The sequence below is a fragment of the Staurois parvus genome, unplaced genomic scaffold, assembly GCF_062004578.1.
Source record: "Staurois parvus isolate SC_StPar_1 unplaced genomic scaffold, SC_StPar_1.0 ptg000239l, whole genome shotgun sequence".
Taxonomy (NCBI): domain Eukaryota; kingdom Metazoa; phylum Chordata; class Amphibia; order Anura; family Ranidae; genus Staurois; species Staurois parvus.
Genome location: NW_028318035.1, coordinates 1,684,909 through 1,756,997, shown reverse-complemented (window position 1 = coordinate 1,756,997; position 72,089 = coordinate 1,684,909). Strand labels below are relative to the sequence as shown.

Sequence of the window (72,089 nt, the reverse complement as noted above, 5' to 3'; positions counted from 1 at the left end):
CTGCTGGGTATTTGAAATGTGCTTGTGGCTGTATAATTACAATTTTGTCGTAAAATTTTGTAATTTAGTCCCTGGCCACTGTGAGCTGTTAAATTCAGAAAAGGGATGAGGAAGATCTATAGTTCATGAAAGGAGGCTATTTATATTGCCAGTATGTACTGGTAGGATGTTAGTTGGTTTTTCATTTTTACAACCTTTTGTATCATATTTTGCAAATAAAAAAGAGCGTAATCCACCCCACTACCAGACAGTACAACTCAGTGTTGACCATTGATGGAACTTAGTTTTCAAATGCTCATGTGCTACATTTCATGCTTTGAAACCACTCGCTTTAACCCTGCAAAACAGCAGTTTCTACTTTTAACCGATTAGTCTAAGCCACTGCACAACAACCATCATCCCACCCTTTTACAATGGGGGTATCAATCTTATGCTCCTTCCTGCTTGGTGTTCTTGCCACTCACACCCAGAGCATGTCTGGTCAGCTATCCTAGACTCAACATAACGACAGCTACTCAATTCACTACTTCTCTCTGCCGCTGTAGACAAGAATGGCACTGGGTATTTTGAGTGCATATACTGTGAAACATCTGCTGCACCCTGTTCGCAGCCACTTTCTCTCTATATGCACTCCATTATGGGTTTACTGCTGTTAAGTCTGAGAAATGTATCATTGCTTGCTGTCCCATTAACTGTGTTGCCCCAGAAAATGAAATGGGGGGGGGGGGGGGGGGAATCAGTGGAGACCCAGATGGCAATAAAACCCAATGTTCTAACTCACAGGTGTCAAACTGGTGGCCCTCTAGCTGTTGCCAAACTACAAGTCCCATGAGGCATTGCAAGACTGACAGTTACAAGCATGACTCCCAAAGGCAGAGGCATGATGGGACTTGTAGTTTCACAACAGCTGAAGGGCTTCATTCTTTCCAAAAATGATTTAGCTGGAGATGAAGTGTGTTTGAAGCCAAAACCTTTTTGTTGTTTTGGACAGGGTGGTGATGGGCTAAATCCTGTCAAGTTTTTATTACGATCTGTGTCCCCACTGGAAGGATGTATGCTCTCTCCATTTGTGCCGGTGATCATTGTCACTGGGACTAAAAGTGAGAAAAATGCTAAATTTTTAGTAATCTGCAATATAGAAAGAGAAGTTGAATCTGCCAGTAGAGACATTTGTTTCAGTGACAACTGTAGGCAGGACTTCCATTAACAGAGATTTTCTTTCACTTCCTGTTGTGTCAAAAGCGTAATGGTTATGCGTACTGGGCGCACAAATAGCTGTATGTGGAGCAGTCATTTTGTTCATGTCACAAGTCTTCCATGCCATTTTGTACTAAGAAGGCATAGCCACATTGACCTTCCCCTCCCTCTTCCTTTAGTTTATACAATACAAAAAACTTGTAGCCAATGGCTGAACCTCCTTATCAGATCCTTGAGGGGACAGAGGCAATATCCACTCATGCCTATTAGCCTTAATCCACACTTCAGTCTACAAACCCCAATAAAAACGTCAGACTCTACAAACGCGAGTAACCAGAGTTTTAACAGATACTCATAAATAGTTCAGCTAGGGGAATGGCCAATACACATTCCTGATAGACTGGTTAGCAGCCAAGATTCTAAAACTTCAGTATATTTCATAACACATGAAGTAATAATAACACAGCCATAACAAATACATATTTACCTCCCTCAGTTAATTTTTAGCATTTTAATACCAAATATCCCTATATTAGAGGATATGGGGAACCACTGGCACCCAGTATCCCCGCTAGGTAAAGTAGACATCTGAAACCTGTCATATTTATATTCCAATATATATATATATATATATATATAAGCAAATTCCATGCTGGATAATAATATACAGTACATGTTAGCAGTCTGTAAACAGTAGGTATTCAGAGATAATAATGCCTTTAGGAAACTGTATGTAGAACTTAATTGTGATGACATCCCAGCACCTGCCTTAGACTGGATGATTGGTCAGATGGCCTCTTTCAACACCCCCCCCCCTCGATGTGAAGAAAAGTGGAATGTAACCACATTTTCGGAGCTTTGGTTTTAACATCAAATCCAGGAACACCTAACCGGGCTTGAGAGAGTCCCTGTACCATCTTTGCTAATTCATTGGACTCTGCTGAAACCAGGACATTGTTAAAGCGGAGTTCCACCCATTTTTTAAAGTTCCTCTGATTACATGGTCCGTGTGTTGTCCAGCACGATTTGGATACATTTTTTTCTCTTAATGTAAATACCTTAAAATCGTATTTCAGGATTGCACTTCCGGTCCCGGCCGCGTAGGTGATGACGTGTTAAGGTGATTCGCAACGTCTCCTGGGATGTCTTTTCCTGTATCCCAGGAGTCCTTTGGGTTCCTAGTGACTGAATATCGCATTACTTCAAAACCAGAAGTGACGCGAATGGGAGCAGTTTGGCGCCATTTTACCGGAGTCCAGTGTGGGAAGGAAGTGTAAGATCTGTGCTGTTCTAATTATTGTTTATTATTTATTTATTTCAGGTACTTATATAGCACTGTCAATTTACACAGTGCTTACAGTGCTTTACATACAGTACATATATATTGTACATTCACATCAGTCCCTAACCCTCAAGGGGCACACAATCTAAGGTCCCTAACTCACAATGATACATACACATACTATGGACAATTTATACAGGATCCAATTAACCTACCTGCATGTCTTTTGGAGTGTGGGAGGAAACCGGAGTACCCGGAGGAAACCCACGCAGGCACTGGGAGAACATGTAAACTCCAGGCAGGTGGTGCCGTGGTTGGGATTCGAACCAACGACCCTAGTACTGCCAGGTGGAAGTGCTAACCACTAAGCCACTGTGCCACCCATTGTTGCGGGGCTTGCTCCATTTCCAGACCTCACCTTCCTTCCCCCTGGTGTGATTTGATGGACAATTTGCCATAAAGGGGCGGGAACTTCCACCGTCCCCACCATTGTTATGGCAACCTGTTCTATACAAGTAGAGCCGAGCAGTGTTAGTACTGCGCAGTGCCAGATTGAGTGGTGCATGCTGGGATACAAAGCAGCACCAACTCCAGGGAAAAAAAGCCTTGCGGGCTTCAGATGCCCACAGACGTCATGGCACCTGCCTGCTTCTAAGATCAAGGTGAAGAGTTAAATATTTAAAATGAATTAGAAGCCTATAGCTTATAACTTTATCCAGTTGTTAATGTTCTTGGAAAGGCAATCCTTGGTCAACTTTTAAAAAAAATTTCTTCTGGGCACTGGAACTCCGCTTTAAGTATTCTCACTCTCAGCTCCGGTTTATTTCTTTGTTGCTTGTTGTCTCTGTTATTTTGTAATATCTCTATTTTTTTTGTAAATATTTTATTTTCACCATTTTTACCTTTTCATTATTAAACCCTACTTTCAGAAGTGTTGAAACGGTCTCTAATGCACTACCGCAAACTAAAAGAATCCTTGTCTCTTGAAGATCACTACTGTAAAGGATAAATCTCCAAATCTACCTGTCTGTGGTTACAGTGTGTAATTGTAATTGCAAGTTTTCTGAACGTTTCTGACTCTTTGGTAAAAGTTGGTGGTGGCAGATGAAAGTGGTAATTGCTTAGTTAACTAAACTCAGTAACAATCACTCTGTCTGTTGGCACCTACATTGTGGTCCCACAAGCTGGAAATTCTTTGTGTAGGGTGGGGCTGAGAGTGCCATTGTTGTGTGACAGAGTGGTGTGAGGTTGACCAGTCCTTTGTCACAAGTTGGTGAAGAGGGCGATGGAAAGACACCCACGATTTATCCCAAACAGCACAGCAAATTAATGGACATTTCCCCAGCATACAGAGGACACAAACAGGGTTTTAAATATCCTCTAGTTTGAGAATGAAAAAGGCTTTTGGATTCGATATAACTGAAAACTTTAAATGGACTATAACAGCCCTCTAACCTTTTTTTTTACCCTGGGGGGAATCCCTAAATATCCTGAAGAAGTCACGTGCTATTAACCGTGACGTAACGCGTAGATACGCCAGTGGGAGGAGGCTAACGGACTGCGCGGTGACGTCATATCCGGCGTCGGCGCCATCTTGGTCCACCTTTTCTCGTGAGGATCCACACAAGCCAGTACACCCATGGTGTGGTGCAAATGTGCATGTTCAACCACACAAATGTGAGTAGTACTATCAGTGTGGCTTTATTAAAAGGTTTTGCAGTTTTACACTATGTGGATCTTTTTTGTCCTATGTGGGGTGTTCATGCAGTAAGTGCGTATTAATATCTGGAGGCACCTAGTGGAAATCAGTTACCCATCAGAGGAGGAAGTACCACCACCACTACTGAGGAGACCCCCACAAGGTGTTGTGGGAGGATTATCTAAGAGGCAATTGTCTGGCTCATTGGTCTTGCGGGGCCTGGGCAGGAAGGTGAGGGGGCACCCCTGTCATTGTGGATTCACGTTTTAAGCTCGGAGCACCTGCATGAATTTTGTGTGTGTTTTTCACATAACAAGACGGATTTATATTACTGGGAGAACTCACAGCACCTGTGTTGTTTATTTATTGGTCTTTTTATTTAGTATGTGGATAGGGTATTTATAGCGCTGCACTGCTTTATAATTATAAATCCCTAAACTAGCTCACAGGTCTTGGGGAACCTTAATTAAAACCTATCCAATGGGAAATTGACACTTTTATATTGGTGCTCAGTAGGAAGAATGGTCCCCTTAGAGTGGGGGTAAGAATGCTACCCTAACCACGGAGAAGGAAGGTAGCCATCCTCTAACTGGAATTTGAAGATTTGGAGGAGGCTGAGAGCAACAGAATTGTAATTTTTGGGTTAAGAATACATACTTAACATTTTTAGTATTTAATGTCAATTTAGGGCTGACCTATTCTAGCTTCCCTTCAGGCTGGCTTGGAAAGCATAGAGTGCTGCTATTTAACCTTGCTAGGCTGAAGAAACTGCTGCAGATATATAACAGACCCTACACTCATTACTGTTTGTGAAAGCAAATTATATTTTTTGACTCCTGTGAATTTGATATAATTAAATATTTGTTGACTTTAGATACAATTCAGAAAGTATCACAGTGCCCATTCTGTGTAAAGCCCTCACACCCATTCATATACATGTTTGCATTGATTTCCTGCCGCTTCTTCTTGGCACAAAATGCTGGGTGCATCCAACCATGTGGGAACATGAGACCTACTCCCTAGCGGCCAATTGCTAAATCAGAATACTGTCATATTATGGGGGAGTGGAAGGAGGTTGGTCATGCCACCACTCCTCTCGCACCAGCCAACAATGCATATTTTGGTGGCACTGCCAGGTGGGATTGGTGGGAAATCGCTGGAGATGTATTAGTGTGTCGGAGTGGGCTTTATACAAGCTTTAACATGAATGAGCAACATGGCAGGGTCTCTTTAATAAACTTTAAATATGCAGCGCAGTAGTCTTTATCCACCATTCGAACAATGTTTATTTCAGGTACTTATATAGCGCTGTCAATTTACACAGTGCTTTACACATATATATATTGTACATTCACATCAGTCCCTAACCCTCAAGGGGCGTACAATCTAAAGTCCCTAACTTACATTCATACATACACATTTTAGGGCCAATTTAGACAGGAGCCAATAACCTACCAGCATGTCTTTGGAGTGTGGGAGGAAACCCACACAGGCACAGGGAGAACATACAAACTCCAGGCAGGTGGTGCCGTGGCTGGGATTCAAATCAACGACCCTAGTACTGTCAGGCGGAAGTGCTAATCATTTAGCCACTGTGGTGCCTAAATAATTCATTGTAATGTTTGATCAGTTCTTCTCTTTCGTCCACGTCCTGGGATATTAGCTACAGTGGCATGGGCTGTAAACTTCTTGACAATGTTGCGCACAGTGGACACAGGAACATTAAGATAAATTTATTGATACAGGTGAGTTTAATTATAAATTACAGAAGCATCACAAACTTGCAATTATTTCTTACAATTTTGAGAAGGTGCCAATAATTTTGTCCAGTCCATTTTTGGGGTTTTGCGTTGAATGTGTCAGATTTGGCTTTTTATTTCTCCACTTTTTTTGTGTCACACCAATACAAACAAAATAAATAAACATGAATGCCTAAACATTTGTAACTGCAACAATTTTCTGGGTGAAGTGGTGCATTATCTGACAGAAATGCAGGGGTGCCAATATTTTGGGCCATGACTGTATATATTCATGTGATATAGGGACCTAAGATTGTAAGCTCCTTGGGGGAAGGGACTGATGGGAATGTACAATATGTAAAATGCATAAATTGTTGGTGCTATTTAAAAACCTGTAATAAATAAATAAGATGAGCATGTTTGGATAGTTTATTAATATTACTGTTATTATTATTATTACTTGTAGTTTGGTGGAGTTAACTTTAAAATGTTTTTACTACAAGAGATGGGAATCTTGTAACATTTTACTGTTCGATGAGGAAGAAATTTGTTCTGCTATATTTGCCATGTTACCATCTAAGCTTTCAAAGATAGTATCTTGAAGAAAGTATTAAAAAAAAGTTATCTTTGCCACATTGACAGATGTGTTGGATCAAGAACGTCTTATCAGATCGGAATGTTAGTTTACAGAGCTGCAGTCAGATGGAGATTTCAGTGCAGCAAAACGTGTAAATTAAATGTCCCTTGCCTTTACCTTATCCTAGCTTTTTATTAAAGATGTGATTAAAAATGCTCAAACAACCGGATTAGTATAAAGAACACAAAACAATAAAATGAAAAACAAATATAGAAAGAACATTTAAACAAGACAAGAAAAATATCAAATATTGCCTTAGCTGAAATCTCCTTCCTGGTTATATAAGAGACAATCATGAGATTCTATTAATACTGTATGTTCAAAGAAAGATTGCTGTAGATTAACAATTCTGGTAGAATCTGGGGAAAATCCATCTCTTGGTATGATATCTGGGCTTAAAGTGTATCCAAACACAAAGGTGTAATATATTGCAATTTACCAGTCCTTGAATGTGATGGCTGCATTAGTTTTCTTTTTTTCCTTTATAATCACCCAGTGATCCTGCCAGTATCACACTTCCTGTCCTGGAGTGCCAACGCTGTAATATACAGTGTCTATGGAGGAGCAGCATTGTCACCCAAAGCTGTTCTTCTAGTTTGGGTTACATACATGTCCCTCTCTCCTTATCTGCAATATATAAGGGGGTGTTTTGTAGCCATAAAATGGCTGGTAAAGGCTGAAAACATTGTTTTAAGATCTCAGGTACAGCAAAAATCCAGGATAGGCAAAAAATCACCCATTAGTACATCCTCCTACACAAAACAGTTAATACAATTTTGAAAATCCTTTTAGGAGAAAAGTTTAATTAAATTTTCATGACTTCATCTCTGTAATTCAAAAGATAACCGCATCTGCTCTGCCAATGAGGAGGTGTAACAGCTGGGATTACATCATATCCTTTCCTCCCACTCTGCAGTAAAAGGAAACTACAGTTCCCATCAACCACAGGGAATTGTATTGAATGTGGGCGGGTACACTAGGCCTGTACATGTTGAATCTGTCTGAGAGTCTCGGTCCGCCCACCACTGCAAGCGGGTTGAATTACATCACTGCTTCCTGGAGAGACAACTACAGAATGGATGTGCCAAGAGTCTGGGGGAATAGGAGACATAGAAGCCACCGGTCCTACAAACAGGAAACCAAAGAAATGTAACGGTTTGATTTGAAAATGAATAGACTATTTCAGAGCAACTACTGGAAGAACCAGAAGATGGATGACTTATTCAGTCAGGGTAGGGAATCAGCAACAAGGCAGGTGAAGAAGTTTTTACCCAGAGTTCTGCTTTAAGTGTACAGGACATTACAAGGACACACAACTTCTGGCAGGATAAATATGAATATTTGTACTTGCCACACCAGCCTTTTTATTATTTTTAGTATGTTCCTCTGTTACCCTTCTCGTCTTGTTTCCAGTTGATACAGTCTTTCGCTAGCCATTTAGTGCTTCTCCATGCTCTGCTGTTGCTTTCATTTTACCACTGCAGAGACAGGGCTTACACTTCAAAAGACCAGAAAACATTTTCTGTATTGCCTGTAATAAACTACATCGTACGTGTATGTCAACTTATGTGTCTTGCTGAAGAATTAAGCTGCCTGCTGGTTCTGTCAAGTCAGCAAGTGACTATACTCTGTGCACAGACTGGGTCTCTGGAGGTATGTCTTGGCATATATTGGCATCTGAAACAGGACACTTGCAGAAAATGTACAACAATAAAATGGGTAAAAAACACACACAGTTTTTGACAATTCCTTTAATAATAATAGAAAAAAAACCACACACACAAATATTCCCATAATGCAAATTAATTGTCAACCACATCATCAAGTGACGATCCATGCCAATCACAATGCCCAATGACCGCCAATGTGCAAAAAGAAGAAAAAACTCTGCAGACCACTGGCATGATCTGACCCCGATGACTGCTTTTCTGCTTCTGATATCTCCAGCAGATGACAAATAAAATAAATAAAGGGGTGGGGTCTCCCAGGTGACGCCAATGCCCATGTTTAATCAACTACATCACTGGGATATGATATCCTGAAGAAGTCATGTGATTTAGCGCGATGTAACGCGTAGGTACGGGGGGTAGGAACTTCCAGTACGCGGTGACATCGCTTCCAGCGCGGGCGCCATCTTGGTGCACCCTATACCCATGTAGTACACCCATAGTGTGGTGTAAAGGCGAATATTGATCTACATACATGTGAGTGGGTATTTTTTACCAGTGTTTGGCTTCATTAAAAATGGTATTATACTAATGGAGGATGTTTTGTGTTTCATCGCTGGGTTCCTGCATGGAGGATATTAAGTGTTGCTGATGTCAGTGGCTGGAGGAAAGTTATAAGGAGAGGAAAGAGTGCCACCATTGATGACCACAAGTGGGGTATTGACCCACGAAGAGTACCACCTGTGAGGATCGTGGGGTGATCCAAAAAGCGTGCTGGTCCTGTGGGGTCTTTGTAAGAAGGTGAGGGGGCATCTTGGCCATCTGAGGATTTGCACCTATGATTAAGATCATACGAGTATCACCTGCATGTGTTTGTTGACCATTTGGAGCACGATTTGATTTGCTTGTGGACTTTATTTATTCTTGTATTTATATGTGGGGGATTTTGATGTGCATCTGGGTTTTATTGTGGATTTTTTTCAGTATGGTTCACATTTCTAGTCATTTCATCCCTGGCTAGGGATGCACACACTTATTTTCACTATTTATATTTAATGATCCCTCAGATGAGGATTAGAGGGGGATCTTAATATATATTTATATATATCTTTTGGCATTTATATTTGGGCAATTGTTTTACACGTGTTCATCACTGTAGCATGTGTATAAATATATATATATATATATTGTTTTTCACTGTTTGAGGGAATGTATGTATAGCGCTGCACTAGTTTATATTTTACTTTGAATCATAGGATGACGTTGTACTGCACTGGTGACAATATTTAAAAAAAATTGTGAAAAAACATTTTCTTCATTTTCCAAAAAATTGTGACAAAAAATTGCAACTTTAAAAAACTAAATACATTGGACTACTTTCCAACAAGGGATCATTTGGGGGATATTTTTACTGTCATGGCGTTTTCAGGCCTCAAGAAATGAGATGGGCTATCAGTACATCAGGAATGATCCATTTTCAAATATATACCATAGTTTGTGGACTTTCCTACAGACTAAATAATAAACACTGATTTGGGTTATTTTCACCAAAGAAATGTAGCAGAATACAGTATGGCCCAAAATGTTTGATCTTTTTTTCATTTATTTAGCAAAAATAAAAAAAAACCCAGTGGTTATTAAATAAAACCAAAAGAAAGCTCTAATTGTGTGATAAAAAAATGATAAAAATGTCACGAGTACAATGCTGCATGACCGCACAATTGTCATTCAAAGAGTGACAATACTGAAAGCTGAAAATTGGCCTGGGCAGGAAGGGGGTGAAAGTGTCCTGTACTGAAGTGGTTAAAATACTGCAGATACTACTGGCTACTGTTGTAAGGTTGCAAAAATCCTGGATTTCCAGGCACTAAGTTAAAAGTCTGCGGGTGAGTAAGATATATGGCGGTACATAACATGGGCTCATGAATGTTTTATGACAACATATTTGTGCTGTGCAGGCTGCTGGCTGGACTCCCCCAGCATATTCCACCTGACATCCTGTAACAGAGATTAATGCTTGTTAATAGATTGATCATAGGCATTTAATTGGTGAACGTTCCCTGAAACGATTTAAATGGGCTTTACTGCACAAAGAGTTATTACGCTTCATTTATCAAATGCAGGATAAAGAAAGACCTGAGACTGCGATGAATGATGGACTTGTTCTTCAAGAAAAAGTTCTTAAGCCGTATTTCTCATAGATGTGTTACCCATAGAGGCAATGTCCTGGTTGTAGAGGTGTTAGAGGAAACAAAGCACAGTTGGGGACATATTTGGTGTGGACTGAAAAAGGCACCTTCTCCTCACTGCTAAAATCACCATCAATATGCCGCGTTCACTCGCTGGCATGTGACCAAAGATGGGGTTCTGCATGGCCCTGAGACGTCACTATTTCATACTGTGATGTGATTGTTTGATAAAACTTTTGGACACCTTTCTGGAGATCCATGGTGTGCTGGTGACATATCTCTTATTCTGTGTTGTCTCTGGTGTCCATCCGGTGGTCCCTGCAGCACCTACTTACTTTATGGCTGTTTCCAGGAATGTGTGTGTTGGTTATATTTCTTTGCACTTGCAACAAATGGTTTATATACTCTTAAATGTGGTGCATTCTGTGAGGCACTCTGCACGTTACATGAGGCAACCACAAGGCAACCATGGTTGACACATGAGGTGCTCATTCTTGTGCATGTTATACGAGGCAATCATGTGTTATGTGAGGAACATGCACAACATGGTACTAGAACAGTACAGCAAGACATGGGGCCCCTAAACAAAATTTTGATAAAGTCCCCCCTATTTGGTGGAGTACAAGCAACACTCCTGTGCTGAACACCTTGGATTGGTGGCCCAAATCCTGAACCATAGACTTGTATCCTAGGATAGGATGCTAGGCAAATGTAGTTGTTGCTGAGGTTGATTGCCTGGGTGTCAGGGATCCGGGTATGACCAGAAATGTGTGGACTGACACAGGGAAGTAAAAGGCTTCAGGAATGATATAATAACAATACAATTTATTATTAGCCACCCAAATATACAACGCACAGTAAACAAACCAACCTTCCACTAAGCTTAGTATGTTCAGGAACACAGGCGTAGTCAGGGCTGGAGAGGTGGAATGGTCAGGCCGGCCATAAGGTTCTGTTAACGACCGTCTGGTGGTACCTCTAGCAGTCCTCAATACAGGATTCCACAGGGCGCGGAGTCTAAGTCCCAGTCTGCTTATTCACCAGGGCCCTTGATGGTGGGGATGGACTTGGAACAGACAGGAACCAGGTTGTGGCCCCTGAGTACACCTGCTCGTGGTAGAGGGATCCGCCAGAGGTATATACTGATGTGAAGAGGCAGAAGGTGTGAGCAGGGATGGCTGGATCCGTGCAGAATGGATGGATGGATCGTCTGGGTAGCGTAAGGCGTAGTCAGGCAGGCCAGGTCAGCAACGTGCGGGCAGCGAGGTACCGAAGGAGGAGGCAGAGAATGGTCAGGGTCACAAGCCGGGTTCAGTAACTCACGGGAAGCGCGGTACAGAGGATCAGGCAGAGAATGGTCAGGGTCACAAGCCGGGTTCAGTAACTCACGGGCAGCACGGTACAGAGGGTCAGGCAGAAGGATGGTCAGGCAAGCCAGGGGTTAAACAGGAGATGGTCAGCAACAATGCAGAGGTCGGCAACAGAAGATAGGCAGAGGAACAGGAACACAGGATACCAGGTACAGGGGCTCATGGGAAACAACACCAATGCACTGACTGCAGGCCTGGCCATTCCTTAAATACACCTCCTGCAATCAGCCTCAGGTGATGGTTTGATTGCAGGAGTGAGCTTCTGGCTGCTGAAAGCACACGCTGGCCAGCCCTGGTACTGCAGCCCACATGGCAGGTGAGTCCTACCACCAGTGGTGAATCCATTCCTGACACTGGGTCTGTTCATAGCCAGTGGTGTATTTAGCTCTTGTGCTGCCCTAGGCATCACTAAAATTGGGCATCCACCACCAGCACCTCCACTTTCCACCAACCCTACAACCCCGCTCCCCCAGGCCTCGCCATCACTCTCTGCCAAACACGTTCCGCCTGCAGAGAGATAAACAGTTAGTCAAACACTAACCTTAACCTCTCGTGAAAGCAGCCGGCCATGATCAGAGCCAAGCCCAGTGTCTTCCTTCCTTGTGCGGGAAGCTTACACCCTACAGCAGCATACAGCGTCCTTGGATTCCATGGTCCCCATCCTCAGCAGGTCCCCATCCCTGCCACATGTGTTACTTCTTCCGGGGGTGGCACCACCCCAATGAAATTTGCCACTCTAGGCAAGTGCCTAGTTTGCCTTTAGGTAAATACGCTGCTATTCATAGCTCCACAGGCTGGGGATTTGATTGTTTCGCCCTACCTCTGTGAAGAACCTTCCAGAGCTTAGGGTGGGAAATTTTAATAGCACAAATGAAGGGAAAGGGGGCCAAGGAATCATATAGAGTAGTAGATCAATTTTATTAAATGCACATGTAAAAACAATCAAACATGCACTCACAAACATAGGAGAGTTCTGGGCGTGTCACATTGCGACAAAGTCTGAGCCATGGATGGATGGATCAGCAGGGATATCATGGCTGCTATTCAGGGAAAAGGCTCCAGTGCTACAGAGAACCATTGAAGCCACCAGGAAACCATGAACTACTAAAGCTGCTATGGAAAACGGGATCTCAAAAGGGATATTGGGATACACATTTCTGGAGACAGAACACCCGCTTCATCAGTCACAGAGACTTTAAGGAAAAGTTCTTCTTTGGGAACATGTTACATGTTCCACCCAGGGGCGGACTGACCATTTGGAAACTCGGGCACTGCCCGACGGCCCGGGGTCAGTAGGAGGCCCCATGAGAAGCACCTGGTACCTTTTTCATAGGCTTTTTTGAGTTTGGGCAAGGACACAGGGGCCCCATGATCCCCTATTCCCTGGGGGCCCCATGAGTTGTCAGACCGCCCCTGGTTCCACCCATTTTTAGGGTGGAACATTTAACATGTTCTGACAGGAGGGAAGTTTCCTCATACTATCTGTCAAATTTGAAAACAGCGCGGCTGTGCGGGGCTCTGCGCACACAATCCTTCATCCATTCACGAACGTCCGTGAATGAACTGATGGTCCTGACAGCCTTAGCGCCTGTTGGCTTGTAGTTTTCAATGAACTACCACGGCGCTGTGGAGTTCTGTGGTAGTTCATTGAAGCTTCCCGTCAGAATATCTACTTGACTGTACATCCCATAGCAGATATTCTGACAGGTCTGCAGGAGACCATCAGTGATCTACTGCAATGCTGTCCAGGCTCCTGTAGACAAAAATAATAAATGCACATTTTTTTACCTGCAAAAAAAATGTGCATTTATTATTTTTGTCTAAAAGGTGAACTTATCCTTTAAATCTACCGTGGCCCCTCTGGGGGTAGTGCTACAGACTTAACAACAGCCTCCGTTACCTTTGATGATCAGCTGGTCTACACCTATATGATAGGGAAACAATAGTGGTTTATGGTTTATTTAATCTTTTGATGTTTTCAAAAAAGTATCTTCTTTTCATCTGGAATATTGTAGTTGTAGCTTTGGACTGAGCTCTCCAGTAAATGTAACTTGTCTAATTACTAATTCTGCTGGAGCTATTATAAATTGCAGACTTTTTTACAGCGCTGTGTATGGGAGACTGTGCAACATGTGCAAAGAAACCTAGAGCTGAATACATAGACTACATAATATAGATATGCAATACGGTATACCATCTTGAATTTACCTGGCTATGCAAGGATAATATTTAGGACTATTGTGGATGGTCAATCTGGAGCAGGTTGGAGAGGTTTAATTGTAGAGGGCAGGTACTTCCCCTTCATGCCTGTTTATTAGGCAGCTGATCAGACAGGCTGGTTGATGGCAGTTTTGCTTTCTGCAGTAAGAAGACTTATATGCAGTCTGGAAGTCTCCATATTCTGACTTTGACCTGCTGAGTGAGCTTGCTTCTAACAGGGACTTTGAAGTGCTGTGGCTGGAACGCTGAGAGTTATTCATGTAAGACTGTGTTGCAGTGATGGGAACATTTACCTGTCTTGTTGAGCTAAATCTGAAGACAAAGCCTGTCGCTTTTCTGTTTCCTGATAAATAAAGCTGATTTTAAGTTTATTGAAATGTCTGCTAAGAACCTGTTTACCCCTCTGATCCTGACAATTAGTAGAGGATGAGGGCCAGTCCCATGTCCTGGGTTAAAGCTGCACAGCCTATAAAGCATTGGTACTCAACCTTCCTAATGCCGTGACCCTTTAATACAGTTCCTCATGTTGTGGTGACCCCCAACCATAAAATTATTTACCCAGTAATTATAATTCATGAAGTGTCGTTTTACCTCCAATACTGCTGCTTTCAACACAGCAGCTGCTTTTAACAGAGTAGCTGCTTTCAACACAGCAGATGCTTTCTACACAGTAGCTGCTTTTTACACATCCGAAATATGTGTTTTCTGATGGTCTTAGGCGACCCCTGTGAAAGGGTTGTTCGACCCCCAAAGGGGTTGCGACCCACAGGTTGAGAACCACTGCTATAAAGGCATAAAAAACAATGGAGGAACTGATTAAGCAATTAACCACTTGCCTATCAGGCACTTATACCCCCTTCCTGCCCAGGCCAATTTTCAGCTTTTAGCGCTCTAGCACTTTGAGTGACAATTGCGCAGTCATGCAACACTGTACCCATATGAAGTTTTTATAATTTTTTTCACATAAATAGAGCTTTCTTTTGGTCATATGTACTCACCGCTGGGCATTATATTTTTTGCGCTATAAACAAAAAAAGAGCAAAAATGTTGAAAGAAAAATTGTCTTATGTTTCTATTATAACATTTTGCAATTAGGTAATTTTTCTCCTTCACTGTGTGTGTTGATGAGGCTGCACTGATAGGCGGCAATGATGAGGTGGTACTGATAGGCGGCACTGATGAGCTGGCACTAATATGCAACAATAATGGGCACTGATAGGCAGCACTGATGAGCTGACACTGATATGCAACAATGATGGGCACTGACTTGCGGCACTGATGGGTGGCTCTGCTGGACACTGATGCGTGGCACTGCTGGGTACAGGTGGGTGGCACTGCTGGGCACAGATTGGCAGCACTGGTGGGTGGAACTGCTGGACACTGATCATCAGGGCACTGATGATCAGTGCTGTTCCCTCCTCTGACAATTGCCAGTTATTGGTAGTGCCTTCAGCGTGAGGAAAGTGCAGTCGATAACCAGCAACTGCATTTGCCGGTGATCTGCTGCGTCATTGGACACGGCTGGTTACGTGGTAAAAGGCCGATGTGATCGGCCTTTTACTACATCATGTGATCAGCTGTGTCCGTAGGATCATAGGGGTGCGCAGGAGGGCACGTTCTGGGAGGACGTCATATGACACCCTCCCAGAACTGGCCGGCCACAGTGAAGCTGTCATTTGGCTATCTGCGGTCGGCAACTGGTTAATATTGGCAAGTATACAGGCACAGGACAGCCATGAGCAAATACATGCCCACCATGAGGAGGTCCTGGTGCTGTCACAGGTCCACCACGAGTGGGTCCTGGCCCAGACAGTCGCTATTCAACAAAAGACAAACCACTTAATAGTTGAACAGATAGTGGATTTATAGATGGCAGTGTCCCAGCAGGCTGAAATGGTGAGAGGTGGCCCTATTGTGAAGGACAACCTGCAGAAGGCTGTGCAGCGGGCCCTACGAGACATGATTACTACAGATCTACAGGTGTACTGTGATTTGACCTCAAAGGGGCCCACATTACAGCAGTTTACAGGCATTCATTTCAAAAGGAGGCTGAACACTGTACCTCTGTCTCACATATACCAATTATTTATGCTCCATGCCTGCCCTCTTGCAACTGTATGCATTTAAGTACAGTATATTTCCACTCTTGCAGCCAAATTGCGCTAATGCCTACTTTATATTTGTTACATGCCCCTATTCATATAGCATAACAAAGAAAATAAAAATTGCAGCTTACCTTTTTTAGATGCTCCATTCTGGACCCTCCAGCAAGAAAAATCCTAGGTAGTTCTCTTTGTTTATGAGGGGGCTGGGCGGCTGTGTTTGCATGAGGGCAGACCTGGGACAGGCTCACTCTAACATTGTTCAAAAATCTGTACTGTCAGCCATGACACCTCCTCCTGAGAAACATCTACAGTAAGCGGTAAGAAAAATCTTTATTAGGCATGCTGTGTGAATGGTTCCACATGACAAACATGTAGCCAGGTGCTTGGATAGAGACAGAGAGGGATTTAGCAAACTGTGCTGTGGTACAGTTATCATACCTTGCCTCCACCCACCAGGGGGAGCTGACAAGCAGAAAGAGTTCAAGAGACTTGATGGTTGGCAGCATTAAATCATGGGAGATGAAGTTTGGGAAAGAAACTTTACTATGTCAGCCTATGAACCATTGGAATACAATTCCTAATGCGAGCTAAGTATAAGGGGAGAGAGAGTTGTATTTTCTCAGGCTGAATACTGAGGAATTCTTCCTTTGTTTGAAAGACTTAGGTGTGCACATTGCTCTTCCTGTGTGCGCATCAACCTGCCTGTGGTCATGTGCTTAGGACTGGAATCGTTCCAGGAAGATCCAGAAGTGAGCTGACATCTGACCAGTTGGACCACCTGTTGCTGTATCATTGGGACTGGTGAGAGGACAGGGCTACTGCTAGCAGTCACTGAGCACACAGGGACTGGCCATATAACTGGCAGCATTATTTACTACGTTCACTGGGAGTGTACTCATGTGCACCACCGTAAAAACTGGGCTCCAATGCTGGCCGGCACAAGAATTAGGGATAAAGACTGCTCATTCACATAGCTGCTTCACAAGAACTTTGCCTATTGTCCATAGTAAGAGGAACCTCTTTAGGGAAGTTTTAATTTCATCGCTGCTAATGCTATAGAGTGCTAGTTACTGCAACCTGTGACAATATATTGGGTTCATTTACCACTAACCAGTCTGATGTTTGCTTTTTGATACTGAACTTTAGATGTGTGCAGGATATCTATATTTGTGGTCCCAGTAGCAGTGCATTATCCATTTGCATAATCTGGTGTATCACAGGTTGTTCTTAGAGTTGAGGCAGAAGAACAGAGAACCCAATCTACCAATCTAATCTGCAAGGTAGCGCTACAAACGTAGTGTTTTTTTTTTCCAAATTTAACTGCAAAATTGGATATATGCTTTAAGCCTGAAACAGCAGAGAAAGCTCTCTAAATGGAGCAGAGCTGGTTATGTGACCACATGCTTCATTCTGTTATGAGCTGACTGTGCTAAGCTCATCAATGAAAACATCTCTGTGCTTTATAAATGTGCGCAAAGTGTTTTATTTATTCAGAGCAGCAGTTTGGCCATGGTAAGGCTTAAAATGAGACCCTTGTGCTGATTTGGATGGTGATAATAAAGACAGATCTGTACTGCGACCAACTTTTATATCAGTACCTTTAGAAGAGAATCTGCAATAAAGTTTGATACAATATTTGCAGTGCATTTAAATTCACCTTAAGAGGACAATTTTTCTCTCCATCAATTCTTTTTGGCTTATCCAACAAAGCAATGTAACCAAAATGGATGATGAGCTAAATACTCCAACCAACAATGTAACCAACATGGATGATGAGCTAAATACTCCAACCAACAATGTATCCAACATGGATGATGAGCTAAATACTGCAACCAACAATGTAACCAACATGGATGATGAGCTAAATACTCCAACCAATAATGTAACCAACATGGATGATGAGCTAAATACTCCAACCAACAATGTAACCAACATGGGTGATGAGCTACATACTCCAACCAACAATGTAACCAACATGGATGATGAGCTAAATACTGCAACCAACAATGTAACCAACATGGATGATGAGCTAAATACTGCAACCAACAATGTAACCAACATGGATGGTGAGCTAAATACTGCAACCAACAATGTAACCAACATGGATGGTGAGCTAAATCGTGCAACCATCAGTCTTTAGGTAATAGACAGATCGGTGAACAGTGAATTTTGATTGGTTGCTGTAGATTATTGTATTTAGCAAATTGGTCTTAGCCTCATTAAATAATGCCCTGTGTTGGTTAATCCAGGTGCCTTGGAATATAATTATTTGGAACATAAACTTTAACATCCCAATCTGTTTAATCCCACTTCCAAGACAGAACGTTGCAATAATTTGCTTTCTGTTTAATTGAAAATGTCATATCAGCCGAATTAAAATCCACCATTTTATAATTTGTGTGTGTCAGCCTGGAAGCAAAAGAAGTCTGCGTAAATTTTTTTCCATCAGACCTTTTCATCAATCCTTTATGGCACTTATATTATTTGGTGTAAATAAAAACTAGGGGTTGTCATAAAAAAGCTAATAAAATTATATGACTATTAATGCCAGGATCATAAAAAATTCAGCAGCGTGCGTTTTATAACATGTGGGATGCTCAACAACTGTTTGTAAAAATAAATGCAGCTTACCGAAAAACAATATCCAGGAAAAAGACATGAAGCCTTGAAGGTTTATTTAACAAGAAGATACTAGAGAATGTAATAAAAGACCACAGATGAGTTCTTGCTGGAAAAAAATATTTTAAACAACAGACCACATGGATTCATGAAAGACATAAGTTGTCAAACAAATCTGATTTCTTTTTATGAGAAGGTGAGCAAAACCTTGGACAGAGGGGTGGCGGTGGACGTGGTATACTTGGACAGAGGGGTGGCGGTGGAAATGGTATACTTGGACAGAGGGGTGGTGGTGGACGTGGTATACTGGGACAGAGGGGTGGCGGTGGACGTGGTATACTTGGACAGAGGGGTGGCGGTGGACGTGGTATACTTGGACAGAGGGGTGGCGGTGGACGTGGTATACTTGGACAGAGGGGTGGTATACTTGGATTTTTCAAAAGCATTTGACACAGTTCCCCACACACGGCTAATGTGTACGGTAAAGTCTACAGGCTTGGAAAAAACCCCGTATGTAAATGGATAGAAAACTGGCTAAAAGATCATATTCAAAGAGTAGTTGTTAATGATTCATATTCTGAATGGGGTGTCAGTGGTGTACCCCAAGGTTCAGTGTTGGGACCCTTACTTTTTAATATATTTATAACAATATAGGGACTATAAATCCCATTTCAGTCTCTGCAGATGACACCAAGCTGTGCAGTGGAATAACACCCTTACAGGATGTCTCCAACTTACAAGCCGACCTCAGTGCACCATTTAATTGGGCAACTATGTGACAAATTAGGTATAATGTTGATAAATGTAAGGTTGTGCACTTGGGGGCTAAGAATATACATGCATCATGCATACTAGGGGGGGTACAACTGGGGGAATCAATGGTGGAGAAGGATCTGGGGGTTCTGGTAGATCACAAGCTTAATAATGGCATACAATGCCAAGCTGAGATTTCTTAAGCGAGCAAAATAATCTCTTGTATTAAAAGAGGACTCCAGAGAGATATCATATTACCCCGGTACAAATCATTAGTAAGACCTCATCTGGAATATGCAGTTCAGTTTTGGGCACCAATTCACAAAAAGAACATTGGGGAACTGGAGAAAGTACAGACTAGTCCAATCACAACCCATCTGTGTCATGTGATTAGCTGTAGCCAATCACAGCTAATCAAAACAAAACAAACAATGAATCGATTTCATTCAATAAAATGCTTGTTTATAGCAGTAAAGTTCATTGTTATAAGCAATCATAATGTGTAAAAAAAAAAAATACTGATCACTTACTATGGTAACATTATATTACTCTGGTCACAGTGTATTACAAAAAAATCTTAAAAAAAGAAAACAATTTAATAAAAAATAAAATAAAAATAGTAAAAAAAATGTTTTTGTACTGTTACCAGTCAGTGTCCCTAATCACTGGCGCACCAGTTATATGACAAAAAACTACACCTTAAAAAAACTCGCCATGCCTCTTACTAAATGCCTCAGACTGTCTACTTTCCAAAGAGAGGTAATTTGGGGGATATCTGTACTGTCCTGACATTTTTAAGCCTCAAGAAATTAGATCAGTTGTCAGTACATCATGATTGATTGATTTTCAGATATAAACCTTATTTTGTGGACTCTATAACTTTCCTACAGACTAAATAATATACACTCATTTGGGTAGTTTTCACCAAATAAATGTAGCAGAATACATTTTGTCCTAAATTTATGAAGAACAATTATTTATTTGCAAAATTTTACAACAGAAAGGACGGAAAAACTTTTTTTCAAAACTTTAATTTTTTTCATATTTTTAGTAAAAAAATAAAAACCCAGTAGTGATCAAATACCACCAAAAGAAAGCTTTATTTGTGTGAAATTATAAAAAATTACTTTAGGTACAGTGTTGGATGACCATGCAATAGTTATATGAAGTGTGACAGCACTGAAAGCTGAACATTGGCCTGGGCGGGAAGGGGGTAAAAGTGCTTAAAATAGGTGCAGCTTGGACCTCCAAAACACATTGGTTACTTTTTGGATTGTACCCTTGACTTTTAACGGAATAAAGTTGTATCTGGACCTCTTAGCAGTGGTGTGGTGCTTTAATTTAAATTTTTGTTTCATTACAATACACGCCAGAAAAGACTGGAAATCCTCTGGAGTGCAGAAGCTGCCTGCCTGGGAACCAGATCACTTACATCAACACTTTACAATAACAATAAATCCAAATCACGGGAGGTATAGAAAGTTTCACACCCTGTTATTAGTTACAGTCAAAAACACTCTTAAGCACTTGGGCTTTTAAGGCATTAGGTATCAAACAAATGACAACCACTTATCAACGTACATAATTTTATTTTTCCAGACTATACAAATTTTTTACAGAAAACACCTATTAAAACAGGGGGGAAGTTGCATTAGGGCGTGCACCCCAAAGCTAAAACACAATACATGTGTGTGTATATACTGTATATACTGTATGTATGTGTGTGTGTATGTATATTGTGACAGTGTGGCAATCTGTCACCCTGGATTCTCAACAAGGCAGGTTGAGGGGCTCCAGGGTAAAAGGTTTGATATGGAGGAAAGTGGCTTTTCACTTTCCTCCTTGTTTGTAAGGTCCATTTTGGGAGCTGGAGCCTGGAGATTTCGAAGCGATTTGGGAGGGATGAAATCTCCAATCCTGGGACCAGGTGTTGGAATAGGCCAGGAGACTGATAGCACAGGTGTGTGCAGGCCTTTAGATGGAGTCAGGACCAGAGTTCTGGGCTCCACCCCGGTAGATAGGAGTCAGGAGGGCTCCACTTGGAAGACAGGAGGTCACTGCCTGGAAGTCAGGTGGGCTTTGCCTAGGAGAGGTGGAAGCCAAAAGCAGCAAGGGGCTGCTAGAGACTAGCTGTGTGCTAGTGGCCAGCTGTGTGCAAGAGCCATAATTCTTGAAGAAGTCTGCAGGAGACAGACTTCAAGCTGAGTATAAGCCAGGAGGCTGAATCGTTTTGTTTGATGGTGGATACCCCTGTGTGGGAAGCTTTATGTTATGGGACATTTGTTTAAATAAAATTGGGCAAAAAGACCCTTAAAGAAGCGAGTCGCTGTGTGCTTTAAATGAAAAGCTCTACCACTTTGAAGTGAGTTCCCACAATATATATATATATATATATATATATATATAATTTTAGAGAGAGAGTCCCGCAGAGGCTGCTTCATAATATTGGTCCCCAGTAGTTGCCCTGACTTTGCAAGCTTCCTGGCACATCTGACATTCTGGCTTCAGACGTATTTCAACTTTATAGACTAATGTTGCAAGAGACATGATTCTTTAGTAACATATATTAGACTCTATATTAGACTTGTTTAAAAAAGTAGGCTACAGGAATAATGGGTTTAGGATATACAAGTCCAGTTAACATATAAAAGCAGAACACTGGTTAAATAGGAATAATCAGTTACATATAGTTACATAGTTAGCCTGGCTGAAAAAAGACAAAAGTCCACCCAGTTAGTGACATTTAACAGGTCATACAGTCAGGAGTAGTAAGCTTCAACTATTTAATTGCAACACCAGCAGCAAAAGTGGGGAAAAAAGGCTTGTTGACTTATCAGCTCCCTCTCTGCCACCGGCAACGCAATGGGGTATGCAGAGAATTATGTAAATGTACACTCTGGCATAAATATATATATAAGTAACTTAGATCGAATAACAATGGCCTTCGAAGAAGAAATGTCCCTTTAGCTAGAGATTGCATCTTAAGTCCTGCAGTGTTTAAAGTTCCTGATATGATGGTATCCGCTGTCTTCTGCTAGCAATGGTGGGGCCCATAAGCATTAGTGAATACTGGTAAATCAATGAAGTTAAACAGATAAGCCATGGCAGCACTCAAAGCAAAGGTCAGTTAGTAACTGAGTTGTAAAGGTGTCTGCATGCAGTATTTCTAGAGTGATGACAGAAAGAGGTTGGGCATCTGCCCACTCACCAATCCCATGGATAGCACGGCCTCCTAGGAACAAGAATTCTTACACAGGCTCTTGGCTGTTTACAGAGATGTGCAGAGTTACCGCCTGATGGCCTGTCAGTATGGTGAGCAGAGATGTCTGTGTGAAGACTGGACAATGACAGTCCCGATGCAGAGAAGCTGATGTGATTCCAGTGTGGCAATCTGTGTCACCGCTTTGTTGAACTGATGTGCAGAGTCCCGCAGCAGTAGGCCAGCAATATGTCTGTGGAGGAGAATGATACCCCCCCTGTGTTCAGGTCTGAATTCCTTGCTGTAGAATATATCTGCTTTCCCAGCATCCTTCTTGTTCACCAGCTCTCTGGTATTTGTAGTTCAAACAGCACTCAGGAATACAGGATGTATTGGCAATAGGACTACAGGTCCCAAGACCCTCTACTGTCAGAAGAACTGGATCCACTCTGCTAACAGGACGTGATGTAACAGTCCCAGTATTGACCACCAGGGGGAAAAGGATTGATTATAGCCTCATCTGTAAATGTCTTTCCTTGGCAAGAAAAAAACACATATTTTGAGGATAGAGCAGTGGACTCAGTAGGGCAGTGGACTGTGTTAGTAGGGCAGAGCTTGGTGTCAGCAGGGCAGTGGACCATGTCAGTAGTTTGTTATTCTTACCATTTTATTTTTATTTTTTTACAATTTTATTTTGTGTATTATTTTTTACAATATTATCTATTTTTCTTTACAATTTTTTTTTTACAATTTTCTTAGGAGCCCCATTGGGGGGCTTTGGTGACATAACATGGGTCTCACTTTTGAGACAGAGAAAGGGACTGAGGACAGAAATGCTTCAGTGTTCATTCCTCCCCAGTGTCTGGTCATCCTTTCCACTCCCTTTTCACCCCACAGTTGTACCACATTACCTGGAGAAGCTCCTCTTCTCCAGACACACCGCCCACCTCACAATGCCCGCCTGGTGGAAAAATCCAGCCTGAAGATCTCTGAGTATTCCCGACAGGAAAGAAGTTCAGAGTCCAGAAGATAAAACCTGAATACTCCACCCAAATTACCAACACTCAACTACTGGACTCCAAGACCATTGGAAGACAGGAGGACAGGAGCACAGGATGGGGCAGAGATGGACTTTTCTAGACCCTCCTCACTGGAGAGTTCTGGAAAGTGGTAAGGGTATATTTGAGTATCTGTTGGAGCACAGTGCAGCCTTTACCTGTACACAGAGCTGGAGGATGTCTGTGTGATCACTGTATATAGAGTGACACTGATCTAAATACTAGAGAGCAGGGGCAGACTGACAACTCATGGGGCCTCCAGGCAATAGGGGATCATGGGGCCCCTGTGTCCTTGCCCACACCCAAAAAAGCCTATGAAAAAGCCAATGAAAGGTACCAGGGGCATCTCATGGGGCCCCCTACTGACCCCGGGCCCTCGGGCAGTGCCCGAATGCTCAAATGGTCAGTCCGCCCCTGCTAGAGAGCATAAGTGTGATGTACCTGTGCACACCGTAATGATTAGGGTGTGCCTAGGCACAATCAGCACACCCTGTGCGCATGCCTATGCTGTTAATCACTAATATAGGTGTATCCAAAACAAATACCGAGTCCTCTACAAGCTTGTTGCAATTGTAGGTCAAGACAACCAACTGCTCTGTCCCAAAATGGGCCATTTATAATGCTGTAAACAATTGAATTCTTTGCAAAAGGGGAGGAGAAGAGGATCATCAATGGGCTCTGCACGTTTTGTGGCCAAAGACATTTCATCAAAAGCAATACATATCAGAATCTGTATTTCAATCTATAAAAACAAAAACAATAAATATATCTAATAACAGAGTATAACATTATAAATACAAATATACATCACTTTTTTTCTTTACCATATCATATTTTTTTACCCAAGATGCATGTGGTTATCAAGGCATAACCATCAGCCCTAGAGGGGGAGAGCCACCACCGGAACCATGTACAACCCCCAATGCGAGGCCACGGGAGCATCCTGGGACAGACCCTAGGACAGCCTCTAAGGAAGAGGGCTGCTCCCCTGAAACGTGTCAGCATGTATATCTGAGCTTAAGTGACATCTACACCTCCGCACACCTACATTTTGGATTGTCAGCACTTGGGATTCAACATTGTTATGGCTGTTTGTAAGCACGTTTTTGCACTTTTGTTTTTTTACTAAACTTTGTTAAGGTACTGCACAAGCTGTTTGCGCCCCCCCCCCCCTTTTTTTTGGTCATTTTGTGTTTCTTAGGACAGACACAGCTTAGATAAAAGCTGGTCTACTTTGTGTAATTCTCCTTATTCCGCCAATGCATTACACAACTTGTAGCACATCGAGTCTGTTCTGCACAGCACAAATAGCTCTAAATGATAATTATTTCACCTCCCACGTAATCAGAAGAATACAGCACTTATTTGTGTTTCGGATGGCTGTAATTATTTAAATAGAGCAATTACAGCAGGGTATGCAGAGGAGAAAGATAAGGGGAATAATTATATTATAGAGGTAAAAGAGACGGTTGTTAAGGCAAGTGTGACTTTCACAGGAAAGCTTTCAGCCGCAAAGGAATTAGGAATATGTCGTACGTGTTAATGTAACCGGGGCAAGTCTTTTAGAACAAGATGGAATACCTGCTGCAAGAGGAAAAGTCAGATAATCATCATTTCTCAAAGACTAAAGAGTATAATTTGCATAAATATTGTTTATAAAGAGCAATTAGCAGTAAATTGACATGCAAAACAAGTAGTAATTGAACTCTGTCAATGACAGTTTTCGAGCTCATCGGCATATTGTCATACAACGCATCTGGGCATCTGCATGGAAATTCTGTTTTTGTAGACTTCCATTACCACATTAATATTTGGGTCATAAGGGACTGTAATCAAATGATTTTACTTCGCCTGCGTATTCAGGTGATTAGGCAACAGGAAAAGCTTCATTATCATGGCACAGAATTTAGATAAGGATCCCCTGAATGAAAGGATTTAGTAACAATGCCAATTTTGTTGTCGGTAAAATGTTGCTAAATCACTCATTGAGCTTCTTAAGCCTCCCGATCTGAATGGTGCTACCTAGTTAAGTCATGGGCTGGGAAGGCAGAGAACCCGTGGTGTCAGTGCCCCCTGGGAGTTGGTCACTGTAGTGGTGCTCTAAGTATCACTTGGGCCTGGGAAACCCAGTGCTAGAATGAGCACATGGCCACGGCACCTCTCGTTTTTTCTGCACTGCACCTAATGGGCTAGGCCTTTTGGCTGAGACTGGAGCAATTTTTGTTACCAAGCCACCAGGACTAACCAATAGCTGCAGTTATTTTTTTTAATTTATTTTTTATCTCCACATGTGGTGTGCCACTTACACTTTATGTCTGGATTCCCTTTTCACTGGGATGGAGGGTATGGTTCCTCGGGCCTATCCTGAAATTTAGGGGGAGGATGCCTGACCATTATATCCCTTCCTCCCCTGAACCAGGGGGGAGGTCTCACTTTGGGAGAACCCCTCATCTAGTACTCAGTGGTTGACTTCGGATGACCATGAGGAGAGGGGTCAGTCAGGCCTTTTGGCTAGGTGGACCATGAGTGTGCCTTGCCACTGTCAGGAGCCTTGTACCCCTGAGGGGTCAGGGATGGGTCCTACTTCTTCAAGAGGTGGCCTAGAGACATCCTCCTGAACAGCAGTTTTTTTGTGTGTGTGGTTTTTTTTACATGCACTTATTTTCTTCACTCACAGGTGTTTTGTTTTGCGCACCACCCCAACACTGTCTCGCGGTATCTGGTGAGAAAATACCCTTACTCAGTGCAGGTTATCTGTAAACTTGAACTCTAGGCAGATATTGAAGACCCAAATAATTCAGCTATGTAATCATTAATACATCATTAATGTACAGTATTTTAACTGAAATGATGCTGGCCATCTGATTGAGAACATGTATTAGCAGAGAAACAGGAAATCCCTGGATTTAAGCTAAATATTGCAGCAAATACTAGGTTTGTTATTTTATCTTTTAATGGACTAATTATTTTTTTTAATGGAGTTCTGCTTTAACGGCACAGAAGCAGTGACACCTTTTTTGGTCACTATAGTTATTCCTGAGGCATCAGTGCTTGTATAGTTATATTCTTTTCCAAATATACAAATACACCACATGCTGCATTACGGCAACTCTGTACTATGTGGTTCTACTCCAGTGGTGGGCAACCTTTTTTTTCAACTGAGCCAAATCTCGCCAAAACCATGATTGAAATTTATTTTGAGAGCCACATTTTTAAAACTGAAAATACATCTCCCATATAGTAATTCATCCCCCATAGTAATTCATCCCCCATATAGTAATTCACCCCCCATAGTGTAATTCATCCCCCATAGTAATTCATCCCCCATATAGTAATTCATCCCCCATCGTAATTCATCCCCCATAGTAATTCATCCCCCATATAGTAATTCATCCTCCATATAGTAATTCATCCTCCATATAGTAATTCATCCCCCATAGTAATTCATCCCCCATAGTAATTCATCCCCCATATAGTAATTCATCCCCCATAGCAATTCATCCCCCGTATAGTATTTCATCCCTCGTATAGTATTTCATCCCCCGTATAGTATTTCATCCCTCGTATAGTATTTCATCCCTCATATAGTATTTCATCCCCCATATAGTATTTCATCCCCCATATAGTAATTCATCCCTCATATAGTATTTCATCCCTCATATAGTATTTCATCCCCCCATATAGTATTTCATCCCCCCATATAGTATTTCATCCCCCATATAGTATTTCATCCCCCCATATAGTATTTCATCCCCCATATAGTATTTCATCCCCCATATAGTATTTCATCCCCCCATATAGTATTTCATCCCCCATATAGTATTTCATCCCCCCATATAGTATTTCATCCCCCCATATAGTATTTCATCCCTCATATAGTAATTCATCCCTCATATAGTATTTCATCCCTCATATAGTATTTCATCCCCCCATATAGTATTTCATCCCTCATATAGTATTTCATCCCTCATATAGTAATTCATCCCTCATATAGTAATTCATCCCTCATATAGTATTTCATCCCTCATATAGTAATTCATCCCTCATATAGTATTTCATCCCTCATATAGTAATTCATCCCTCATATAGTATTTCATCCCTCATATAGTATTTCATCCCCCCATATAGTATTTCATCCCTCATATAGTAATTCATCCCTCATATAGTATTTCATCCCTCATATAGTATTTCATCCCCCCATATAGTAATTCATCCCTCATATAGTAATTCATCCCCCATATAGTAATTCATCCCTCATATAGTAATTCATCCCTCATATAGTAATTCATCCCTCATATAGTATTTCATCCCCCCATATAGTATTTCATCCCCCATAAAGTAATTCATCCCTCATAAAGTAATTCATCCCTCATATAGTATTTCATCCCCCCATATAGTATTTCATCCCTCATATAGTAATTCATCCCTCATATAGTAATTCATCCCTCATATAGTATTTCATCCCCCCATATAGTAATTCATCCCTCATAAAGTAATTCATCCCTCATATAGTATTTCATCCCCCACAGTACTATCCCCCCCCCCCTTCTAGTAAGCCAAGTCCCCCGTGTCAATTCACTTACCTTTTGCGTTCCTCTCGCTGTCTTCCCGCGCCGTTCGGGTCTTCAGGGCGGACTGTGAGAGGAGCCTAGCTCCCCTCCCCTCACGTTCGGCACGCTGCCCCGCCTACACACATCCTGACAGCCACATCCGCGGGCCGGATTAAAAGGTCCGCGCGGACTTTTGGGGCTGCCAACCGAGAGGAGGCAGGGGAGCGGCCGACCGAGAGGAGGGAGGGGAGCAGGCGCCCGGCACACAGAAGAGCCGCATTAGAGTGGGTAAAGAGCCGCATGTGGCTCGCGAGCCGCGGCTTGCCGACCACTGTTCTACTCTCACCAAAACTGATCAAAAGTCAGTTGAAAGCAGACATATGGGGAGGTTAATCCTTTCCTTTGTATGATAGATCCAGACTTGTACACAGAAACTTGTACTTTACACACAAGAATATAAGATGGCAAGCCATTGACTTCATTTATAGCCATTGCCATTTTCACATTTAATGTGTTTGGTGCACAGAGGAGAAAGACCTTATCTGTCTCTTACAAATCTGTATATAGCGCACCCCTAGGGAGCCTCTGGTGACCTTAGTCCTATTCCCCAAGTTACAGCACTCACAGCCTAGCACACAGCATTTTTTCTCCATTTTTCCACTGGCTTAAAGGAACAGTCTAGGGGGGGGGCTTTTGGTTTTATTGGAACATAGAACTTGGATAATGATGAGGGAAGTATAGGATACCCCAACAATGAAAAACTAGACAACCCGAGGGCTATTTGGTGGTATTCCCGAGTGTAGCTCGGGGCAGGGGCGGACTGACAACTCATGGGGCCCCCGGGCAATAGAGGATCATGGGGCCCCTGTGTCCTTGCCCAAGCTCAAAAAAGCCTATGAAAAAGGTACCAGGGACATCTAATGGGGCCCCCTACTGACCCAGGGCCCTCGGGCAGTGCCCGAGTTTCCAAATGGTCAGTCCGCCCCTGGCTCGGGGTTAACTTTCAGTACCAGAAGCGGTAACCCCGAGCTACACTTGGGAATACACTGCAGCATTGCTCTGGGATCCCTTCTGCACTTACCTTGTCCTGTGGTGTCCCCCCTGCAGCATCCCAGCCATGTCCTCCAGCCGATGCCAGCATCTGTCTTCCAGGTTCCGTTCCCTGCGAGCGTCAGGACTTACGGGGTACGGAACTGGTGGGCATTTCAAAAATTTAACATTCACTCAATACACTAAAATCTGATAGTATTACATTACTCTATGAAACCATTTCACATACATTTTGTCCCGAGTGCTTTGTCCTGTGCCCTGCCTGCATTTTTACCATTCTTTCTGCCGGGAAACTTAGAAAAGTCCATGGCGTCCAAAAAGCGCCCCTATAGGTCAAACGCGGTTTTAGACCAGCTAGAGAACAGCGATAGGTCGGTGCAGGCAGAGTTCAAGCAGAGTCAGGATCAGGCAGGAAGCAGACAGGCTGCAGGTACAGGGGCTCATGGGAACAATACACCAAGGCCCTGACTACAGGCCTGGCCATTCCTTAAATACACCTCCTGCAATCAGCCTCAGGTGATGGCTTGATTGCAGGAGTAAGCTTCTGGCTGCTGAGAGCACCCGCTGGCCAGCCCTGGTACTGCAGCCCACAAGGCAGGTGAGTCCCAACACCATTGGCGAGTCCATTCCTGACAGTTTGATTACATTATTGAATTAAATTTATTATTATATTATTATTTTTTATGATTATTTTATAATTCACGATTTTGTGTTTCAAATTTTATCATACTAGACTCTTTTTGTTTTGTTTTTTTGTTTACTAGACTCTTGTTCGGACAGATTTCAGTGAGTTATTCCTAAGAATTACAGGCCTACAATAAAAAAACAACATATTTCCATAAAAACAATGTACCACTTTGAGCACAGAAATACTGACATAATCAGACCGCTAGGGAGGTTAACTATCTTGCTGAACTGTAAAAGGGGATGTCCCACAGAATGTCTATGCTGATGGTGACTAGTACTCCTTCCAGAAACAAAAGCCACACACAGTCACTGACTTTTCAGTACTGGGGTCATTTACTCACACAACCACAGGTTCATTGGTTGCCTCCTGCTGATATCCACCAGGCTCTTCTCAGTGAGGGCGATGTAGACTCACACCACCATAGGACAGCTGGACTCTTTACCACCAACTTCCACCTGGCTCTCTCCAGTGAGCCCTTCCAGACATAACTTGTTTCCTGGACTTCAAACTTGCAAGTGGCCCCCTCTAGCTAAGCATAGCTGGGATCTCAATGTCTTCCTGATGACTCCTTTCTAGTGTTCTGCCCCAGGGGCAGAGCTCCCTACACAGGGGGTCTCCTCCAGCAGGACTGGACCCAGGCACTCTCCTCCTGATGCTTAGGACCTCAGACTATTTAAGGGCTCTCCATCCACCTACTGGGCACACCTCCCCAGGGATTGGCTGGAGTACCATAAATATTTAGGCTGCCCACTCTGTTCTCCCTCCCTTTAGAAGACAGGGCGAAGTAATGAGAGCAGCAGCCTGTGAGACACCAAGTAGCCCTAAATAATCAAACTGAGCTCCTCTGATTACAGAGGAGCCAACTAAATTTACCTAGCAGTCTAATCAATACTAGAAGGGTGCTCCATGTATCTAGTATATCATCTAGTATATCACATTTGGGAAGAATGTGATAGAATCTGGGCAGAGTAGGTAGCAGAATCTCTGGTTAATTTTGATTAGAGTAGAACCACATAGCATAGATCCATGATACTGCATGTGGATTATGTGTATATTGAGAAAAGAATGCAACTGATAGCTCTGTTTAATTATGCATTAGAAAGATGGTTAATAGGTCCTTTGTGCACAATAAGAAATATGGTATTTTTTTTTGCATCTAAGTCTGGTACACATTACTAGTTTTTTTTTCGTTCAACCCAGCAGGCTAAACAAAAAAAAAACCTGGCAGCTCAGGAGGAGCCGCTGTACTAACTATGTGATTTTTAGTACAGTGATATCCCCTGCTGTGCTGTTGTGTTCTTACGAGGGGGGAACACCCCGACCCCTGCCAGAACACTCCAGTTAGCACTCTCAGCCATTGGCTCAGAGCTCTGACTGGTGGCCGATCAGCAGACCTTTATAGGTCATGCCCCTTCAACAGAAGACGGCCGAATGACCAGCTTGTGTCGGACCAGCTACAGTACACACAGTCCGAAAGTCGGATGGTTTCTATTGAACCAGACAATGACACCTGACATTGTACTAGGCTTTACACTTTGTGAATGACCCCTTCCATTTAGTTCCTTCCCTGTAAATCAATTAATCGCTTCCCGACTGCCCTATAGCAGAACTACTACTACAGGGCGGCAGGGCTGTGCAAAATCACGTAAATATACATGATTTTGTATTTCCGGGTAGGAGGCAGGTGCGCATGCTGCCCTACCTGTGCCGCCATTGGTGGCTACAGCTGTCTATCACCAGGTCCCAGCTGGAGATTCCCTGCTGGCACCCGGCTATCGCCGAAGAACACTGACAGGGAAGAGGTCTGTATGTAAACAATACAGATCTCTCCCCTGTCAGCAACAACACATTGCTTTGTATTGCTCTGCATAGCACAGGAATACAAAGCAGCATGCTTACCCAGTAAAACACACACAGACAAAATAGTAAAAACACACAGTTAACCCTTTGATTGCCCCAGATGTGAACCCCTTCCTGCCCAGTGCCATTAGTACAGTGTCAGTGCTTTTTATTAGCACTGGTCACTGTATTGGTGTCACTGGGGATGTCAGTGACAGTTAGTAAGCTCCCCCCCCAGTGTCAGAATGTTCGCCGCTATATGTTCGCAGTCCCTCTATAAGTCGCTGATCGCCACCATTACTAGTATAATTTTTTTTTTAAATTCCAGTATATATACGGCCATTTGTAGATGCTATACCTTTCACATAAACCAATTAATTTACACGTATTGAGATTTTTTTTTAGCAAAGACATAGCAGAATACATTTTGACCTAAATTTATGACAAAATGAGATGTTTAAAATTTTTTTAACTGGATATGTTTTATAGCAAAAAGTCAAAAATATAGTTTTTTTTTCAAAATCTCTTTTTGTTTATAGCACAAAAAAATAAAAAACTGCAGAGGCAATCAAATACCACCAAAAGAAAGCTTCATTTGTGGGCAAAAAAGCACATAAATTTAATTTGGGTGCAGTGTTACATGACCGCGCAATTGTCAGTTAAAGTAATGCAGTGCCGTATCGCAAAAACAATGGCCTGGTCAGGAAGGGGGGTAAATCCTTTGGAGGGCAAGTGGTTAATAACAGAAAAATTAAACCATCGATTGTTAACACCAAATTATAACTGTGGATCTTCATGCCCTGGGCATAGACTCTGCCATTATGTCCTCACCCCTAAAGTTGTTCTCTACCCCCTTAGTAATCCTGCTGTAATGATTTTCACTGTGCTATACCCCTTTTGCTCATTATGTTAACTAGTATGATGGCAATTCTAATAATCATCCAAAAATGTAAAGTATGGCCAATTTTTCAACTACAAACAAATGACACAAACAAATGGATTTATTATTAATAATATTTTTTTATATTGATTTATTATTAATATGTTTTGCACTTTGATATTATTCACCCTGGGTAGCTTTGTTACCCCCTCCGTATTCTCTTCTAACTGGCATAAATCTGTAATTGATGGCCCTACATATTTAGCAAGGGACTTCTTACTGTTAGGAAGTTGTAGAATGGCTAACAAAGGCTATAAACTAGATTTACTCATTTGAATAAAAAAAAAAGGGTGGGGGAGGTGCATAGTACTTAGGTCTGAAAAAAATGGTTAATGTATTAATAGAGATGGTAATAATGTGTGTGTGTATATATATATATATATATATATATATATATATATATATACTGTGTATGTGTGTGTGTATGTGTATATATATATATATATATATATATATATATATATAACTTTTCTTTAGATTGTAAGCTCCACGAGCCAGGCCCTCACATTCCTTCTGTACTGAAATGTATTGTTGCTGTATTGTCTCCCTTTATATTGTAAAGTGCTGAGCAAACTGTTGGCGCTATATAAATCCTGTATAATAATTATCGATTTCTATGATTTTCTGGTTATTGAAGCATTGGTTTTACATTTTTGTCTAGCTGAAAGTAGGGTGTATTTTATATAATCAGCTATTCTACGCCAAATATAAATTGGAAAATAGGGACGAGCGGACGATTTCATGAACTTGAATTTGAAGAAAATTAAAAACAATAAAAAATACCAACTTGGAACATGAGACCTGATGATTTCTTCTTCTCATAGCAAGAGGGCAACGTGTACACTGTTACAATGTATTCTTTTGACTATATGGGAACCACAACATGGGTAGCCCTTGTAATGTACAGCGCTGAGCAAACCATTGGTGCTTTATAAATACTGTATAATAATAATAATAATAAATAATAATCTCCCAGAATTCTGTACTGCAGATATGCTAATCTATTTCTAAAAGGCTTATCCACAAAATGAAAATTTGGCTGCCCCAGGTTCTAGAATGGCCTTTTTAGGGCCAGTTCACACCACAAAAATGCTCTCTGGATGCAATTCACACCACACTCCGTACCAGTGCATTTTTTGTGTTTTGCTGTGTTCCAGTACAGTTGTGTGTAGAAAAAAATGCTCTAATGTTCTACTTTTTTCTGCATCAGAAACTGACTGCATTGGTGTGAATTAAGGGTGACTGGAATACATGGAAACACTGCGCATGCATTTTTGATGCAGGAAAAAAAACGCACTAGACTGCATCTCGTGTGAACCAGCTCTTACGCTAGGTTCACATCTTTGCATTTTCTGCAGTGTTTTGCTTTTTGCAGAAACGCAGTACAGTCCATTTAACATGATTTCCTATGGGACAGGTTCACATCTCTGCGTTTTCACCCGGTGCATTTTTGGAAAGTGACAGGGACTTTTTTGAACGCAAAATATTGTGTTTTTGGTTCTATAGACTTCAATTTGAATGCTACAGAAAAGCATGTATTGCGGTTTTGCTGGATTTTTTTATGCGTTTTGCGTTTAAAATCTGCCTAGAAACAAGAATGATCACAACACTCAGCAGTTAGTGGCAGGGTCAGGAGGTTGATGGTTGGACCAGATGCCAGCAGACAGGTTAATAAAACACACACTGTGAACTGGTTAGGAAATAGGCGTCTAATCAATATAAAAACAGACAAACTGGATACAACACAAAATCAAAATTATTTTCTGGAATGATTCAAGGCATGAAAAGAAAGATGTCAGGCAGACTGGAATCTAGGGATGATCAGACAGTCCAACCTGTTAATCATGCCCTGGCTAAACATTCAGCAGTCTATTTAGGCACTCCTAATTGGGACAGGTGTGCACTGCAACGACCTAAGCTTTGTTGCTGACTAACAACCAGCAGATGGTGAAGATTCAAGGCTGATTGTCACATTGAGGCACTGCTGGGCTGGAAGAGATCATCATCATAGGGCTGGTTATTCCCTTTCTTGAGGTCTCCTTCATAAGAGACCCATTAGATGTGGAAATACATATTGACTGGAATCAGGGTAGCATGGAGACAGCGCTCGTGTAGCCCTCTTGCTGCATCACATATTCCTGTTGTCTTATGGGAGATGCTTTTTGTTTCAAAATTAAAAAAAATACTGGTGGATTCCAGCCTGGTCTAAAAGATTGATGAAGCGATTTAACAAATATTTGACAATGCATAATCATAAAACATGCGTGTATGTATAATGATACGTGTAATGTGATCCCCATATGGGACATGTAGTGTGACCACCATACGGGGCATGTAGTGTGACCACCATACGGGGCATGTAGTGTGACCACCATACGGGGCATGTAGTGTGACCCCCATACGGGGCATGTAGTGTGACCCCCATACGGGGCATGTAGTGTGATCTCCATACGGGGCATGTAGTGTGATCTCCATACGGGGCATGTAGTGTGATCCCCATACAGAGCATGTATTGTGACCACCATACAGGGCATGTAGTGTGACCACCATACAGGGCATGTAGTGTGAGCTCCATACAGGGCATGTAGTGTGACCACCATACAGGGCATGTAGTGTGACCCCCATACAGGGCATGTAGTGTGACCCCCATACAGGGCATGTAGTGTGACCCCCATACAGGGCATGTAGTGTGACCTCCATACAGGGCATGTAGTGTGACCACCATACAGGGCATGTAGTGTGACCTCCATACAGGGCATGTAGTGTGACCCACATACAGGGCATGTAGTGTGACCCCCATACAGGGCATGTAGTGTGACCCCCATACAGGGCATGTAGTGTGACCACCATACAGGGCATGTAGTGTGATCTCCATATAGGGCATGTAGTGTGACCCCCATACAGGGCATGTATTGTGACCACCATACAGGGCATGTAGTGTGACCCCCATACAGGACATGTAGTGTGATCCCCATACAGGGCATGTAGTGTGACCACCATACAGGGCATGTAGTGTGATCCCCATATAGGGCATGTAGTACAAACCCATACAGGACATATAGTGTGACCACCATACAGGGCATGTAGTATTACCCCCATACAGGGCATGTAGTATGACCCCCATACCGAACATATAGTGTGACCCCCATACAGAGCATGTTGTGTGACTACCATATGGGAATGTAGCGTGACCCCCATATGGGGCATGTAGTTTGACCTCCATATGGATGACCCCCACACAGGACATGTAGTGTGACCTCCATACAGAACATATAGTATGAACTCTATACAAAACATGTGGAGTCCCGTCCGTCCCCACATGGGACATGTAATGTGACCCCCCCCCCCCACCCCATACAGCACATGTAGTGTGACCCCTGCATACAAGATGTGTAGTGTGACCCTCATACAAAATGTGTAGTGTGATCCCCATATGGGACACGTAGTTTGACCTCCATACAGGACATGTAGCGTTCTTCCCTCCTAAGGTGATGATGGGTGATCCTCTAGTGAGTACAGCCATACTCTCAGTTCAGTAGATGGATGACACCTATTCTCTCCCTTTTCTGCCTGCTTCTCTTGCTCTCCTCTTCCTCTCCCTCCCTCTTTTCTCTGTCTCTCTCTCAAAACCTCTTTTCTCTCTTTCCTCCCTCTCTCCTTTCTTTCTCATCCTTCTTCTCTCTCTCCCCTCTCCCTCTATTCTTTCCTTTCTCTCCTCTCTCTTCTTTGTCTTCTCCCCCTCTCTCCTTTATTTTTCGCTTTCTTCTTCTCTCCCCCTCTCTCCTCTTCTCTCTCTCCTCTCCCCTCTGCTCCTCTCTCTCATCTCCTCCCTCCCGCTCTCCTCTCCCCCTCTCTCCTCATTTCTCTCTCTCCCCTCTCTTCTCCCCCTCTTCGTTCCTTTCTCTCCTCTCTCTTCTTTGTCCTCTCCCCCTCTCTCCTTTTTTATCTCCTTCTTCTCCCCCTCTCTCTTCTACTCTTTCCCCCTCCCCCCCTCTTCTCTCTCTCCTCTCCTTTCTCCCCCCCTTTCTCCTTTCCCCTCTGCTCCTCTCTCTCCCCCCTTCCTCTCTCCCCCTCTCTTTCTCTTCCCCCTCTTCTCTCGCCCCCACCTCTTTCTCCTATCTCCCCCTCTCTTTCTCCTCCTTCCCCCTCCCCTCTTCTCTCCCCCCTCCCCTCTTCTCTCCCCCCTCCTCTCTCCCCCCTTCTCTCTCTGCCCTCTCCCTCTCTATCCTCCTTTTTCCCCCCTTTCTTTCTCCTCCTCCTCTTCTCCCCCCCTCCTCGTCCTCCCCCCTCCTCCTCCTCTCTCCCCACTCTCTCTCTCCCCCTTCCCCCTTCTCCTCTCCCTCTCCTCCTTTCTCCCCCCATTCTTCCCCCCCCCTCTCCTCCCCTCTCTTTCTCCTCAACCCTCCTCTCTCCCTCTCTTTCTCCTCCTTCCCCCTCCCCTCCTCTCTCCCCCTTCTCTCTCTGTCCTCTCCCTCTCTCTCCTCCTTCCCCCCCCCCCTTTCTTTCTCCTCCTCCTCCTCCCCCCCCCATTCTTCTCTCCCCATTCTCTCTCCCCCCCTTTCTCCCCCCCTCTCCCCCCTCCTCTCTCTCTCCCCCCCCTCCTCTCTCTCTCCCCCCTCCTCTCTCTCTCTCTCCCCCCCCTCCTCTCTCTCTCCCCCCCCTCTCTCTCTCCCCCCCCCCTCTCTCTCTCCCCCCCTCCTCTCTCTCTCTCTCTCTCCCCTCCTCTCTGCGCATGCTCGGTGAAGTGCTCCTGGCGGTGAAGATGGCGATGAACAATTTCCTCTTCGCTCAGTGTATGCTCTATTTCCTGGCCTTCCTCTTCAGCTTCATCGCCGTCATCCCGCTCTCGGAGAACAGCGCCGACTTCCACGGGAAATGTCTGCTCTTCACCGAGGGAGTGTGGCTGAGCGGGAACGTGTCCCTGGAGAGGGAGCACTTCACTGTGGAGGAGTGGGGGCCGGAGCCCGCCTGCAGGTTCAGCGTCTTCACCGGACTCGTCTCCCTGCTGGCCGCCGCCCTCCAGGCCTGGAGGTCCCTCTTCCTCATCTGCAAGGGGCACGACGAGTGAGTACCGGGGGGGCGATCGGTGGGGCTGGGGAGAGGGCGGGGTGCGGGCTCCAGGATGGAGGGGTGCGGGCGGGGGATGGAATATCGGAGGGTTCAGCACCATGGACACCGATCACCGCCACCCTCCGCGTACCTGGCATCTTCCTTCCATCCTTCCATCTCTCCATCCTTCTATCCCTCCATCCTTCTATCCCTCCATCCTTCCATCCCTAGCGAGGCACGGACACGCTATGCAGGCGTGACAGCATGCAATCCCAGCCATGCCTGCCCCTCCATCCTTCCTGACGGCATCACTTTCATCTGAACAGCAATGGAGGAAGGACAGCTTGCCATCGGCTCCATCCCAAAGCAAGGACAGGATCCTCGAGTGCCACTCCACTGGAGGCAGGCCCGCAAAGACCGGAGGTGACACGACACTGGCGGCCCGGCACAGCCTGAAGGCCATGCCGAGCAATGCCGGAGTGCAATGACATGACAGGAGTGCAAGAATGGCCGGACATTCTTCTCCTTCCATCCCTCCATCTCTTCATCTCTCCTCTTCCTCCATCCTCCATCCCTCCATCCTTCCTTCCCTCCATTCCCTCCATCCTTCTATTCCTCCATCCTTCTATCCCCACCTTCCATCCCTCATCCCCCTCCATTCCTTCCTTCCCTCCATTCCTTCTATCCCTCCCCTCCATCCTTCCATCCCTCCATCCTTCCATCCCTCCATCCTCTCCATCCCTCCATCCTTCCATCCTTCCATCCTTCTATCCCTCCATCCTTCCATCCCTCCATCTCTTCATCTCTCCATCCCTCCTCCTTCCATCCCTCCATCCTTCCATCCCTCCATCCTTCCATCCTCCATCCTTCCATCCCTCCATCCCTCCATCCTTCCTTCCCTCCATCCTCTATCCCTCCATCCTTCCATCCCTCCATCCCTCCATCCTTCCATCCCTCCATCCTTCCATCCCTCCATTCCTCCATCCCTCCATCTCTCCATCCCTCCATCTCTCCATCCTTCCATCCTTCCATCCCTCCATCCCTCCATCCTTCCATCCTTCCATCTCTCCATCCTTCCATCCCTCCATCCTTCCATCCCTCCATCCTTCCATCCCTCCATCTCTCCATCCTTCCATCTCTCCATCCCTCCTCCACTTCATCTATCCATCCCTCCAGCTCTCCATCACTCAATCTCTCCATCCTTCCATCCTTCCATCCCTCCATCCCTCCATCCTTCCATCCTTCCATCTCTCCATCCTTCCATCTCTCCATCCTTCCATCTCTCCATCCTTCCATCCCTCCATCCTTCCATCCCTCCATCCCTCCAGCCTTCCATCTCTCCATCCCTCCTCCACTTCATCTATCCATCCCTCCAGCTCTCCATCATTCAATCTCTCCATCCTTCCATCTCTCCATCACTCTATCTCTCCATCCCTCCATCACTCCATCCCTCCATCCCTCCATCCCTCCATCACTCCATCCTTCCATCACTCCATCCTTCCATCACTCCATCCTTCCATCATTCCATCCTTCCATCTCTCCATCCTTCTATCCCTCCATCCTTCCATCTCTCCATTCCTTCATCACTTCATCTCTCCATCCTTCCATCCCTCCATCCTTCCATCCCTCCATCCTTTCATCCCTCCATCCTTCCATCTCTCCATCCATCCATCTCTCCATCCCTCCAGCCTTCCATCTCTCCATCCCTCCTCCACTTCATCTATCCATCCCTCCAGCTCTCCATCACTCAATCTCTCCATCCTTCCATCTCTCCATCGCTCTATCTCTCCATCGCTCTATCTCTCCATCCCTCCATCCCTCCATCACTCCATCCTTCCATCACTCCATCACTCCATCCTTCCATCACTCCATCCTTCCATCACTCCATCCTTCCATCACTCCATCCTTCCATCACTCCATCCTTCCATCTCTCCATCGCTCCATCTCTCCATCCCTCCATCCCTCCATCACTCCATCCTTCCATCTCTCCAGCTCTCCATCTCTCCATCCCTCCATCACTGCATCACTCCATCACTCCAGCTCTCCATCTCTCCAGCTCTCCATCCTTCCATCTCTCCAGCTCTCCATCTCTCCATCCCTCCATCACTCCATCACTCCAGCTCTCCATCACTCCAGCTCTCCATCTCTCCATCCTTCCATCTCTCCATCTCTCCATCCCTCCATCTCTCCATCTCCCTCTTAGGCTTCCTCTCTCTCTTCCATCTCTTAGGCTTCATTTAGATATGTGGTTGGGGTGTGGCAGAAATGAGTGGTTGAGCCAAAGTTTTGCTGCCCGGCAACCATTCCCCCTAAAGCTGCAATAGAAGATGGATGTTTACAAGCCGTGGTCACAATGCTTCACTTCAGGCCCACAGCAAAGTTTACCCAACATGTGGCGGGCGGCGAGCCCCATACACTGCACATTCCAGCACCAAAAACTCCTTGCAACTGCGTGCAATGCATGTGGTTGTGGCAGGTTTGTCAGCAAAAATGGGGTTAAAGCAGTTGGTGAGGGCATGTCACATTACTTCCTCACTTCCTGTCAGTGGCCTCTGAAGTGCGATCCAAAGGTGGATCAGGCATTAGAGGCAAGAGAGATTTAGATGGACTTGTACATCAACCCTCACTCATCCATCTCTCTCTCTTCTCCATCCCTCTTTCTCCTCCATCCCTCTCTCCCTCACCCCTCCCTTTCTCCTCCATGCCTCTCTCCTCCACCTCTCCCTTTCTTTTCCATCCCTCTTTCTCCTCCATCCCTCTCTCCCCCACCCCTCCCTCTCTCCTCCATCCCTCTCTCCTCCACCCCTCTCTCCTCCACCCCTCCCTTTCTTTTCCATCCCTCTTTCTCCTCCATCCCTCTCTTCCCCACCCCTCCCTCTCTCCTCCACCCCTCTCTCCTCCACCCCTCCCTTTCTCCTCCATGTCTCTCTCCTCCACCCTTCCCTTTCTTTTACATCCCCCTTTCTTCTCCATCCCTCTCTCCCCCACCCCTCCCTCTCTCCTCCATCCCTCTCTCCCTCACCCCTCCCTTTCTCCTCCATGCCTCTCTCCTCCACCTCTCCCTTTCTTTTCCATCCCTCTTTCTCCTCCATCCCTCTCTCCCCCACCCCTCCCTCTCTCCTCCATCCCTCTCTCCTCCACCCCTCTCTCCTCCACCCCTCCCTTTCTCCTCCATGTCTCTCTCCTCCACCCCTCCCTTTCTTTTACATCCCCCTTTCTTCTCCATCCCTCTCTCTCCTCCACCCTCTCCTCCTCCATCCCTCTCTCTTCTTCACCTCTCTCCTTTTACTCCACTCCCCCCTTTTACCTCCATCCCCCTCTCTCCTCCGTCCCCCTCTTTTTCCTCCATCCCTCTCCCTCCTCCATCTCTCTCTCTACCCCATCCCTCCCATCCCTTTCTCTCCTACATCCCTCTCTTTCCTCCATCTCTCTCTCCTCCATCTCTCTCTATCTCCTCCACCTCTCTCACAAGGTGGTGGGGGAAAGAGAAGGACAAGGTAAGGCGGTATCAAGGGATGCACAAGATGACGTGGTGTCTGGATAATCCTTGGGTGTTATAGAAGTGGTGGTTTAGGTTCAAGTCATCATAAAGGACATTTCTATGTTATCTCATGTTATTTTGGTGAGTTTTCCTGAATGCCTGGAGGATGGGAAGGATCGGAGATCACATGGCCACTGTGATTGGCTCTCACAGTGGTCACATTATTGGGAGCAAGTCCCACTGGCTACCAGTCGTTGGTGGGGACTGAGAGCTCTCTTTGACAGCTCGGTCTCTGCTCTGGGAGCACACACTGTGCTTATTCCTGGCACAGAAACATCAGCCGTCAAGTGACACACATGTGCGGTGTGTGGGCATTAAAGCCCACCCTTTGCTGCACATTTCTGTCATGCAAGCACCAACAGTTTGATAAGGGCTACAGTACATTGTGTACATGTTTTTAGGTGTGATGAAAATATGGACCGCAGGCTTTGTACCTGCCTGTCCTTTTACCAAGCATGTAGGCCTAATTCACAAATATAGCACATCAGGCATATAAATCCTTATTTTCACAAAAATGCAGGGTAAAAATGCAGATTTTTTGAGAATTGACAAAAATAAAGATCCTTAAAGTACATGTGTACCCTTATCTATGTAAAACAACCAGATAGGTCTAAAATAGAAGGGACATTTGTGTATTTACTGGTGCAAATGCTCCAATACCTGAAACCCATACCTTCAGGCTCAGTTCTTTCAGCTGTCAGCCTGCTGACAGCTGAAATGTAAGTTTTAAAAAAGTGGTCAGTTATCTTGTTGGGGCTGCCACTCTGCTGACACTGAAGTGTAAACAACTCCAATTGGAACTGTTAAAAAAAAAAAAAGCAAAAAAAAAAAGCAGCCTGACAGTGTTTATCAACAACATTGCTCAGCTGCTAAAACATAAAAAGAAACATTGTTTCATTTGGTATCTTTCTGTTTATTCATCTACAGATCAAAGGGATGAACGTCCATCTGCAGATGAAGTCAGTTAAAATCAACAAGTCAAGTAAAAAAAGTTTTTCTTTTTAATTAAATATTCCTCTGTTTAACCCCTTATTAACCCTTAGTTTACGCTAAGCCCTAATTAACTCCTTATTCTCCTTCATTTAATTACTTTCATGCTGTTTTTTTGTTTATTTCTATTTTATAAACTTTTACTAATTAAAACTTTTCTTTTTGTCTTTGTTTGCTTTGTTAAATCTGTGCCAGACGAGGGTGCGTGTCCCTGCGCACCATCTGGCCAGTTGATGAATCTAAAATATAACCTTTATTCAGATATATATCAAATGTATGCTAAGCTGTAATTAATGCCTATAGAAGTGGAATGTTTGTTTTGTTTGTTAATATTTTCACACTTTTAACATATATTTACGTTTCACATTTGAAAAAAAAGTGCAACATTCAAAAAAAAATTTAATTTGTAAATAACTTTTCAATGCTTTGTACCAGAATCATATTTTTTTGTGTAATTTTTTTAAACAGGACAAATTACAGAATAAAATGTGCCTGGTTTAGGTGCAGTAACACTATTTAGTTTTAAACTAGCACTGCTCAAAAAAAGAAAGTGTGTCTTTTTTTATGTAGTTTTGTTACATTTAGCAAAAATGTAAAAATTGCTCTGGCCCATAAGGGGTGAACAGGTGAGAAAACCAAAATAGTTGAGGAGCGGGTCCCCTGTGTCCATAACTGATCACTCATTCAGCTGTCAGTGGGGTTCCTGTGCTGCCAGCTGAAGTGTAAACAAAACAGTTCCCTGCAGGTATCGGTAATTGGTATCAGCATGCACAAAAAAATAAAAAAGTATCGGTACACACTGTAAAAAAGGGTATTGTTGCGGACTGACCATTTGGAAACTTGGGCACTGCCCGAGGGCCCGGGGTCAGCAGGGGGCCCCATGAGATGCCTCTGGTACCTTTTTCATGGGCTTTTTTGAGTTTGGGCAAGGACACAGGGGCCCCATGATCCCCTATTGCCCGGGGGCCCCATGAGTTGTCAGTTCGCCCCTGGCGGAGTATATATATATATATATATATTTAATAATTATATGATCAGGGGAGCATGTCAGCAGGAGGTAAAGAAATGGCAATACACTGATCTTTCCAGTAAATGTCTGGTCAGGGAGGCATGTCAGTCTTGGTTATTGGAGGACAAGCAGGCTGTTCTCCCAGCACACCCAGAAAACTGATTATGCTTGGAAGGATGTCTTTCTATGCCTAGCATGGTCATTTTGAAATTGGAAAACAGGTTGATTGGCAGGTATTTCACAGAAAGGAAGCAATACAAAGAGAACAGGATAATGTTTAACATAAGTATATGGTACAGCAGGCACGCACATATCAGGAATATGAACTGTTGGGGTAAAAAAATACTTTAAAACAGATCCAGGCTCCAAAACATTTTTTTTGTGCAGCAGTATTTTTTTTTTTTTATTCTTTTTTTCCCCACATTGTTTCACCTGGTAATCCTGCAGTTACCACACTTCTTGTCCCTGGGTGGCAAAACCACCCATCTATACGGATGGAGCCACAGTTGTTCTTCACATTGGACTTAAAATGTGTCTGCTTTTGTTCATCTCCAGCCATGGGGGTTGGGAGAATTATTCGTTTACAGAACAAAGATACAAAGATATGATTGTTTATCTTTCTATTAAGCGTGCAGGAATTGATAAGGACATTGCATTTATGATGCGATCAACGGATATTTTCTGTACTTGCTGAAAATGATCTTTGACTGAAAAGTAATGCAGCCACCATACCGTTTTGGCCAAAAAATATTGGCACCCCTGCATTTCTGTCAGATGATGCTCCACTTCTAGAAAATTGTTGCAATTACAAATGTTTAGGCATTCTCATGTTTATTGCTTTGTTTGTATTGGTATGACACAAAAAAGTGCAGAAACAAAAAGCCAAATCTTATACCATGCAAAACTCCAAAAATGTTTCTGATGCCGGGAGGCGGGGTGGGGTTTAGGGTCATGTGACCACCATTATTGGCTGTCACGGCAGTCACATGATCGGAAAGGTCCCGATCGCAAGGAGACCGGGAGATCAGGACCTTTCCTTGGAACGCCAACACATGTGCTGGGAGTTTGTTTACAAATGGTGCGCAAATATGCGGACGCTCAGCATCAAGGCCCAGCCGCCGAGTGGCCACATATTTGCGTACTGTCGGTGTGAAGAGGTTAATTAAAAATTACAGGAGCATCACAAAATGTGGAATGCAATTATTTTTTACAGTTTTGAGAAGGTGCCAGTATTTTTGTCTAGTCCATTTTTGTTTTTTTTTCATGGAATGTGTCAGATTTGGCTTTTTGTTTCTTCACTTTTTTTTTGTCATACCAATACAAACAAAAGAAATAAGCATGAGAATGCCTAAACATTTGTAATTGCACCAATTGTCTGTGCAAAGTGGTGCATTATCTGACAGAAATGCAGGGGTGCCACCAGGGGTGGACTGACAACTCATGGGGCCCCCGGGCAATAGGGGATCATGGGGTCCCTGTGTCCTTGCCCAAACTCAAAAAAGCCTATGAAAAAGGTACCAGGGGCATCTCATGGGGCCCCCTACTGACCCCGGGCCCTCGGGCAGTGCCTGAGTTTCCAAATGGTCAGTCCGCCCCTGGGTGCCACTATTTTGGCCATGACTGTATCTAGTAAACTGCAATATATTACTTTTTTGTTTATGGCTTTAGTTCTGCTTTATGTCTTTTTTTACAGTCCTCTGTTACAACATTAAAGACAAACATGTAGGACAGCAGTGTACTTTAATCACTGTAGGTGTTGAATCCTGTCTTCTACCTGTTTGTGGTCGAGCAATGGGATACATGGTTAGAAGACGGTTTAGGATTTATGATGTAGAATCTCATTAGATTAAAAAAAATAGAGTATTTAAGTGACAAGGATAATGAGGCTCGGGCAGAGTAATCTTGAGTTTTCCCGTGTCTCCGCTGTGTTATTAATTAAAACAGATGTCTTAGGAGAGCACTTATTTCTGCTCTGTGCTGGCTGGATGCTGTTTGGAGCGTCTGCTTATGGCATTCTTTGAGTTTCCCATGAGTTATATTACCTTTCTTTTTTTATTACAGCTCTTTCTTTTACGCTTTCCTAAATCTGCTGATCAGCTCTTTTGTGGTTTTCGTTACCTTTATTGCCAGCACCATCGTGAGCGTTGGGTTTAACATGTGGTGCGACGCAATTACGGAGAAAGGAAGTATGCCCAACAGGTTGGTGGAAAAGATTTATGGACATCCTTTTATGAGTTGAAAATAGAAAATCTATTTTACAATGACTCTGCTGTCTTTTTCATGTTTTTGTGGACATGGGTATGATTGGAATCGACTTGAACTAAACCTACAGTGGGGGAAATACAGGAACTGCCAGTACTGACCTTCCTCTGAAAATTCTAGTTAGTTGGCTGTGTCCAACCTATGTCTTCAGTAGCTTGTATCATCAACCCAGAATATTATGTCAGGAAGGTTGGAGAAATGTCACAAGTCTTGATCTACAATCTTTCCGGGGCTAGTGCCAGAAGGTCAGCATGAAAGCCGGGCAGAGGTCAGCAATGGAGCCTCCATGTATTTTTTATGTTACTTTTTTATTGATTAACAAAAGCAAATGAACAGAAGAGAAATCTAAATCAAATCAAATCAATGAATCATCATTTGGTGTGATCACCCTTTGTCTTCAAAACAGCATCAATTTTTTAATATCCCTAGGTACACTTACACACAGTTTTTGAAGAAACTCGGCAGGTAGGTTGTTTTACACATCTTGGAGAACTAACCACAGATCTTCTGTTGATGTAGGCTGCCTGAAATCCTTCTGTCTCTGCATGTAATTTCAGACAGATTCCATGATGTAGAGATCAGGGCTCCATGGGGGCCACACCATCATTTCAAGGACTGTGGATCACAGGAGTGCAGTTCGTTCTGCACTCCTGTGACCCGTTTTCAGCTGACAGTGGGTTGAAGCCCACTGTCGGCTGACATCACTCAGCCAGTCCAAGCTGGGGAAAGATCCCGACTTTAAAGTCGGGATCCGCCCCAAATCTGGAGTGGCACATGACTCAGCCTCTCAGCAGACCGCTGAGAGCCTGAGCCAGTTGCTTCCTCCCCCTCCACAGCCCAGCACTCCTGTGAACGCAGGGTGGGGGCAGAGCAGACAACGGTGACTGATAGTTACCGCTCTCTGCTCAGAGCAGCTGTGAGAACTCAGTGATCAGCGGTCATGTGATCGCTGAGTTCTCACTCTTAGAGTCGGCACGAGACAGACTCAGCATTAGACCGATGCTGCATCAACCTAGGTAAGTATGATTTGTGAAACAAATTAAATCCCATACTTCTCTTTTCATGACATTGGCTGTATGTTTGGGGTCATGGTCCTGCTACAGAATAAATTTGGGGCCAATCACACACATCCCTGATTGTATGGCATGATGGATAAGTATCTGCCTGTATTTCTCAGCATTGAGGACACCATTGACCAAATCTCCAACTTAATTTGCAGAAATGCAGCCCCAAACTTGCAAGGAACATCCACCATGCTTTCGCTGTTTCTTGCAGACTTTCAATATTGTAGTGTTCTTCAGTCCTTCGGCAAACACACTGCCTCCTGCTACAGCCACATATTTCAGTCCAGAGCACCTGCTGCCATTTTTTTGCACCCCAGTTCCTTTGTTTTCCTTCATAGTTGAGTCGCTTAACCTTCTTTCCATGTCGGAGGTATGGCTTTTTGGCTGCAATTCTATGAAGACCACCTCTGACCAGACTTCTCCAAACAGTAGATGGGTGTACCTTGTTCCAACTGGTTACCGTCAGTTCTGTGTTGATGGCACTGCTGGACATCTTCCGATGTTGAAGAAAAGTAAGCATGATGTGTCTTCCATTTTTCCATCTGCTGCATTAAGTTTCCTTGCCGACCACTGCGCCTACGGTTCTCAACATTGCCGGGTCCTTTTTCTCTTCTCTTTTTGCCAGTCTCTTCAAAAGAGCTTGATGAATTGAATTAATGCAGGTTTGAAACCAAAGGATAGTCACACCAAATTTTGATTTGATTTGGACTTTTCTTCTGTTTGCTCACTTTGCATTTTGTAAATTAACACATAGTACTGTGTGTGTATATATGTATGTATATATATATATATATATATATATATAAAAAATGTTGGGACAGGTCTCAATCATTCTCTATCTTACCAGTCAGCCTTAACTTTATGACAGTCGACAGATTAAATGAATAACATTGATTATCTCATTACAATGGCATCTGAAAGTCGGTTGGATATATTAGGCAGCAAATAAACATGTTGTTCCTGAAGTTATTGTGTTGAAAGCAGAAAATATAGATGCTGCAGGTTGTTGTGTATGCTAACCCGTGTCCACAACCATAAGTGCCTACAGTGGGCATGTGAGCATCAGAACTAGACCACAGAGCAATGGAAAAAGGTGGCCTGGTCTGATGAATCACATTTTCTTTTACACCATGTGGATGGACACGTGTGTGTGTCGGTTACCTGGGGAAGAGATGGCACCAGGATGCAGTATGGGAAGAAGGCAATCCGGCGGAGGCAGTGTGATACTTTAGGCAATGGTCTGCTGGGAAACCTTGGGTTCTGCCATATATGTGGATGTTACTTAACACTTACCACCTATCTAAACATTGTTGTTGTCCAAGTATACCCCTTCATGGAAACAGCAGTGGCCTTCTTCAGCAGGATAATGAACCCTGCCACACTGCAAAAATGGCTCAAGAATTGTTTGAGGGACATAACAAAGAGTCTCAGGTGTTGATTTAGCTGAGTGTCAGAAAACAGTAGCCATGTGGGAGATTCATCATCCTGCACTATATAGCTCGCAGGCTGAATGAAATAAAATCTAATAGTGTAAAGCCAGCTTTAGAGACACTGACTCAGAAACAAGTAAGTAGACAAGAACCTGTGTGCAAAGAAACAAACAGGGCTCACAGGCCTAGTGCATTACCTTCTAAAAATTTGATTTATTGAATAAAAAGTAGTATACTCACAAAAGAATAAATTCAAAGGCACATCAGAAAAAAGACAGCATGGTCCAATCTCCCTAGATGGTGGCTGTTGAGGGACTGTAGGCCTCCACATTTGACGCGTTTCGAGGCAGAACCTCTTCCTCAGAGTAGACAAGAACCTCTGACTTTTCTCCAACCTTCCTGATATGCATACTTCTTCTGGCTTAGTGACTGAAGCTATTGAAGCCAGTGGTTCTACATAATAACCAGGCAACTAGTATTTTCAGAAGGAGGATAGCAGTGACTGGTCCTTCATTGCTATTAGGAAAGGTTTGCTTTAAATCGCCTTGGTATTGTGCTGTACTGTCAGCACTGGAGTCCTTATGGTAAGCATTAGGTCTTACTAATCCCAAAAGCATATCAGCGGTCACTCTCCAGCTTTGTACACAATTAATTCAATTCCAATCCTTTTAAGTGAAGATTTACCGGACTATATATGACTTAAGCCTGGAGTCTAATATCGCACTGACAGCCTGAAATCTGTAAGCTGGCTCTATAAATCACATTTCTTGGATCCTCTTCCATGCCTGGATAAAGATCATATTTAAGAAGAGCAAAGACTAGTTATATTGTATTCTTTATAGCAACCCACCAGCTTTCAGCATTTTACAGTTTATTGTGAACCTTTACTTTTACCATTCTGGGGAAAATAAAAGATTCTTAATCGCTGCCCCTTTTACGCTTTTATCATTCACTGTTCTGCTTCCTTGGTCCCCTGTTGGAGCCAAGTAAAAAAAAAATATCCCCTTTCATGCTCAAAGTCTATCTAACTTGCACAGGGCTAAGTACTCTCTACCTGCCCCCAAGTAACAGCCCCCAGCCCTGCCAATTGCACCACTGCATCATGGGAAGAAGAGTAGAAAGTCACCTACTCTCTGTACCCAGACATAGCAGGTATTCTGCTCTAACAGGTAAACAAAGCAGCAACGAATAGAAGAAAATATAAGCAGAAACAGGGAAGCTGGCTATTGAAGTGTATGTATGCCAAAATTGTTAGATAGCAAGAGCTAAAGCTGAACTCTAAGCATGGATTTTTTTGCATACTTGCATTGGTCTGACTTGGACTAATATAAGTATACCTAGTCCATACCTAGCTGATCCATGTGGAAGCAGAGAATCACTGTAGTAGCCAATGCTATTAAAATGATCCTCCTCCAATAGGAGAATGCTTTGCATTCATTGAGGGAAATGCAAGGCTTTCTCTGATTGGTGCTTGATTAAGCGACTGCCTGTGGTTACTATGCAGCAGTGCAGTTTCTCAACATGAGACCCAGACAATAGCGAAGGCCACTGTAGTAGTTGTGGCTACTACAGTGATTGTCCGCTTCCACAGGGATCGGACAGGTATGTCATATATAAACTTACATTGGTCCATTCAGGACCAGTGTAAATATACAGAAACACCTATAGTTGGAATTCAGCTTTAAGTTTATTTTTTGCTGTCCGTGTCCTAATGGAAAGAGTTTATTTCATTTCTTGTCCTGAAGATGCAACAGAAATGAAAGCGGTTCTTCACCCTAGAAATTCAAAATTCAAAGTCAGAAGCTATACAGTTGTGCTCAAAAGTTTGCATACCCTGGCAGAAATTGTGAAATGTTGGCATTGATATTGAAAATCTGACTGATCATGCCAAACAATGCTCTTTTATTGAAGGGTGATGATCATATGAAGCCATTTATTATCAAATAGTTGTTTGGCTCCTTTTTAAATCATAATGATAACAGAAATCACCCAAATGGCCCGGATCAAAAGTTTCCCTCTCCTGGAATGTTTGGCCTTGGTACAGACACACACGGGTTAAAATGCCAATTAGAGGTTAAAATTGCAATTAGTGTCAGTGTATAAATAGTCAATGAGTTTGTTAGCTCTTACACGGAAGCACTGACTAGGCTAGATACTGAGCCATGGGGATCAGAAAAGAACTGTCAAAAGTCCTGCGTAACAAGGTAATGGAACTTTATAAAGATGGAAAAGGACATAAAAAGATGTCCAAAGCCTTGAATATGCCACTGAAGAGCATTTTTTGGCACAATCAGTAATATTTTCAATATCAATGCTAAAATTTCACAATTTCTGCCAGGGTATGCAAACTTTTGAGCACAACTGTAAATACTGTAGCTGCTGACTTTTGATAATAGGACACCTATCCAGAGATCCAGTGCTGTCCTGTTCCCAGCCTGCTCTTTGCCAGTCCCTGGCGCCGGCATGTTTAATGTGGGAAGCCGGCTATGACTCTTTGCGACTTCCCACTGTTCAAGAACAAGCCGTGCTGCGCTTTATGAATAGCCCCACAGCCTTCTGGGACCCGCCATGTGTCCCAGAAGGCTGCAGGGGAAGAGGGGAGTGGTCATCCTTTCGGATCCCATGGCGTTCTGGGAGTAAGCGGTAGTGGGTACCTGTCAAGACCAGGTACCCATCCCCCCCCCCTCCAAAAAAAAATGAAGTGCCAAATGTTAAAGAGGAGGGGAAGGCAGATAAATGGAACTTCTCCTTTTAGCTGAAGTTCTGCTAAAAGAAGAAATCTCCCCAAAGTGAGAGGAAATCCCCTGTTAGGCTACATTGGCACGGGGGAATTAGCCCGACTGCCAACTGCAATCTTCTGTTCCCTGCTGCTACTGTCAGCAACTGCCATGCCGGTTCACTATAATCACAGGTGGGCACAGCTATTTGCAGCTGTCTACACGGGCAGCCATTACCTGTGGTGATTGATGCTGGATGCAAAGTGTGTCCAGCAATGATCACTGCAGGTAATTTCTGGCTGTACGGACAGCTGCAAATAGCTGCGGCCACCGACCATCTGTTATTATAGTGGACAGGCTCGGCAGCCACAGCTAGCCACTGACAGTAGCAATATGAGTCAGAGGATTACTCCCGCTGCAGTTTGCATGGGGCCAAATCGCCGGTGCAGTTGTAGCCTTAGACAATTGTCAAGGAATCAAGTGGAAGATTTATTTGGCAGCTTTCCGCTTCCCTTTTCTTCTGGTGAGGGGTGTAAAATGTTCGATTTCCTGTCACTTTGTTTCTCAGTGACAATGATGACAAGGATCACCAGGACAAATGGAGAATCTCGGGACACAGACAGCATTAAATATCTAAGAGGGATTCTCTTTCCACACTATTCAAAAGTAAAAAAATAAAATATTTTTGGCGATAAGTACACTTTAAACCCACAACAGTGAAATCAGTCTGTATATGCACTAAAGCATGCTTGGTATACTCACTGTGTATAAAAACGCTGTTTGATCCTGACTCCCCTTTTTCCAGTATCAACTTCTTATCTCCTGATAAGACATATTGTGAGGAGTCACTCTGCGCATTCTCAGTTTGGTGTGTATTGCCAAAGAGGTTTTTTTTTTCCTTGGGAGAGCGCATGTGATCAGCACAGGGCCAATCAGCACTGTCCAGACAGAGGTCAGGGGTTCTGCATCCTCCAAGAGCAAAATGAAAACTCCTCCTACAAGCTTTAACTTGTGCTCAGCTGAACACTTAATAGAAGTCACAAGACTAACTGCTGATGAGAAAAGGTATTTAGCAGCTTATATTTACTAAAATAATTGCATTTCCATGTTGTGTGTACTGTGGGAGACCAGATATAGTGAATGCAGGGTCCTGGGTTTAGTAACACTTTAAGTGACCTGTTTCCGACATAATAAGTACATACTTCCACTGATTGTTTGGAAAGGTTGACTGCTCTTCTCACTTTTTCGTCCTTTCAAATACCTTCCTTTAGGAAACAAACATTTGTTTTTCTATCATTTACTTTCTGACTTATCTGATCATATGCTTTGTAACTTCCCAAAGCTGCGAAGAACTCCAGGACAGAGATCTTGAACTTAACCTAGAAAATTCATCTTTCTATGACCAGTTTGCAATTGCCCAGGTAAGTAGTTATTAAAATAAAAAGTTTATAAATCTTGTAAACTTCCTTTCTGTGTCTCTCCAAATATACATACATACTGTGACAGGAGGTCAGCAAGAACTAAGGGATGTGTCCAGGATGGGAGGTATATTTGTCCCAGGTCCATGCTCTACACAACACAGACTGTTTCTCCTGTTGTGCTGTGTAGTGAGCCTGTGTGGCTCACTGATGATGTCATTAGCTCAGCTGTAGTGCGTTAAGGGCTCTGGGCTCTATATAACTCCCAAGCTGCATAGAGAGAATGCTCCAACCTGGAACCAGTTTGCTGTGCTGGACAGGCTGGGGAGCAAGCAAACTATACTGTGGTGAGAGTAATGCAGGCCATAGATGGGTCAAAAATCAGCCGATTTTTTTAAAAAAAAATGAAAAATCAGTCGTTCAAGCGGCCGACGTTACCAGCAGTGGTAAAAAAAATCGGCCGATTTTCATCCCGTCTACAGCCAGCAAAAAGTGTCCCTGCAGAGAGCTCTGCTATTTCTTTGACAGTTCCTTGACATTTATAGCGGCTGCAACAATGTATCTATTTGTATCCATTTAGGATACAGATGTTTTTATTTGGAAACAAAGAGATACAATGTTGCAACCGCTATAAATGTCAAGGAACTGTCAAAGAAATAGCGGAGCTCTCTGCAGGGACACTTTTTGCTGGACTGGAATTCCTCTTCTTCTTCTTCATCCTCTTCTTCATCCTCTTCTTCATCCTCTTCTTTCTCTTCTTCCTCTTCTTCTTCATCCTCTTCTTCTTCTTCTTCATCCTCTTCTTCTTCCTCTTCTTCTTCCTCTTCCTCTTCTTCTTCTTCATCCTCTCCTTCTTTTTTCTTCTTCTTTTTGTCTTTTATTTTCGGGCGAAAAATCGGCCGATTTTTGACCCATCTATGGCCTGCATAAGGCTGGCCATACACTATACAATTTTCTTGAGAATTTTGCTTTAGATTTACCAAAAACCATATAATATGAGGTCAAACCTAAAGAACACTTTCAGTTGTATCCAATCGGGCAAGCCCTTGCACTATATAGTTGAAGGTAAATCTAAAGGAAATTGGGCAGAAATTGGACAGAAAATTGTATAGTCAGCCAAAATCTGTGTGATTTTGGACTGTGTGAACACTCTGTGTCTGAGCAGCGATAGGCTGTATCCAGACAGGTAGATAGGAATCTGTGTGTGCAGTTAGATGCCCAGTGTGGCAAGGCTTTATTTTATGTTTTTGTTTATTTTTCTGTTTTTGAATTTATGCACCGTGTGTTCACCAGCCTTGTAAATAAAGCACAGCTTTATTCCCCAAGATCCTGCTGTCGTGCTGAGCCTCTTTCACCTGCTCTGACTCATCTAGGGGGTCAAGCAGAACCCGCTACTGGGCTAATCCCTCACAATACATACAGTATATGGGATGAATTGGTCAACTGTAGAGCAGAAGTTCATTTGATTAACGTATTACGACTTATACAAAGCAAAGCATACTTATACTGAAAAGTCCACCCCATGCAAAACTGACATTTCAGTTTTTTTTGTAGATGCTCAAAATTTTAATTACTATTTTTTTCATGTTTTGGGGAATTCAGAGATAAGATTTCCATAGCTGACCTCCTAAGTCTGTGCAACTGTTGCAGCACTTTTGAGGGCGTCCAGTGTGACCTTTGAGCTTTAAATTCTTATATTATGGAGAACACAGTAGCAGTAGAAAAAACTAAAGTTAGGTGACAGCACCCAAAACTCCATGGTGAGTAAGAAGATTGGACAGCTCAATAATGGGGTCCCGAAGACTTAAAGTATATGTGAACTCTCACCTTGTAAAACAACCAGTTCAGTTTAAAATAGAAATGAAAGGCAAAAAGTGTGTGTATAGACATAAAAAACACAAACACCGTCTTTCCCATTTTTTATAAGTGATCACATATCCTCTGTTTTCAGCTACATAGAGAGCTGGGGGAGGAGAAAAAACAGTACACTAAACTGGCTGTATGGGTGGAGGGGGGGGGGGGACAGGACAAGTCTGATCATTGGAGGAGAGCAGATTGAGTTCCTAACTGACCACACTGTGTTCTCCTATCTAGTGTGGCCATTTTTTAATAGGAAAGCAGAGGGTCTGGCAGAAACACCCGGGATTTCACACAAAGGAAGCAATACAAAGAGAACAGGAGACTTTTTCATAGAAGTTCATGGTACAGCAGGCACATATCAGGAATATGTTGGGTTTACATATTCTTTAAAAGCAATCATCAGATAACTTAGCCCACCAGACTTCATCCATTACTGAAATGTCACTTGTGAATGTACTAATCCCTAAAGTACAGCAGTCAGTAAATCTCTTCTCACGCGTCTCAGGAGAGCTAATATAATCTAATATACAGTATTCCTAGCAGTGCCAATAGCAGAGCGTCTCCCACAGGACCAACTTTTAACTCTCAGGGGCTTATTTATAGTGGAAACCGATATCCTGTCTCTGCTGGACAACGCAATGTACACTCCACACTTCATCTGCGTTTTAGGTGTTATTTGTAAAATACATGCCATGGCGTAGAACTTGTGTCCCATGGAGTTTTCTGTGCATGATTGTAGGAGAGGCCGGTCACATGACTTGTCATGTGACTCAGCACTCATCCTGCCCCCACTGTACTTTATACATTTTTTAAAGCAACAGTATGGCTGTGGTAAGTCCGTACCACTATGGGGTTGATTTACTAAAACAGGAAAGTGCAAAATGTGGTGCAGCTGTGAATGGTAGCCAATAGTGGTGCACTGAAATAAAAATTCTGGTGCCAAAACCAAAAATTCAAGGTGCACTTGGCCGAAAACCAAAACTGACAGTTTAATTTTTTTTTTTGTAAATTTAATTAATGTGAATGGCGTCACTATGAATGTCACTAGGGGGTGTTTTTGCATTGAAGTCAATGGGAGGCTATTTTGCATTGAAGTCTATAGGACACGCCTTTGCATTGAAGTCTATGGGACGCGATTTTGCATTGGTGTCAATGGGACACAATTTTGCATTGAAGGCTATTGGACCTAATTTTGGATTGAAGTCTACGGGTCGTGATTTTACATTGAAGTTTATGGGACGTGATTTTGCATTGAAGCCTATTGGATGCGTTTTTGCATTGAAGTCACTAAGGGGTGTTTTTTGCATTGAAGTCAATGGGAAGCTATTTTGCATTGAAGTCTATAGGACATGACTTTGCATTGAAGTCTATGGGATACAATTTTGCATTGAAGTCTATGGGATGCGATTTTGCATTGAAAGAAAAAGAAATTCCACCTCAAAGAAACCAAATAAATTTCTTAGTGCTATAACTGAAATAAAGGATTTTGCATTGAAGTCTGTGGGATGCAATTTTGCATTGAAGTCTATGGGATGCGATTTTGCAATGAAGTCTATGGGACGCAATTTTGCATTGGTGTCAGTGGGACACAATTTTGCTTTGAAGTCAGTGGGATGCGATTTTGCATTGAAGTCTATGGGATGCGATTTTGCATTGAAGTCTGTGGGATGTGATTTTGCATTGAAGTCTATTGGACGCAGCATGCCATTCAGCATGATTAGCATATTGATAACCCTATTTTCGACTGATGATTTTCGTTGGCCGGTATATTGGTGCATCCCTAGTAGCCAGTTAGATTCCTTTTCAGCTTGTTCAATTATGCTTTGACAAAAAAACCCAGAATCTGAATGGTTTCTATGCACAGCTGCACCAGATTTTGCAGTTTTAGTAAATCAACCCCTATGTGTCATAATTGGTATGTTATAGTTTCCCCAGAAGGCACTTGAATTTTACTTCTGTACCCAGTTTTTTATGTTTATGTTGCTGACAGGTACACTTTATATAATACTCCACCAGAATATTTTTCTTCACCACGTATTTCTGCACTTCATCTTGCACATCCATGTAATTTCACTATGACACCCATAGGTTAGTAAAATATTGTTACAGGATTGATTGACAAAGATTCTGATTCTGACCTTGTGAAAGCATCATGTTCTTGAAAACCCCATCTCATTTACCCAATTTAAATGCAAATAGCGGGTATAAAAGACGCGCCATTGATTTTCTAAGGGCTCCATTCATAGATTTGCAAAGTTGCCTTTTGAGAGTATTACCTTGCAGTGGTATCACCTGATATGACTTTCAAGATGACTTTTACATTTCATCAAATATACAAACAAAGGCTGGCAGGCTTATTATTGCAAGTCTGCCTTTAATGTCCAGTATTTCCTTACCCAACGCATTGTGTTTATCAACTTAACAACGAGTGAGAATCAGAAATCAAATTTAGAAATATGTACTGTAATCCATGTCACTAATCCATGGCCCAGGACAAGTTGCTGTCACATTTTGGTAAAACATATCATTCCTACGGCAGTGAGGCCAGACTGTAGAGAGTGATCGTATGCAGAAGACTGTGTGTTCCCTCAGCACATGTAGAAAAAAATCTGGGCAAAAGTTCACACAATTTGGTACACGTGCTATAAACTGATCAGCCATAACATTATGACCAGTGACAGGTAATGTGCATAACATTGATTATTTTGTAACAGTGGCATCTGAAAGTGGGTGGAATATATTAGGCAGCAAGTGAACATGTTGTCCCTGAGTTTAATGTGTTGAAAGCACAAAAAAAAAAAATGGGCAAGTGTAAGGATTTGAGTGACAAGGACCAAATTGTAATGTCTAGACAACTGGGTCAGAGCAAATCCAAAACTGCAGCCCTTGTGGGATGTTCCCACAAGCTCTGCAGTGGTCAGGACCTACCAAAAGTGGGCCAGTGAAAAACCAGCAACAGGGTCATGGGTGCCCAAGGCTCATGGATGCTCTTGGGGAGCGAAGGCTGGCCTGTGTAGTTTGATCCAATAGAAGAGCTACTGTAGCTTATACTGCTGAAAAATGTCATGCTGGTTCTGATAGAAAGGTATCAGAACACATAGAGCATCGCGGTTTGTTTTGTATGGGGCTGTGTATCTGCAGACCGGTCAGGGTGTCCATGCTGACCCTTGTCCACACCCAAAAGCCCTACATTGGGTACATCAGAACTGGACCACAGAGCCATGGAAGAAGGTGACCTGGTCTGATGAATTGAAGAATGGTTTAAGGCAGGGCTTGAAAAAGCCGCTCACCTGCTCGCCAAATGCGAGGAGAAATTCCTCTGTGGCGAGCGGCGAGCACAGATGAAGCATGGAGCGACTGCACATGCGCTCCAAGCTTCATTTTGAAGCCAAGTTCTGGTTTACAACTTCTGGTTTCCGGCTTCTGCGGCACCACCGCTGAGGGGACAGGTGCAGGAGAGGTCCGCTCTCCTCCGCTGAGAGGAGACACCCTCTCCACCGCTGCGGGGGACTCGGAGGGACAGTAAGTACTGTATACATGTCATATCACTATAATGGAGTACAGGGGAGCTGGGATATACATTACTCAGTAATGTATATTGTGGGCGGACCTAGGCAAAGTTGGGTGGGGCAACTGGTGGTGAGTAAGTTTTGTGACCGGCTAGTACAGGGGTCTTCAAACTATGGCCCTCCAGCTGTTGCAGTACTACAAGTCCCATCATGCCTCTGCCTCTGGGAGTCTTGCTGGGACTGTCAAAGTCTTGCAAGGCCTCATGGGACTTGCAGTTCCTCTACACCTGGAGGGCCATAGTTTGGAGACCTCCGGGCTAGTAGGTCTGGACTCGAAAATTTAACCCCTGGTTTAAGGAACACAATAGCGTGTTCAAGGTATTAACTCGGCATCCATATTCTGCAGACTCCAATCAAGCATCTGTAGGGTGTTTGAAAAACAAGTTCAAACCATGGGGTGCCCACCTCACAACTTTCAAGACTTAAAGGATCGGATCTGCTTCAGACAGCTTGATGCCAGATATTACAGCATACCTTCAGAAGTCTAGTGGAATCCATGCCCTGTTGGATTATGGTGGATGGTCATAATGTTACGGCTGATCGGCGTACATTAATTAAAAGATGACTCCCAGTAGTTTTTGGCTTGTAATACTTTACACTTCAGAGCTTCTGAGGTTATTAAACACTTTTACACTCAGGCCAATTTTCAGCTTTCAGTGCTGTTGCACTTTGAATGACAAGTGCGTGGTCATGCAACACTGTACTCATATGAAATTTTTATAATTTTTTTCACACAAATACAGCTTTCTTTTGGTGGTATTTAACCACCACTGTGTGCTTTGTTTTTTGCTAAATAAACAAAAATAGACCAAAAAAAAATGTTTTTCTTAGGTTCTATTATAAAAGTTTGGAAACTGATAGACTGCACTGATGAGGTGGCACTGATAGGCAGCACTGATGGGCACTGTTAGGCTGCACTGATGAGGCGGCACTGGTGGGCATTGATAAGAAGGCACTGATGATGCTGCACTGATATGTGGCACTGGTGGGCAATGATGGGCACTGATGGGTGCTAATGGCAGCACTGAAAGGCAATGATAGGTGGCACTGACTTGCCGCACTGATAGACGGCTCTGACTGACAGCACTGATAGGTGGCACTGACTAGCAGCACTGATGGGCATTTTTGGGACTGCACTGATAATCAGGGCACTGATTATCAGTGTAGATGTCTACTTTAAGACTTGCCAGTATCAGAAGTACTTTCCTCAGAGTAAGGAAAAGGAAAGTACTGCGGATAACCGACAAGTGTGTTTACATGGTGATCAGCTGTGATTGGACAAAGCTGATCACATGGTAAGCGGCCACTGCCATTGACCCTTTGCCATGTCATGTGATCAGCTGTGTTCAATGGACACAGCTAACACAGAGTGCCAGGTGCACGCCGCTGTGGGCTTGCGGGAGGGGGGCTGTTCTGGGAGGATGTCATATGACCCCCTCCCAGAACTGGACGACTGTGCTGTAACTGTTATTCGGCTATAGTGCCACCAACAAGAGGTCGAACCGTATGTATAACCAAAACATGGGACAAGAAGTGAGAGAAAAATGTCTTAAAAGTAAGCTACATCCTCTTTATGTAGATCTCACTGGAACAGGTGTCTCCATTGGAAGCTCTTCCACCTATTCCTGTTTCAGTGACAACTATAACATATTGGATTGTTTATAAATGTATTTCTCTGTGACAAACTTTATCAGGACAAACAGAGAGCATGAATCTACCTCCCTGGTGCACAACCTATGGCCAGAGGGCCACATGTGACCCTTTGGTATAAGATATGTGGCCCTTGGATCTCTGCAGTCTATAGTGGGAACATTGATTAGGGTAATAGCGTTGATCTCTACTAGCCTCATGTAACGTGTTCCCAGTTTTATATTGTCTTCTGCAGCCATCCCCAACCAAAAAACTTATGTCTCCAGTCTGACCATTAGTTGCTGTACTAGGTCTGCAGTCTCTGACAGTCAAGCATTACATGTATTGAACATTATGTGCAGCCAGTGGCGGACTGACAACTCATGGGGCCCCCGGGCAATAGGGGATCATGGGGCCCCTGTGTCCTCACCCACACCCAAAAAAAGCCTATGAAAATCCAATGAAAGGTACCAGGGGCATCTCATGGGGCCCCCTACTGACCCCGGGCCCTTGGGCAGTGCCCGAGCGCACGAATGGTCAGTCCGCCCCTGTGTGCAGCCCTTTGGTGATGTCAGGGGCTGCATTTGAGGCCCCCATTATCTAATGAGATGACAACCACTGATCTACCTAGTGGGGTCAGCAATAAAGATCTGATAAGAGTGTTATTCCTTCTCTATTGTATCTGATTTTTTTTTTTAATTTTCTTTAAAAATCATACAATGTGATTTCCTGTATTTTTTTTTTAAATTCTGTCTCTCAGAGTGGGAATGCACCTACAATGTGAATTACAGACCCCTCCATGATTTCTGAGTGGGAGAACTTGCAAAATCGCAGGGTGTAAAATAGTTCTGTTCCTCAATGTATAGTACATTCACATCAGTCCCTAACCCTCAAGGGGCATACAATCTAAGGTCCCTAACTCACATTCATACATACACATACTAGGGCCAATTTAGACAGGAACCAATTCACCTACCAGCATGTCTTTTGAGTGTGGGAGGAGACTGGAGTACCCAGAGGAAACCCACACAGGCACAGGGAGAACATGCAAACTCCAGGCAGGTGGTGCTGTGGTTGGGATTCAATCAACGAGTTTAGGAGATACTCGCTTCTTTTGACAGCCAGCGCATGCACTGTGAAGGAACAGCATAGCTGTGACATTCCTTCAGAGCACTGTGCCATGGTCCAGGACTCCTGTGCACATGCACTAGAGTGACGTCATCACGGCTCAGCCAGTCAGATGGCCAGAGCTCGCGAGCCCAGAAGGAAGAACGGGTGAAGATGGAAACCTCTGCAGTGGTGACAGCGTGCTGCTGGAGGGCTTCGGTTTAAGGTAAGTTCTTCATAATGTGCTAGTATGTGATGCATAGTAGCACATTATGACATTACCTTGCAGAGGGAAACTTTTTTTTTTGTTTTTAAGTGCGGTTTACTGCTGCTTTAATTTATTTTCACTTGGTGATCCTGTCAGTAGCACACCTCTTATCCTGGAGTGACAACGCTCACTCACTGTGCCTTTAGAAGGAGCTCTTGTTGTCGCACTAACACAGGACTACCAGCCACTGTCATATCTTGATTTCCAATAAATGGGAGGGTGATAGTTAATTTTTTACAATGCTGTGAGGTAAGGGTGAATTCACACTGCCCCGCTGCAGTTTGGCCGCAGCATGGGTTTAGCACAATGAACCTGCAGTTTCCTATAGACTTCTATTAGAATGAGCTTTGGTGCATCTTTTGAAAATTAGCCAAAATTCCTGCATGCTGCATCTTTGGTGTGCTTTCAGAAACACACAAGCTAATAGAAGTCTATGGGAAACTGTGGGTAACCTGCATGAAAACCACAGGTTACACGGACAAATCACAGCGCAGCAGTATGAAACTGCCTGTAAGCTAACATTGAAAGTCAGCTCATTGTTCAGCTCAGAGGAATTGATAAGAGCACTGTATTTCTGGCAAGATTAGGTATTTTTTCTGTTGCTGAAAATCCTTATTTTCAAATCTGAAAAAGGAGAAAACGAATGCAGCCACCACATATAAGGACCGCTAAGCTGCAATACATTCCATTTTTGTGTTTATGTTGGATCTGCTTTCACTGTGTGAGCAATTACCAACAACGATAATGTTTTTTGTCTTTTTCTAGTTTGGTCTTTGGGCTTCCTGGCTTGCGTGGCTGGGAATTACTATCCTTGCATTCTTGAAGGTCTACCACAATTACAGACAGGAAGAGCTGGTGGACAGCCTTATTCAAGAGAAGGAACATTTGATTGGAAAGCCGTCACCCAGAAACCCTATGCATGAAGAGAAGAGTGGAATGATATAACCCAGCAAGCAAAGCCATAACACATTGCAACATTTTGAAAATGAAAGCCCTCGGTGTATCCTCTAGTTTGCTTAACTTCCTCTTAATCAATTCTTATAAAGTGGCACTGTGTGGTTTTTTTCTTCTCTGCAAGTAAGCTGCCATTATTTGCCAGCAAGCAGTTGGTACTGTTATGAGATCTGTTATGTGAGCCATATTGCAACAAGTCATTTCAAGTGTTTGCTGAGAGCTACATTCCTCTAACTTGAAGTTTAAAAGGTTGATCCACCTAATGGTGATATTTTACTAATAGGTGGAAATAAATGGGCTGGGTAAGCAGTGGCTTCTTATAAGTCTTGGATATTCCAACACTGAGATCTTGCAACCATGTCTGACTCACCCACTTGGTGTTTTTGTGTGTTCCCACCAACCTTTGTGCTTTCCCGCTCCTTCAGCTGCATTCTCTGTAATATAAAATAAATATTACAATCCAACAGGGAGAGTGGGAACCCCTTATATTGGCTACAGCAGAGCCAGGAACTCGCCACAAAGATCTCACCAATTGAGTCCCCAAGACTTATAAAAGATTATTGTGTGGTTTAACTTCAGCATCTACCCAACAAGAGGAATATCAGTGTTGGGTGAGCAAAGCCTTTAAGTAATTCAGTTTTATACAAGTTTGATTTAAGCCAAAGTTACAGTATGCTTTTTTTTTAAATATCTCTGTAGGATCCATAAACTGCTCTTGTGAACTGGTGAGTAGGGTGGGGTAAACAGAAGGTGTGTTCAGTGACTGAAATCAAAGATGTTCTGTAGTTCAATGCAACCAATCAGAACTATAGAAATGTAGTTACAGTGGAATTTTTTTAATGTTTTGAATAGAGTGGGCAAGAATTTGCTTGGTTTTTAAAGTTTTCATTACTGTTGTACCCCACTATTGGAATTTACCTTCACTTCCTGCCAAGGTGACTCCCAGGGCTTTTTTTCTAGCTGAACTTTCAATTTGTCCTCTCTTTGATGGATTTGTCATCAGCCCCCAGGAGGAGACTTGACGGAAAATCTCCCCAGTGGGATCTCAGATAACAATAAAGACCCGTCCCAAAATTTAAAGACACTTGGTCGCAGTATATGAAAAAGAGGCCTACCTATAAAGAAAACAATACTTACATGTTCCAATGTCTGCTCTGCCAATCTGTGCTTTTTTTCTGGCCCCTCTACTTGTACTTGCAGGGTAGTTACATAGTGGCTGCAGTGCAGAACCACAGTGGGGGACATGGCATCCAATGTGTCGCAAAGTGTTGAATATTCTTTTTTTTTTTTTCTCAATACATTTTTATTTCGTTTTCTAAATAAGAGATAATATAGAAACAAAAGAGCAAAGGAAAAATAACAGATCAATTAGTATCATAAGATCACAAATGATAATGATCTCAGAAACACATTATATGGGTAAGAAAAATGTAAAAAACTTTATTTGTATCACAGTGAGAATATACAAACAGAAAGTGCTGGGTAACTCCTAACGTTCATTATAAGCAGGATATCATAGTATCCTTATGTTATAAAAAGACTATAAAAGGTCTAAACATATAGGAAAAAAGATAAAACCTCTGTCGTAATCATGTTGTAACATAAATCTGCTCATTATTCCATAAGTACCGGGTTAAGTCGTGCACAAAGTATGAGATTTGCCATTAGTGTCTTAAATTGTAGTTTTTAAACCAATTAGACCAGGGTGTCCAGGTTCAATCAAACATAATGATTTTGTTGTTTAAATAAGTGCTGAACATCCTTGAGCAGCCTTATCTCTTTAAGACTGCAAAGATTGTTTGCCTTGGAGATGTGACAGGTACGTAGTATTTGCTGCCTTTTACCCGCAAGCCCAATTTTTTAAAGTATAACTAAAAGCAAAACTTTTTTTTAAATCAATTTGCGCCGGCACCTCCCGGCCCTTTAAGAGTTTCAGAAGCCGGGAGGCGGGTGGGGTTTTTGGGTTATGTGACCACCGTGATTCGCCGTCACACGATCGGAAAAGGCCCCAATTGAAAGGAGAGATCGGGATCTTTCCATGAGTCACGGACATATGTGCTGGAAGCACGCAGGGCACGTGCTCTCAGCACATATGTATTTTCTAATTGCATGCAAATATGCAGCTGCTCGGCATCAAGGCCCAGACGCTAAGAGGTCGCATATTTGCGTGCGCTCGGCATCAAGGGGTTAAGTTCTGGATAGAGTGGAGGTGGGTTAGAACACCTGTCAGTTTTTATTGCTGTCTGTGTCCCTATTAGGGAGATTCATCCTCTCTATTTGTCCTGTTTACCATTGTTTATCATCAAAAGTGAACGTAAATGAAAATCCCAAATTTTGGGTTGTCTCCAGAAAAATAATAGAGGGGAAATCTTTTAATGTGGATGCCAGTTCAGGTGACCTTGGGGGGGGCCCCAGGGATTCTCTTATTTTGCAGGTATTTCCTCTCACTTCTTGTTTCAGGTATGGGACAGGAAGGGAAGGTAAATCTCCTCAATAGGACAAACCTGACAGGGGTTATAATCCTCCCTTACACTATCCACAATGAAAAAAAAAGTTTTGCTGGTGCCAACATGGCAGAATATTACGACATGTCATGTTTTTCCATTTTCCTGGCGCCAGTTTGGTAGCATACATGTGGTAATATGCTGCCATGGTTTGGCACTAGGTAAGGTAAATTACGGTAAGTATTTGATAGAATTTTCCATTTTGCCTATAGTTCTACTTTAAGCTTTTAAAATATGGACAGAATTGCTTCAAACGACATGCGTAGCATACAGTTTGGTCTCTTTTGATTTGTTAAGAGTACCATTGAAAGACTTTTGTTATATCTGATTGATAAGTACAAAAAATTCACTTTTTGATATTCGCCAGAAATCTTGTGACCTGCCAACTTTATGTGCTTTCTGTATGTGCTGACTGTTATCCCTTACATTGTTCCCACAGGACTACAGAACCACACTCTTCTATGTTAGGGAGAATAGGAGGGGAACATGCTTCAGTAATCCTGCCATGCCTTTGTTGGTCTGATACAGGAGGACGGTGAGTGTTGTCACCCTAGGATTGGAAGCGTGTTACTGGCAGAAATACCGGGTGAAAATAAAGGGAAAAAAGTGGGACTCTAAAGGCACCAATAAACATTCTGTTTGTTCCCAGTCTTAGAGATGAGTCTGTATTGCATATGGATACCATTAGAAGCTATGATTGCTTGCACTGGATTACTGAACACCAGGGGCGGACTGACAACTCATGGGGCAATAGGGGATCATTGGGCCCCTGTGTCCTTGCCCACACTCAAAAAATCCTATGAAAAAGGGCATCTCATGGGGCCCCCTACTGACCCCGGGCCCTCAGGTAGTGCCCATGTTTCCAAATGGTCAGTCCGCCCTGGACGGGACACAGTTCCTCCCACTGACACAAATAATGGGTTGCAATTCTTCCCACTGACACCAAAAATGGGGCACTATCTCTCCCACTGACACCAAAGATGGTGAACACCTATTGGTTTGTATAGTATCGATGAATACAGGCTATAGAATAATAGTGTGGCTTCCAACAAAGCACTCTAGTATAATCTGCCATGGACAAACAGAGCTGAGGAGAAACACTTTGAGATGTATGTAATTCTTAATATATCCAGCAACTTGAATGTGTTAGTATTATAACAAAGATGTGTATGATGCGTTTCCTTGACAGAAACAGCAATTTTTGTGAGCTAAATCAAAGCTTATGCTATAGTAGTACGATGCTAAATTCTCATGAATGTTGGCTCACAAAACAGAGTAGCTGCTTATGACCTTTAAAGTAGGTAAGCATGTGTCTAATGTGCCATCACAACCTATAAATCATACTCAGCTACAAGAACTTTAAGATGCATAGATGAATTTACTATAACAACTTTACTTTAACAAAAGAAAAAAATAAACAACAAACTGCCAATAGGTTTGGAGAGCAGGTCAAGAGGTACTTGTACATGCCTGCAACAGTGTACAATGCCAAGGATCTGATTGAATATCTGATCGTTCACATCAGGTCAAGTTCTGGCACTTTCTAGTAGTTTCGGAGCTTGCAAGCTTTCTCCTGCCCACCATACTTCCCTATTGACCCACCACTATGATGGGCTTCCCCCTGGCCAATAAGAACATGCTGGAGGTGGGGAGGGTAAAGGAAGCTGGCCCACGTAGTTTTTCTTTAAAGTGACTCAGTCACTAATCTCAAATAAAACATCTTCTGTAAACAAAAATGTAAATACATAATTCTTCTGCTGCTCATACTATCAAACACTGCTCCATTAAATAAGGTTGGAGTGGAGTTTCTTTTTAAACTGACACTTCTGGGTGTATCGCTCTTCTGTGTTTTCCTATGTTTTATGCTGCTGACCACTACATGACACACTAGTGACATAGAGGTTTTTATAGGGGAAAGGCTAGAACTATCTTCTTTCCAGCTGGTTCTGGTTGTGATGGCTGGTCCACCAAGGCCACCCTTAATGTTGGTTTCTGACCAGTTTTGTTGCTGCTTTTCTTGCCATTGCCATCACACATGCACTGTAATCAAAGCAGGACCATGTATTTGGGATGGGATCTGATAGATGGAAGGAGTGCACATGCATCTTCCAGCTCGGACGAGCAGAGGAATGGGCCACTGACTATCGTAGGACCGTGGAGTAAGGTGTTATTTCCAGCTATGGGAGCTAATGAGAGCTGAAAATATAAGTCACATGGCTGAAAAGAAAGATACATATGGCATATAACACATGCGTTATGGCTTAGTGAACATATAGCCATATTCTAACGCAGCATATCTACCTTCTGATATAGATACATGATTTTGGAGTTTGAAGTTTAAAAAATGCAGGTGTATGCTAGTCATGGAAGTCATTTAAAATTGTTCCACATATTTAATCATTTTACAGTTGTGCAAGCCTTGGGGCCAATCGCCCATATGGTCAGTACACTTTCCTTCCTAGTGACTAATGCTTCCATCTTAAGATGAATGTCTCCTGCTGCATTCTAGATGATCGTCATGGGACAGTCTAGGCAACATATGATCATCTATCGGTCATAGCACTGAGTAATAGGAAGGACATGGGCAAAGTGGAACTTTACCCATAAAAGCTTCTTAAAAAATGATGTTCTTTAGTAAGAAATATTCATTCTACATTTATAATTATGCTAACAAAATCAGTGTGTGCTGTAAATTGCCTTCAGCATTGTTCCTGTTTCTTCTTGCCAGAGGCTGCCATTTTGTTGAAGCCTAGAGCAGTCACTGCATTATTGAACCCCCCTCTCTAGAGTCTCAAAAACTATATGCACTTTCTGCAAATAAAATGTGTGCATTTCCATTTGATTGTATCTCTTGGTTCAGCTAGATGGGAAAGCGTAAGTAGTTGACAGTGCTCAGATTCACAGCTGCCCATGCCAATTTAGAGGGAGAAAGAGAATCTCAGGGAGATAAGATATTATTCTTGTAAGTTTAACTCTTTTGTGTCTCTCCAGCAGCAGAGTTTGTCCTATCGCCTTTCCTGGTTTTCTTTTCTCCCTCTCATATCTGTTCTCCATCAATGCAGTCTGTGTCATTCCTGTTGTTTCCTTCCCCATCAGTAAATCTTAAAGCTGTCAGCAGATCAGCCTGTAGTGACTCACCGATTTTAGGCACAGTGCCAAGAATAGAGAGCCACTGAGCACGTGCAGAGCAGAGTGAGTATATCACTGGATTTTAACCAGTATAGGCACTTATATTTAATGTTTAAGGTAGCTATACCTGCAAAACGGGACAGCCTGAAATAATCTATAGGGACTTAATTTTCTGATAAAAGTTAAATATTTAAAATGATTGCCGGTTCACTCATAAATAAATGATTTGGTTTAGGCCTTCTTTATTTCCTGTTTGCTCCAATGTTTCTTATAGAGCTTGGATTCTGTGACCTTTTTTGTTTGTGGAAATAAGACTGGAGCAATTGTGGTCAACCCCTAAGTTTCTGTTGTGTGCCACTGATTGTTTAAATTTTCTGCTACCTCATTCAACACCTGTTTATCATGGTATTTACTTGCTGTGAGTTGCTATATACAGGTGAAACTCGAAAAATTAGAATATTGTGCAAAAGTTCATTTATTTCAGTAATGCAACTTAAAAGGTGAAACTAATATATGAGATAGACTCATTACATGCAAAGCAAGATAGTTCAAGCCGTGATTTGTCAGAATTGTGATGATTATGGCTTACAGCTCATGAAAACCCCAAATCCACAATCTCAGAAAATTAGAATATTACATGCAATCAATAAAACAAGGATTGTACATAGAACAATATCGGACCTCTGAAAAGTATAAGCATGCATATGTACTCAGTACTTGGTTTGGGCCCCTTTTGCAGCAATTACTGCCTCAATAAGGTGTGGCATGGAAGCTATCAGCCTGTGGCACTGCTGAGGTGTTATGGAAGACCAGGATGCTTCAATAGCGGCCTTCAGCTCTTCTGCATTGTTTGGTCTCATGTCTCTCATCTTTCTCTTGGCAATGCCCCATAAATTCTTTATGGGGTTCAGGTCAGACGAGTTTGCTGGCCAATCAAGCACAGTAATCCCACGGTCATTGAACCAGGTTTTGGTGCTTTTGGCAGTGTGGGCAGGTGCCAAGTCCTGCTGGAAAATGAAGTCAGCATCCCCATAAAGCTTGTCTGCAGAAGGAAGCATGAAGTGCTCCAAAATCTCCTGGTAGACGGCTGCGTTGACCCTGGACTTAATGAAGCACAGTGGACCGACACCACCAGATGACATGGCTTCCCAAATCAACACAGACTGTGGAAACTTCATACTGGACTTCAAGTGTCTTGCAGTGTGTGCCTCTCCATTCTTCCTCCATACTCTGGGCCCTTGGTTTCCAAATGAGATGCAAACGTTGCCCTCATCAGAAAAGAGGACTTTGGACCACTGAGCAACAGACCAGGTCTGTTTTTCTTTAGCCCAGGTAAGACGCTTCTGACGTTGTTTGTTGTTCAGGAGTGGCTTGACAAGAGGAATACGACATTTGAAGCCCTTGTCCAGGATCCGTCTGTGTGTGGTGGCTCTTGATGCACTGACTCCAGCCTCAGTCCACTCCTTGTGAAAGTCCCCAACACTTTTGAATGGCCTTTTCCTGACAATCCTCTCCAGGCTGCGGTCATCCCTGCTGCTTGTGCACCTTTTTCTTCCACACTTTTCCCTTCCACATAACTTTCTATTAATGTGCTTTGATACAGAAATTTGGGAACATCCAACTTCTTTTGCAATTACCTTTTTTACCCTTTGAGGCTTTCCCTCCTTATGGAGGGTGTCAATGATGGTTTTCTGCACAACTGTCAGGTCAGCAGTCTTTCCCATGATTGTGATTCCTACTGAATCAGACAGAGAGACCATTTAAAGGCTCAGGAACCCTTTGCAGGTGTTATGGCTTAATTAGCTGATTAGAGTGGGACACTTTGAGCCGAGAATATTGCGCCTTTTCACAATATTCTAATTTTCTGAGATTGTGGATTTTGGGTTTTCATGAGCTGTAAGCCATAATCCTCACAATTATGACAAATCACGGCTTGAACTATCTTGCTTTGCATGTAATGAGTCTATCTCATATATTAGTTTCATCTTTTAAGTTGCATTACTGAAATAAATGAACTTTGGCACGATATTCTAATTTTTTGAGTTTCGCCTGTAATTGCTGGAGTGAGGATGGCCAGCAAAGGTCATAAAACAACTCAATAGTAAGGCCCCTGTGTATGGGATTTATCTTCATATAGAGGGTGTAGGTCAGTGGTCTCCAAACTGTGTCTCAAGGGCCAGGTGCGACCCATTGCTTACCTTTATAGGGCCATTGATTAATTATTATTATTATTATTATACACCAACAATATGGCACTATTTTTTCCAGTGACACCAATGATGGGGCACTATCCTTTACAGTGGCACCAACTATTTTTCCCTCTAATACCAAAGATGGGGAATTTTTTGCTCCCACTAGGCACTGTCCAGCCCCCTAAGGTCTGACTGTAAACTGGCCCTTTGTTTAGAGAGTTTGGAGACCCCTGGTGTAGGGGATCCTTGGATGCCAGTTATCCTATCCTACCACTTTATTTTCATGAACACCTACTTTATAATTAATGACACCAAATATAGCATATACTTGTGTATGCAGTTTTGATGACCATAATAGATGATCTTGATAGTATCAACATGCTAGCTTTAAAATAGCATGTAACATCAAAATAGGGGTTCAGTTCTGAGTTAGAGTAGACTAGTGTAAGGCTTTGGGGTTCAGTGTTTTTTTTTTTTTTTATTAAAGCAGAATCTCAGCAGCTTGAATTGCACAGACCTCTGGGACATGTAGTCTAGGAGTCACTGCTGCTTTCTGCTCCCTCCATACTATGGGAAGGAGAGGAATAGGACTGGAGTGGTCACATGACCGTTACATGGCATTCCTAAAAGAAAGGTATTTAGCTAGAAATTTTGGAATAAATAAAGAGTATACAGTATTGTCCAGGACTGGGGAAAATGATTTGTTTGATTCCCAGAGTTCTGATCTAAAGCCAAAACATTTTTTTTTTAGATTTTGGATAGATAAAGAAATGCTTAACACCCCTGAAAAGATTTGTTTTGCTCTCTGTGTAGCATTGGGGAGATTTTCCTCACTTCCTGTTTCAAAGCCGTAACAGGAAGTGAGAGGAGCTCTCATTATGCAAATATTTTATAAATCCACCTACAAGTGTTACTATGAGAGGTTAAGTCTTAAGGGCCTGTTGGGTTGTGTTAAAGACGAGGTTAGGTGTTAAGAGTCGGGTTAAGGGCTCAGTTTAGGTATTGATTTAGATGTTCATCTAGGGTAGGGTTCGGTGTTAAGGAATGCTTTATTGTAGGGGATATTTTATTATTAGATAAAACACTGGGCAGCTACACTATGCATGCTAGTGCTTTGGTTCCAAGAGCCTCGTACCAAAAAACAGCCAGCACCAGGCTCCTAGGACTGAGAACAAATGTAATGCAGCCACACACCTTTCCATTTGTAAAACCAGTGATATGGCATCAATGTACATAAGAAACCCTAATAACAGTGCATGCAAAAAATAAAAAAAGCTATACCATTTAAGTGGCTTGGTGCAACAGCTCTGCAATTGTGCTTGTGTGCCATCACCCTGGCCCCTGTCTATAAAATGTAAATATTTTTTATGTATTGCTAATTGCTGCCAATAATGATTTGTATGGCTTACAAAGGAAAATATATATTGCATATCTTTTAAATATATAAAACTCAGTGATTCCAGTCTTCAGAAACACGTGCAATAATTATCTTGGTAGTTACTTACCTTGAACAGAAAGTTTATGAAAACATGTACTTCTGGTGGCCCATGAAGACTGGACTTGGGAAGCATGCTGGAGCAGAATATGAAAATCAGCTTCACTTGTGCTCCAATCAGGTGTCATGTTTTGAATGTAAAAGTGTGTAATTGATCGTTTTGGGCTATGAGTTCATTTCTGTTTTGATATTCTTTGCATCAATCACTAAATCAGCCTATTCTATCTATCTATCTATCTATCTATCTATCTATCTATCGTTAGTTTAGACTTTTTTTTGTTGTGTTGTGCTTGACTTGCTTTGCATAGCATTATACAACATTGTATACTTACCTCTGGCATGATGAATGACATTTACAATTTAATAACCATGGCTTCTAAATTTGGATCTAAGGCTGACCAGTTGGTTTAAAGGATAAGTTCACTTTTGGAACATGTTACATGTTCTACCCATTTTTAGGGTGGAAGTTTTAACCTGTTTTAGCATCTGCACCTTCTCTTCCTGATGCCCCCCTCCCTGTGACAATAGCCGGGGATCCTGTCCCTGTACATGTTGTCACAATTTGAAAACTGTACTGCTGTGCAGGGCTCCGCCCACATGGTTCCATCATTCATTCACAGTTTCCTGTGAATGAATAGACTACAAGTACTGTCAGCCATTGCGACTGACAACTTGTAGTGCTCAATGAACACTGGTGAGCACTCTGGTAGTTCATTGATCTTCCTGCTCTCAAGTAACTGCCATACAAGGTAGGGGCCGGCAGCTATCCTGAGAGTATGCAGGACCTTGACATTGCACCCACGATCTGCTGATTGCGGGTGCAATGCTCTGCAGGCTGCATAAGAATAAAAATAATAAATGCACTTTTTTTTACCTCCAATAAAGGGCATTTATATATTTTTTTTCTAAAGGTGAACTTAGCCTATAAAGTGTATGTATAGCCAAAAGTTTCTGGTTTTGGATAAAGTTGGGAAGGGTTAAAACCCCTATCAGATTATTTTTTGTTGTCTGCGACCTTCCGGGGAGATTTCCCTTTGCTTCCTGTCCTAGAGACGCAACAAGAAGGGAAATCTTCTAAAAGTGAGGGCAATTCCCATCTTG

At 43.0% G+C, this 72,089-nt stretch overlaps 1 protein-coding gene across 2 annotated transcripts; it reads left to right on the top strand.

Moving 5' to 3' along the window:
- The first annotated feature begins 37,523 nt into the window (after window positions 1-37,523).
- On the top strand, window positions 37,524-64,821 carry TMEM179 (transmembrane protein 179). Of its 2 annotated transcripts, XR_016313167.1 has the most exons (5): window positions 37,524-37,865; window positions 45,452-45,589; window positions 52,206-52,284; window positions 61,480-61,791; window positions 64,612-64,821. XR_016313167.1 is itself a non-coding variant. In XM_089680292.1 (4 exons), the coding sequence occupies exons 1-4, from the start codon at window positions 37,534-37,536 to the stop codon at window positions 61,657-61,659; spliced, it is 729 nt and encodes a 242-aa protein (XP_089536418.1). In that variant the 5' UTR covers window positions 37,524-37,533; the 3' UTR covers window positions 61,660-64,821. The 2 variants fall into 2 exon arrangements, 1 of the variants encoding a protein (XP_089536418.1); XM_089680292.1 differs by having other exon boundaries at window positions 61,480-64,821.
- The last annotated feature ends 7,268 nt before the right edge of the window (window positions 64,822-72,089 follow it).

Excerpts from the sequence above, each read along its gene's own strand:
- TMEM179 (XM_089680292.1), top strand. The coding sequence starts at position 37,534 with ATGCTCGGTGAAGTGCTCCTGGCGGTGAAGATGGCGATGAACAATTTC. Across the intron at positions 37,866-45,451 it reads ATCTGCAAGGGGCACGACGA|CTCTTTCTTTTACGCTTTCC; the intron begins GTGAGTACCGGG and ends TTTTTATTACAG. Across the intron at positions 45,590-52,205 it reads AAAGGAAGTATGCCCAACAG|CTGCGAAGAACTCCAGGACA; the intron begins GTTGGTGGAAAA and ends AACTTCCCAAAG.